The following is a 72,089-nucleotide window of genomic DNA, read 5'->3' as shown; positions in this document are numbered from 1 at the left end:
TCATTTTTTTCAACATGTTATTTTATGGGTTTTTAGCCTGTTTTTGGATGTTTTTTCATCACAGCATACAATAACATGCCTCTACATGCTATACTAAGTGCTTTTTAGTTGTTTTTAGAACGGGTCAAATTTTGACATTTTTCGCCATACTATAGCCTTGCTTCTTGGGTCATTTTTTTCAACATGTTGTTTTATCAGGTTTTGGGCCGTTTTTGGATGTTTTTTCATCACAGCATACAATAACATGCCTCTACGTGCTATACTAATTGCTTTTTAGTTGTTTTTAGAACGGGTCAAATTTTGACATTTTTCGCCATACTATAGCCTTGCTTCTCGGGTCATTCTTTCAACATGTTGTTTTATCAGTTTTTTGGGCGGTTTAAATTTTTTTTTTGGTTTTTTTCAACACAGCATGCAATAACATACCTCTACGTGCTATACTAGTTGCTTTTTAGCTGTTTTTAGAACGGGTCAAATTTTGACATTTTTGCCATACTATAGCCTTGCTTCTTTCATTTTTTTCAACATGTTATTTTATTGGGTTTTTAGCCTGTTTTTGGATGTTTTTCATCACAGCATACAATAACATGCCTCTACGTGCTATACTAATTGCTTTTTAGTTGTGTTTAGAACACGGGTCAAATTTTGACATTTTCGCCATACTATAGCCTTGCTTCTTTGATCATTTTTTCAACATGTTGTTTTATCAGGTTTTGGGTTGTTTTTGGATGTTTTTTCAACACAGCATGCAATACACACCTCTATGTGCTATAGTAGTTTCTTTTTAGTTGTTTTTAGAACGGGTCAAATTTTGACATTTTCGCCATACTATAGCCTTGCTCTTTGATCATTTTTTTCAACATGTTATTTTATGGGTTTTTGGACTGTTTTTGGATGTCATTTCAACACTGTATATAAACAAATGCCTCTACGTGCTATACTAATTGCTTTTTAGCTGTTTTTAGAACGGGTCAAATTTTGACATTTTCGCCATACTATAGCCTTGCTTCTTTGGTCATTTTATCAACATGTTGTTTTATCAGGGTTTGGGGCCGTTTTTGGATGTTTTTTCAACACAGTATACAATAACATGCCTGTACGTGCTATACTATGTGCTTTCCAGCTGTTTTTAGAATGGGTCAAATTTTGACATTTTCGCCATACTATAGCCTTGCTTCTTGGGCCAAAATATGACATGTACGAAAAGTAGCTAAAAACTGCATTAGAAAGTTTGCAGAGATAGCCATAGCAAAGCATGTTGCAAAAATGGCTAAAAACAATAAATATGGTATGCAGAAAAAACAACCCAAAATGAATTTTCACGGTAAGAAATTAATAAATACATTTTCATAAATAGGTTTCGAAGGAGTTTATAGCTGATTAAATTGCACTACGGTTGAAAACCAGGAAAATTTCACACAAGAGTGGTAGTGTAGACAGGCATGTCTTGGTTATTTCGTTTTGGTGTATCTGTCTGACTTTTTAGTGCCATTCTGAACTAAATGCTTATGACTTTTTGGTGTGATTTTGAACGACATGCTATAGTATGACTTTTTGGTGCCATTTTGAACGATATGCTTAAATATGACTTTTTGGTGCCATATTGGACGGCACACTATAGTATGACTTTTTTTACGAGGTCTTGGACGACACGCTATAGTTTTTGGTGTGTTTTTTGGACAACAACAACATGCTACAGTATGACTTTTTGGCGTGATTTTAAACGACATGCTATAGTATGAGTTTTTGGTGCGATTTTGGACGTCATACCTAAGAATGACTTTTGACGTGATTTTAGACGACGCGCTATAGTATAACTTTTTGGTGTGTTTTTGGACAACAACAACATGCTACAGTATGAGTTTTTGGCGTGATTTTAGACGACATGCTACAGTGTGAGTTTTTGGTGCGATTTTGGACATTATACCTAAGAATGACTTTTGGCGTGATTTTAGACGACATGCTATAGTATGAGATTTTGGAGCGATTTTGGACGTCATACCTAAGAATTACTTTTGACGTGATTTTAGACGACATGCTATAGTATGAGTTTTTGGCACGATTTTGCATGACATGCCATATTATGACTTTTTGGTGCATTTTTGGACATCTTCAGTCTGTAAAACAAAGAGTATAGTTCACTTGTGAAATCCTCCTCAAGATGAGATGAAATCTGTCCTTCACTGTAACCGATTTCAAATGGTGCTAGAAACAAAAACAGACTCTGAACACCGAAAGAAATCGGTCAACCTTGGAGAGGACGAATAGCATGAGTTGTGAGAACTGCACTGGTCGTGCTTCAGGGAGTGATGTCTTTATCTCCCAACTCCTCCTGTGACACTTCACAGCTGCCTTTTGCTGGCCAGTGAAACACACTTCCCACCCCAAGAACACTGATTTCAAATGGTGCTAGATAGATGACAATACTCTAAGCCACCATCTGAAACCAGCTTCCAAGAGGGGCGTTTCTGAAAGCATCCTTCTGTGGTGTAAAAGGATTCTGAAAAGATAACGAAAGAGAACATTAAACATAACAGAAAATGGTGGAGAATGAACGAACAGGACTCCCTTTTGGGGATTTCAGAAATATTTCAATCAGATTAACTGAAATAGAAAGAAATTTGAGAGAACAAATTTGAGAGAACAAAAGAGTGATTCAGATGCAGCAGCAGACACACACATTGTTTGATATCTGCATGTACTGTAATTAAATCAAGCAGAAGGCAAGATACTGTAGATGTGAACCAGTTACTGATATGGCAACAGCTCGAGAGAAAGCCCAGTCTGCAATAAATAAAACTGTTTTAATTGGAATATTTTCATTACTGGAAGTTTAATATTTTGAAGAGGAAAATGTGTTGGCGAATTAGGGAGGACCTGCTGTCGTCTTGGCCCACACAGTATATTTTTTCAAGTTACTAACTGGAGTTAAGTAATAAAAGTTAGACATCAATTTTTCTCAACAGGTACTTCACTTTTAACTACGGCTTTGTATCATTTTAGAAATTACAATACCAGTACTCATAACAGTAGTTTTTAATTGATACAAGTAGAGTGGCATGAACGTTTTGGTGGCATCTTGGCACATTAGACTGCCAACTCCGTCAAATACATAGCACTGGACTTCACCACACTTGAAGTCTGTATGGGTTGTGGCTGTGGCTGCAGGAATGTGAGCTCATTGCCAGGGACAGTTTTGGACAGTCCACTTAGTCTAACACAAACAGCGACAGGGCTAACTGACAGCATCACACAGCTAACAACACCCAAAGGTTATTTACAGGTTTGATGAGAGTCCAGACGTTTCTGAGTGAGTTTGATGGCACTATTACGGCACGGTGTTGAATGTGAGCTGCTTCCGCTGAGACCCCCAGCGCAAAAAATACTGAATCCAGACATCGTTTAACTGGTGAAAAGAGCAGCAAAAATCAATTGAGTAATCAATTAGTTGTCAACTATTAAATCAATCGCAAACTAATTTGATAATCAATTGGTTTGAGTCATTTTTTTTAGAAGGAAAAAAAATCAGAATTCTGATTCCTGCTTCTTAAATGTGTGACATTTTCTGTTTTCTTTACTCTTCTATGAAAAGAAACTGAATATCCTTGGGTTGTGGAAAAAACAAGACGTGAGGACATCATCTTGAATTTTGGGGAACTGACTTTTTTCCCCAATTTTTGACATTTTATAGTTAACCAATAAAATAATCAACAGATTAATCAACAATAAAAACAAACAGCAGTTGCAGCCCTACCACTGAAATTTCGATATTACTTGGTGCTGGGTTATGACAAAAATCATAAAAATGTCATAAAAATAACAATGTCATGACATTGTCATGACATTGTCATAGGATAGTACAGAATTTCTCAAAGTGCAGCCTGTGGGCCCCTGGTCTGAAGATAATTGAAATAGAAACTATGGATACAAAGAGGAATCAGAAAAAAACCCTTCCTCTAATATTTAATTTTACAGTGCCACCTTGTGGACTTGACGATAAAATTCTTCAAATAGTTATTTGATTTTGCAGAAAAATAACTCATGATGTCACAAGTACATTTACTTAACTACAGTTCCTAAGCACAGTTGTGAGATACTTGTACTGACCTATTTTAATGCAATGCTTCCTTATAATTACATCTCTACATTTCGAAGGGAAAAATTATACTTTACACATTACTACATTTTTATTAACGTTTTCTGGGTTCTCTACTCTTTTTATGACAATAAACTGAATATTTTGGGGTTGTGGACAAATCAATACATTTGAGGATGTCATCTTGAGCTTTGGGAAACACTGACTTTTTTCTCTATTTTCTGACATTTTATAGATAATCAAGAAAATAATCAACAGATTAATCAACAATGAAAATAACTGTTAGTTTATTTTTCACCTATTTTCACCAGAAGCTCTTTTGATAAACATATCAAATGTAAAAACTACACATATCAAATGTAGAAATTACCTATGGCATGTTTCATTTGCAGTAAGGATGTCTATTAGTTGAACAGTCAATTTAATGTTGACGAGTTCTTGGACGACATGCTATACTATGACATTTTGACGCAATTTTGAACTAGGTGGTTCAACTTGTTATTAAAACTATTACTATTTTAATCAAATATTTGTATTTATATTACATAATAATAAATATTCTAATCACTTTTCTAATGACCACTAAACTAATTAGGCACATTTCCTGAAGATTTTTTATCCTAAAGAATACAGTTTTCAGTAAATGCTTCTATTTATTGAGTTGTTTTCATGTTTTGTATGATAAGGCATTGCGCAGTTCAAACTGGCACACAGTTCAGGGGCATTTAAAATATAATTTGGTTATTGAAAAACATGATTAACGATTTGAAATAGCTCTTCCATCAAACGCAATATATTTTCAGACAATGTTCAACCTTGCCGATTAAACTGTGAAAAAATTTGACGGTTTTCTGAGTATTTTCCTACTTTTAGAATAGCCAACTAGTCTACGTTTAAAATTCTGTTAAAATGTAACAGAAATTAGTCTTTGGGAACATCCCTAGTTTGCAGATATGAATTATGCATTAACCCAGCACCCATAGTAATATGACACAAGAATGCATGACACGTAATCACAACAGGCCATTACACTGTTTCCTTCTTACGGATACGAAAGTTGAAATAAGATCTGTGAGAGGACACTGAGGAGATAACAGCTGTTAGGTGTGCTGTTGTGTTAAAGTCTTGGTTCATCTGAAGGCCTTACTGTTTGCAAGTGGAACAATTAATTTTTTAAACAATGCCTTATGGTCTCCATTACGCTCATGAATTAGTAATAGGCGCGGTAAGCTTTAAATTTTGTCCGTCTCTACCTTGTTTTTGACTGGACCGTGATGATGTTCCAGGAAGGTCTGAAAGCATCTTGTAGACTATTTGAGACTTCAAAAGTGATGCACTCTGGGGCTCGTGCTTGTGCCGAATAAGAAGTTTCAGTCACCGCCCTCTTTCAGGATAGAAAGCAGAGAGAAAGGAAACAGATGAAGAGAGAGGGAGAGAAAGATGAAATGGAAAACCACTGAGAAAGAACCAGAGCACCTCTCTCTCTCTCTCTCTCAACCTATTTCTCTCTAACACGCCCACACAACTGATCTGATACTTGATCCAAGCTTCTCAAATGTGTGAAAGGGACAAACAAGAACAGACACACAAAACACTTCCACTGCACGTCTTTCAGACTCACCTGCAGCTCTATGCAGACGTACCTTGACGAGTCCTCGTCTCTCTGTTGCTCGGTAGAGCAGTGAGGATGATTGCTCTCCGTCCACTACAAGGGAAAAAGAAAGGAAGCTGTAGTCAATCGCTGGCAATGAGAGCCATGACGCAGACACGCAGCTACAATACACTGACAGGGTGGGGCAAGGACAGGTAGTGGCCAGTTCACTGACTTATTGCCAAGTGCTTCAACAAAGTACAAAACTACCCAACCGTTTATAATGTACTTTTTTTTCCCTCTACTGCTGTTTTCACTCTTTGCATGCAGGTGAAAGCACCACTAACAAATCATTGTCTTGCTTGAAACCCTCCCTGTCCTTCCAGAACACACACCCACACACAGTCTGCCTTCATTTCTTCATGTTTACAATGACAACTCCCACAAATACTACTTGTCTCGAAACCAACTAAAGCCAAATCGGAGGAGCCGAGCCCTAGCTTCAAAACATCAGATGCAATTTACTTTGATTTTCACAATAAGAGGAAGGACAAAAATCCCCATGACCCTTACAAGTCCTTATCAGGCTTCAGATAGACCAAGCCAAGTCATTTTTTTTTCTATTGGCGCTGTTTGTGTGTGAGGGTGTGTGAGGCTATGAATGTGTGAGTGTGTATTTGCGCTGTAGCCACAGTGACGGCTCTGATCAGAGGGCCTGTCTGTCCGTAGGTGTCTGGTTCCTTCGCCTGGCTGGCTCAACCCAACCCTGTCAGTTTTCTTTTTCGGGTTGTTTGTTGCTTGTGTGCCACTGGACCTGTTGTGTAATGCTTATAAAAGATTTAAAGGGACAGGCGGCCTTCAGAGAGCGGTCAACGACAAAATCAGGATAGAGCTGTGAAGCACCCTGGGGAAAGCCCATAGGGGTGAATATCCTCACAGCGGTTCTCATTTACAGAGAAATAGAAATATAATACCAGCAGTAAATTGCTGAGTGAGTAAACTGCAGGGAAACATGCACGATAAGCACTTTGTTAGCTTACAGTTGTACTTTTCAACACATCTACAAAATACTATTAAGTCAAAATGCAGCTGAAAAAAAATACATAAATCATGAATCAACTGTCTGCAGGGAAGCTGGAATAATGTTCTTCCGTCTCTGTGTGTCACGATAACGCCTCGTGTTGATGTGAAGCCTACACAGACTGGTGGACTAACTAATGTTAACTCATTCATAAGGAATGACCCCTCATAGTTGTGAGGTGAAGGAGAAAGTACCCGCCTCAACACTGATGCTGAGAATCGTCTTTACGACCGTCTTTATGAAGACAAAAAAATAAATAGGCAGCGAAAGTATACAGTATATTATACCATCAGCACATTTAGAGGAGAGAGCGAGGGAGAAAGAGAGAGAAAGACGCTGACTGTAGGGGCTGGAGCTGCAATGCAGACCATGGGCAGACACACACTCTTGCATCATCTTAGAAAATGTGGCATCTTTTGGATGTTGGACTTCGAGCCAGGAGGACGAGAAGACCTCTGCCGTCTGGGGATTTAAACGCTCCCTCATCGCAGGTGTCAGAGAGGCTGAGGCACGCACGCGATGCAGAAGATGCTGAGCAGCTCTTTTTTTTACGGACAGCTTAGAGTGAGCAGGGAGGTCTGGGTTACAGTTTATTTTACGGGCCCCATCGCTTCCCATTATTTCCCAGAAAAGAGCTGATATGTGGTTGTAAATTTGGTGGAAGCTTCCTAGAAGCGACAATGTAATTTGGTATTAATTGAGACAGTTTCTATTGGTGCAATTCCAAATAATTAATCCTGACTAATTGCTGGTGCAGCTGAGAGACTCAGGTCACGTGCAGAAACTTGTCCACAAGCAGGCATATGGAGAATAAAATGTCATCTAATTAACATATTTACTTGTCATTAATATTTCAGCAGTTCTATCACAGAATTTCATCTGGAAATCAACACCTGCTTTCAAACATTACACAACCAACTAAAGAGAAATAATGTCTTTGACTGCTGGTTCCCAACCTGAGGGTCCCAACTCCCATTAGGGGTCACCAAAGCTTCACCAGGGGTTGCAAGGCCTCACTTTTAAGAGGCATGAGAAAACTTAATAAAACATTTATTTATCTCAGCATTCAATTCATGTCAATGAAGAAATGAAACTGGTTGTTTTATAAGTTAAGATTATTATTTAAGATATAAATTAAAAACGTATCTCACAGAATAAGGGCAGAGTAAAGACCTGAACGCAAGCTGCATTCACAGAGCCTTCACTCTGTGCTTAACAGCCTCATACTGCATTAGAAAGGTATACAGTTAAAAAATAAAGTTTAAGAGCTAATGGAACAATAGCCAAGCATCAGGGGAGATGGAAACACTAAATTTGTCAGAAAAAATAATAATTATATATATATATATATATATATATAATAATATATAATATATATATAGACAATTATATATATATATATATTATATATATATTGGGGGGTGTATATAATACAGACAATGCTATGAGGAATTCCTACAATTACTAGAAAAACTAATTTCTTAAGCAGTATTAACAGCATATAGTCAGCTCAAAATGAATTTAAACTGCTTCTTTTACAGAAACTTCCTGCAGTTATTGCACCCACTATTTAGGTTAACCGTACTGTTTATCAGTTGTTCCGAACTATTATTGTTATGCAGTGAATATTATAGGAAATATCCGGAAAATATAACACAATTTACCCAATGATAAAAAGCCCGTAAAGAAAAAAGACTGAAGACTACTTTCTTAAACCACTGCCTCTATATTCACTGTCATTAGTCCGCATTTCATGGCTCTTTTCCCAGAAACTACTAAGGAAATTTTTAGGAAATTGTAGTATCTGTGAGACAAAATGTTACCAAAGTCTGAGGTTGGCCGATTGCATCGTAAGAAGCAGGTATTGACAGAAATGTCACCATCGGCTAGACAAAAGGACTACTATGAGAAAAGTAAGCAATAATGTTGTGGAGTACTGTGATAATTATATTACTTGTGATAAAAAAAAAATTAAGTGCACTCAGTTCTGCCTTTCTGCTGCATTTGGCATACTGCAAAATACAAAAAGTAGTTAAGTATTAACTAAATGTTATAGAATTACAGTGAAAGGAAGGCATACAAAACAAACAAGCACCAACTACAAGTATGATATTCACCCCACAAAAGCAACACAGGCAGCCATCATACCAATGTTTTAAACCCACAAAAAAGGAGATTTTTTAGCACTTAAAAATATAATAATTTAAAAGGTCAACCCATATAAACATACATGGCATCTCATGTATCCATGTAAAAGTGTTTCTGCAACTGCAAAGCCTTTGTATCAGAGAACAGTGTGTTTTAACCAATCAGATGTTGACCTCCAGCTGCTTGCTTGCACTAAGCCAATAAAGCGGCGCTGCTGTGCAGCTTGTGGAGTCAGGGGAGCTCCTCCCACCCAATGAGAATCCAGCTTTGGCACGATGGCCTGTGATGCAGCAGCTTTAGGAAGTCCAGTGCATGTGAACTGGAGAGAAGCCAAAGCAGAGTCACCAAGAGAGCAAGGTAAACAACTTCTCTCTCTTTCTCAATCTCACTCTCTCTCTTCCTCTCCTCTCTTTCTCTGATCCTGAGCCATGACATTTAGCCTCCTCTGTTGCTCCCTTTCTCCAAGAGAGACAGACAGACAGATAAACAGATAGAGAGAAAGAGAGAGATACAAGCCGTGTACTGGCTGAAATGAAGTCCAGCCCAGAAATGGCTGCATCACCATCTCGGTCTCTCCTAACTACGCAGAAACAAATGTGTCTTGGGAAGGGTTTCGCCAAATCCCGGTGGCCCCGAAGGCTGAAAACAAATCACATGACACAAGTGCCACTAGCCACAGACACCGAGCTGATCTGTTGTCTGACAGCAACATACAGCTGGATCCTTTACACACGCCTCCCTCTACATGCTCACCCCTTCCTTCAACTCCATCAAGAGTTAACCACAACAAGTAGGCCGGGAGGCAACAGTTCGAACGCAGGCACACATATATATGTATATATATGTATGTAGCGACGTTAACATTGTTATCGTCTTGACTGAATTCAGCAAACTTATCCTGTCGTTTTTGCTGCTGTAATGTCCACCTGACTGCATCTGCGCACACTCCCATATAATGGTGTATTCAACGTCTAATGCTGTTTCATAATAGGTCAGATGCCACCATGCATGATTGTATTCACCTCTTTGCACCAATGTTATAATCATCCGTATTCCTTAAGATGATGGTGGCAAAAAGAAAAAAAAAGAAAGAAAAAAAAAACGATGCTCGAATACCTCGATAATTCTCGACAAAACATTCCCGTCCGAGCTTCACTGTGATATTAAGAACCTTCCAGAATATTCTTTTGTTAACCCCTTTGTCGCACCCGAACCACACACCTTACCATGCAATCACAACAAGACCTAGAGAAACTGTGTCACATCTTCAGCATCCATGTTGAAACTCCCGATTACCACAGACACACACACACACACACACACGCACATATATAGTAGCGACAGGCAGAGCAGATCAAAACTACCAAGGAGGAAGAGGAAGAGGAGGAGAAAGCCGAGGTTGTCCGAAACCATTGTGTCGACTTCAGGTGGAAAACTCGATGACTCTGGGCTTCTGTTATCTCAGCTTCTGTTTCTTCTGACATGAAAAAGTGACGTAGCAACTAATCCAAAATCTCTCTCTCTCTGACTTGCTCTCCCTCCCTCCCTGTATCTCCCTCTCTCTCTCTCCCTTTCGGCTTGCCTCTCAAACACACGCACTCTTTTATTTTCATCTTGTTGCAACAGCACAACTGCTATTACACTGCTACTTGGAGCTAACACAAATACACAGAAAACAGAGCTGAACCCCCTCAAATGCACACGTACGTGCGCATGCACACACACGCACAGCCGTGCACACGCGCGCATGATCACGCTATTCCTCTTCCTGAGTGTGACGCAGCACTTAATTCTCTGTGCTTTTATACCACTGTTGTGGCTACACAACGCAACTTCTTGATCAAGCTGAGCCAGAAACACACTTGCTAGCTGCCACACAAGGCAAGTGAGCATGAGCAGACTGCAGTTAAAGGGACCCTACCACCATGGCTCCCTGTCCCCCACTCTGTAACGTTGCAATGCCCCATTTCCCCCTATGTCCCCTTATAATTGGGTCTCTCTCACTCTCCGCTGCCCTCCTCTCTGGCGCACTCCTCTCTGCTCTCGGCTAGAGACGCACTGGCTCCTCTGTCTGTGAGGCTGAGCTGACTGAGCCTCCTCGATCACCTGACAACCCACTGGTTTTAAAGGCACATCACCAGCTTGTGTATCAGTTGCATAAGCACTCAGATGGTGTTTTGGCTTTTTAAATACAGACTAATGAGGGACACCACTTATCTCTGAATCTGCACCAGAGGGAATATTTACATGCTGCTCTGTTTACATTGTAATGCGATGCTTTTGTAATACCCCTATGTTGGTTACTACAGTGATTTCTGACGCAGAATACAAGCTGTTCCTTATTCAATGTTGCTACTATTTTCCTCCAGAGTTGAGAATTTGTTGAAAATAAGTGTACAGTGTGAGGTGATGGACTGTCACAACCACTCTCAGACACTATATCATGAATATTTCTACCATATGTACTTCCTCTTTTACTTCTTGGTGCTTCCTACCACAACTTGGCCCTGAAGGAAACACAGAGAACTGTTTTATCCTGTGACTCTATTTAAGATTAAACTGATATTTTATTGTTAAACTAAGCATGATTCTTGGAAAAACTGACAGGAAGCTAAAACAAAGTAATAATAAAAAAGCAGCATGATATCTATGCAAGTGTATTGTATTGAATGTAAAGCAGGAATGTAGCTGTTCCTTTAAAAGGACTGTGTTCCTGTCTGTGTCTTATAAATAGTCTGTTTTGGTTCAGTCAAACATTAGCAGAGTTTATTTTAAGAACTTGAGTCTTTGCAGTTTTATCTGATTGGTCACATACCTCGATCAGACGATTCTTCATTTGTAATGTAAATCAGACTGATGGAGCTGTGGGGAGATAAAAGCAGAAAAACACTTTTTAGAGTAAGAAACCAAAACAAAGATGCCCTAAAAATAAAAAAAAATCAATTAAATGATCTATTTGACTTATAACACAAATATGGAACACTCTATTATATAAACTGAAGTGTAGACCATTACAGTCTTGTGAATGCTACAACAGCCAACCAATGACGTTTGAACAACACTGGGACCAAATCATACTGGGACTCTAATAGAGCTGAGTAATACATCAGTTTTGGGAAGGTTACTTTTGAAATTTAAGGGGTTACAGAATACAATTTACTCTGTTAAAAATGTAATAAATAATTTAACTATTTTAATTACTTCATCAAAGCAATGTTATGTATTGAAATTTTCTAAAATCTGTTAGTCGTAAACTCACTTTTTTTTAAATTGATTGTTTTAGTGACTGTATTTGATTTTATCTCTTTTACTCTCTTGTATATAGTTCATTTTGTCTCTTGTTGAATAACTTCTAAACTGATTTTAAAAAAATATTTATTTTATTATTGTCTAACTTTTTTTGTAAAAAAAAAAAATAAATAATAATAATTTTGTTTTGTTCCTGTATGGTGGCATGATGCAAAGCTACAGACTGAATGTTATATTCTACATATAGACTTTTTACGGATAATATTATATTCCCTTTGTAATCAACAATATTTTGACAAGTAATTGTATTTTATACACATGTTTTCTCAGGAACTGTAACTGATTAGAACTGCATATGAATCTGTCAGAAATTATTAAATAAATAGCTTAGTATTGTACGCAACGCACAAAGATAAATTTATACATGGCAGACAGACCAATGTGTTTGGCCGTATCTACCGCTACAATACTGCAAATAAAAGAACAAGCTCTGTTTTGTCTCTTTTATGAGCTCGTCTGTTCTCAACAAGGCTGTGCCTATTAGCTCTGTCTGCATTTCTGAAGCATAAAGTCCCCTTTATGCGCTAAGCTGAAATAAAAGCTTTGTCTCAGTCGACGAAAGGTAAACACACCAACACAGTTATTTATCAGAGAGATATATGACAATGTGTGCATTTATATTTAACAAGCGTTTTCATAAATAATTCATGATTTTTAAAACTTGGAACAATATATCCACTGGGGACTTTTTGTATTTCGAACACCATAACTGTTGGCTAGAACTCAAGGGAAATGCAGTCAACTACTTTTTGAGAATATTTACTATGCTGCAGTGCGGACTTACTGACCGCCTAAATCTTGTTGTTTACACAAGGCACATACTATCCCTCTATTTTCGTGTCTTAAATTTTCCATTATCCTCTCGTTACAAGTCTAGATTTTCATCTGTCTTTTTGATGTGGCCGTAAATTTTTTTCCCTGAAGCACTTGTAGCTCGTGACGCCCTAATTCCCCGATGGAGACAGAGTATATGGAGCCCACAGCTTCACCTTACAGGGCTGAGAAAGGAGAGCATCGGTAAAAGAATCAGCTTTCACCCTCGAGCTATATGGGAAATGTAAGGGATCTGAGGGATCAAGGCATGTTTGCTCTGAGCAGACTGGTAGATGCTGAGGGTATTGATCTGAGGATTGAGGTCTATCTTCTCTTCTGGGATGGAGACGTCCCTGGTCTATATGTGCATCCTATGCAAGATGACTACAATAATACAAAGGGCAGTTGGTTTGGTGCTACAAGAAAATGTGATACAAGATTTTTGGCATGCTATATGAAATAACTGATGCATTTAATGTAAAAAAAATCATTTGAGAAAGAAACCAAAACAAAAATAATGCCATAAAAATCATAATTGAAATTATCTAATTTGACTTATGAGACAAATATGGAACACTATTAGACGAGTTAAAAGTGTAGAGCATTATAGCCTTGTGATTGTTACAGCAGGCAGCCAACCAATGATGTACAAACAACACTGGGACCAAATTATACTGGGATTCTAGTCGGGCTGGGCAGCATATCGATCAGTGTTGGAAAGGTTACTTTTGAAATGTAAAATGTTACAGTTTACCAATTAGAGAACAGATTAGAGTTACCCAGGTTAAAATGTATCAAGTAATTTAACTATTTTAATTACCTCATCAACGTAACGTTGAACTTATTTCACTTGATTAGTTTTTGATTACTTTTTAACAAATCTTAAAGTCACTTTTAAAACCTATTCATATAGAAAGGCAATCTCTTGCCTTTTATTTTATTGATTTTATTTTACTCTTACACGTGTTGCTTCTTTGTTCCGTGTTGTACAACATTTAAACTGCTTTTAATTTTTTTCTTTTATTATTTTTTTTCTTAGAGAATGTATAACTTTGTATTCAAAAGCACTACATAAAGATGGTTTATTATTATGATGATTATGATAATGATGATGATTATCATCATTATTCAATTATCGCTTACCTTTTATTATATTGATTTTATTTCACATATTTTACTCTCTCACGTGTTGCTCCTTTTGTGCCATGTCAAACACTTACCTGCTATTATTTTTTACCTTTCTCTTTTTTCTAAGGTAAATTTGTGACTTTGTTTTGAAAAGCACTACATAAAAGGCGTATTCTTATTATTACCATTATTATTATTATTATTACTAAATGTTTTAAAGTGGGGAAAATAGCTTTGAATGTCCAGAAATATGCCAAAGGAAGGCATTACTGCATGGCAACGAGATGCAAATAATTTAAAAAATTTATGTTATATTCTACAAATATTTTTTTACCATGAAGAGTACATTCTGATTTAACTCCTTCGTATACTTAATCAAATAACAGATGCATTTAATGTGTCTCTTTTAAGGAATGGCAGATCTACGTCCATACGCCATTACAGATATTCAAATGTTGCTGATAACTTTGGAATTATTGCTTTTCCCAACATACTGCAGTCCCTGACGAGAAGAGGAGCTTTTATCGTGACAGTGGTTTGTGTTTATGCTGACAGAGACTTGCTACAGCTTTAAAGATACATCCAAGTGCTGGTCCTTCCTGTCTGCTATTTATGCTCCTCATCCAGTGGGCAGTGTGTTAATTTTAGCCATGTCATCTATCAGCCATGCCTGTTCCACTTCCTAAACCTTAATCTCTCTCTTGGAAAGGTGCCACTTCAGCTCCATTGATATTGTTTTTGGCTGTATTGGGAACGATGGGCAAAGCTACTAAACGCACATACATTTAGGCCAAAAAAAAAAAATTTTCACAAGATTTTATTGTACATAAACAGTGTAATCTTTCTGTTTTTACCTGTTTTGCAGTTACTACTCAGAAGAATGCAAACTCTCTCTGGGGATGTCGTTCGAGATTCAGCATCATGCACTGTAGGATGAAAAAGAAGTGTCGGCAGGTCCTGAGAAGTTCGCAGGCATTATTTGGAGACATGTCAAACATGATACACACTGAATTCAAATTTTTCCCCTTAGCTCAGCAGTTTTTGGCATCACCAAGTCAGAGAAAATCGACCCTTGTTCAGATATTATGTGAAACTTTGATGCTGATCATTTTGGTTGCATATGACTGCTGACCACCGGCCCCGCCCTGCACTTAAGCCTTTGAAACCTGAACATATTGGCTAACTTAAGAAAAGACCCAAATATTTTCAAGATATTAGTAAAAAAAATTACAAAAACAAACTTAAATTACAGAGAAAAATAAATACTGTACATTTATTATTACTAATCATTTAATTTTTTTTATCTTATTCAAGCTTCTTTTTTTTAAGGTAATTCCTCTTTTTTTCTACTTTTTCCTCCCACTTATTTAATAAAGAGATGCAATAATCATAAAGATAACATCCTGGACCTTCCCCTTGTTTTTGATAATTTTCTACAGCACAAGAAAACTGATGTCGATCAGAATTCAAAGGGTTCAAACTGTAAATATGCAACTGTTATTCACCTCTGACTTTCTGATAATAATTGATATAAACAGTGAGCTGCAGCACTTCTGTTACCATTCATCGTAGATGCTGCTGGCCGTGTTTGCTCTGAAGAGTACTGGCTCTGAAAGTTGAAAGTAATTTCTCTCCGTGAAAAGAGAAACAGCAATATTTATCTGGAAGGCATGCAATTTCTATTTCTAAGCTTAACTTTGTTGTGCTGTTCTACTCTGAAAAATATTTAATTCTTCAGACCCTATTCTATAACACCATTTAACAATATTTTCTCTTACTGTGCATCTGAGGCAGTCTGCAAATCAATCGGGCAACCGACTGCAGTCGGTTTGAAGTTCTGACGTCAGATGTCAGGCCATCTTTTCCCCCAAAGCACAACAGATGGATGTGCTCGTCCTCCTGTCAACAAAGGCACAAAATGAATAAAAAAACATACATTCCCTTGCTCTCATTTATATGTGCACACTGCTGTTTTACCTTCACTGTAGTGTTGCATGAATACTTAAAATATCTGAATCATTCAAACAACACTGTTTTTAATAACTTGATGCTCTGTAAAAAGATCTCAGCCTGCAGAAACACGCCATCATGTGTTGAGATAGAGTATTGCTTTTGGAAGGTTTGTTTACATCAGGAATAAAAAGTGCGTATGACATAGAAACCTCTGGATGGATGGAGCGGAGTCAAGGCACTGGCACAGCAAGTGCACGCACTTTAAAAAAAATCAAAGCTTTTAAAAGACTCAATAATGTTTTTTTTAAAATAAACTTATTGAAGGAGATCTATCTCTGAAAATGAACAATAGGGAATACAATCTTACATAATTTGAATTTTCAGCCCATACGCAGCAGAAATTGCTTTTGATGAAGTAGCAAATAATATTCTTAAAAATAAATTTACTGAAGGAAATACATTTCTAAAAATGAACAATGGGGGAAAAAGTCTTACATAATTAGAACTTTCAGCCCATACGCAGCAAGAAATGCTTATGAATGAAGTGTTAAACAAGGGCTTTTTCTGTTTTTGTTTTTTAAAATGAACTTACTGAAGGAAATCTATTTCTGCAAATGAACAATGGGAAAAACAATCTAACATAATTTGAACTTTAGGTCCATACGCAGCAAAAATGCTTTTGAATTAAGTGATAACTAATTTTAGAATTTAAATACAGTAAACTGGAAAATTGTACTGCATACAGTTTAACACAATCTGACCAATGCAATTGTAACACAATTCAAAGTCAGTATAATTTAAATGTCCTAAAAAGAAAAACAGTTTTCCACTAACACTTGTTCAAAGTAATTTCCCCTCCTCTTTAACTTTGAATTAAACTTTGCATCCTACGACTTAAAGAAGTATATCACAAGTATAAACAATTAAATTCAAGTCTAAACTGCTACTAACTAACAAAAATCAATAGAAACATTGACAACAACAACGTCTACCGCACAAATTAAATCACTACGCAGTACCGTACGGATGCAAAGACCACTCACTCCTGTGGTAAATTGAAGTGCGCAACATCCTCCTGCAGCAAGCATCCAGCGCACCTCACCATCCCACCCTGCTTCTCTGCCCTCTCACTGGCTCCGACAGAAAATGAGGCACAAATCCCCCCCCAGACATGTTTTATAAGGAAACAGCTGAGCGTAAATACCTTGCTTATTTCCGGGTGACGCTGGAAAATGCGCACTTACATCGCAATAATCAAATCACGGTCACGCGGAGGCTAATTCTCACTGATCTTTAATAAAAAATAAAAACCTTTAAACTGTTACAAAACAAATTGCGTATTTAGCAAAGAAAGCATGCAAACTGTAGCATTATAGAAACGTGAGAAAATAAAAGTATAACGAAGCAAATAAGCGTTCCTAAAACAGCAGCCGCCCACCATAAAGCACTGTAACCTAAATCCTCATACTGATGCTATAAGAATCACTGGGGCAGGTACTGCATGTCCACTCAACGCTCACTCCCGGAGGGGGCGATGACTTACCGACAGCGCCTCTTGCGCAACACGTCCGGCCCGATCCCTTCACTCTCACTACTCACTCTGCCATTAACTCCCATCAACCTCCCAGTTAATATCAAATCCAGAGTGGTGGTCCCCTAATGAAGAGCCCTGTCCATCGACATTTTCACAGCAACACAAACAAACCACGCCCACCTCTCACACACCCCCGTTTCTGGATTGGACATCGCTCAGAAAAGCGTCAACAGGATCACGTGCTTTTGACGCAGGTTTACAAACGGGAGCAGAGAGGGAGGACGTGCAGGCGAGACAAGAGGATACACTGCTCTGTACTTCCGGTTTGGGTTTAAATTCAGTCTTTCTTTTCTTTTAGGCAGAGTTCCTACAACCTATAAAGTGGGATTTAAGACCTTTTTTAAACACAACTCAGAGTTATTTTCAGGTCATTTTTTAAATACAAAATTAAATAGAAAAACATGGTAAAAACTACGTAAAAAACTACTTAGGGTCAGGGAGAATTTTGTATATATTTACTGAATAATAAAACATGACTTTTTGGCATTCAGTGAATCATTATTGCTTTTAAAGTTACCAGTAATACAAAGGTTTTTTAGTGCAGTCAGAAAAAACAAAGATTCACAAAATCCAACTTCTCATGTTTTAGCAATTTTAAGACTTTTGAAATATTCATTTAAGACATTTTAATACAAATTAAAGCCTTATACTTTGCACAATGGATTCAATGCCATTTAAGACTTTTTTCAGGATCCACCGAAACCTTTTTAGGGAGCACAAGTGCAACAATATGGTTAATACGTTGTATAGTTAACCCTAACCTGGATGGGTATCAGTTTTTTTGTGTTGCATTGATACAGCTTTCACAAGTTATTTGATCCTTCGAAACATGACCGTATTGGTTTGTTGTTTTGCATATTGTTTTATAAAATATGGGAAAAAAGGCAATGACCAACTTGGCAAGAAATGTCCATCAAATTGCAAGAAAATTGTAAAAAGTGACAACAATACCTAAAGTACCTAAAGATTAGTTGTTTTTTTGGGTTTGTTTTTTGAAGAGGGGAGGGTTATTAAAAGGTTCTCAAACAATAGGGGACATATCCACAAAGGTATATCTATAAATATAATAATTTTATATTTGAAATTATTATATAGAAAGAATTATTTGTTGGTAGTTTGTTTTTGGTTTTTTGTTTTTTTTGGGGGGGGGGGGGGGGGGGGGTGCTTTAATTTAAGGTATTTTTGAGGGTTTTTTTTTTCAAATTTCTGATTTCTTATTAAGTTGCAAGTTGCCTCCTCCCCATGTTTTTGAAAAAAAAAAAAAAAAAAAAATCAAACCATTTGCTCAGGTTTCAAATGATTAGGAAAACAGTTCAGTCATTTACAAACATTTAAGCTGTAATCATTTCGCACACAAGTGTTTCTGTTAGTGAATTTGCATAAAGGGGACCTGCATTCTTCCAACTCATAATTACCAGATCAGTTATTAAACTAGATTATGAAAGCTTAAAATCCTACTAAGTTATTTTCATCTATGTAAGATCAATGCAGAAGACTGTATTAGTTGATCTTGTGTGTACAGGCTGCTCCCATCAGCAAAAAAAGTAAAATCGGAGTACTATCTTGATGCAGAAGTTCACAGTGGTAAAGTCTCTTTGATATTGGACTTTCCAGACTTTCATAAATGTGGTATTCCCATAATGTAAAAAGTCCCATGCCTACCACTTATTGATAACAGCATGTAGTATTTTAAAATATAGCATAATATGCTATAGGGTGAAAATAACTAAAAAAATAAAGTAGCTTTCCTCAAAAATGCAATAAAAAATAGAAGATATGCTAACAATTAGGGTATGTCCCCTGTGCCCTAAAGCTACATGGGTCACAAAGCTATAAGTAAAAAAACATTTTACAATACATTTACCCAATACACATTTATAATAGATTATACACATTTTGATGGTACATTCGCATCCATGAGGCACACTCATTTTAAGATGAAAGGCTCTGGAAGCATGGTTTTAAATCTACTATTCAAAGTATGTCTCTGTATAACACTTGACATTTATCACTATATAGGCAATAATCATCTTAAGGTTTGTGGGGAAAAAACTGTTTTTTTATACTAAAATTAACTCATCATGTTGGTTTAATTTTTTTCCGTCTTTGCTTGGTGCAGGGAAACATCTCTTTTCCAGCTGTTTATTTTGTCATATATGGCACTCAACTTTTTTGGGGTCATCTTTATAAATTTTGAAACTATTCCAGACACTTGACTTTTTCACCCTTTTGCTATCTTATCTTTAAGTCTGTCAGAGGTGGTCAAACTGACAGAGTCACAAAGCCAGGCCTATAAGTTTAAATGTCCTTGTATGAGAATAACGAATAATGAATGTTGCTGCATAATTAATTATGTGAGATTATGTTTTCTTAATTGATGTTTTTTGGGGGGGATTTGGGGAGTAATGGTAAAGAAAAACGGAGCATTCATTTCTATACTCTTTGCAGATGCTACATTTCTCACACCATTGATGCTTATATCATTTATGTATTAGAATTTTTTAAGATTATTAATCGTCCTATAGATCTGTTTCTGTTGGCCTACTTTTATTGCCGTGCCGCTGCCATTTCCCTGCATGGGATCAATTAGTTTAAATGTCCAGCATGCAGGATTTAGGGACATCTATTGGCAGAAAAGGAATATAATATTCATCAGCATGTTTTAATTTGCGTATAGTCAGGTGAAGCGACTATACTATACGCTGTGATTTCGTTGCCTTAAAATGAGCTTTTTATTTATTTATTTATTTATACATACGAAATGGCTCCTCTACAGAGTCCACTGTTGTTTAACAACAGTAGCTCAGAACAGATAAATCAAACTCTGGCTCTAGATAGGACCATTTACATTTTTGCATGGCCATCATAGTTCTCCTACACACCTACACAAAAGGAGGAGTTTCAATTGTGCAACCTCACCACTGGATGCCACTAAATCCCACAAACTGGACCTATAATTTATCTATCTGATCTTATCTTACTTAATTCAATTTCATTTTTATTTTCACCTGCACATTTACATGGAGGAAAAAACAACCAGCTCCTTTGGATTCAGTGCCAAGGCTCTGGTATTCAGTAAAGAGCATCGACCTGCAAAAATGCTTCGACTCTATATTGAAATTAATTTAGCAGTGATGGCAATCACTTTAACATATTTACCAAGCAGCTTTATTAATATCAGATTGTAGTTCAAATTAATGTTATCAAAAATATTGATATATGATTCATACCAATTCTGAATATTTAAAGCGGTTTGAATACTCGTTTTCCATATAATTGATACACCGGTATTAGCTGCACTTTCTTGCGCTCTCTTTTTGTTTTTTACAGTCATTCTGCTGTTCTTTACTACTAACAAAAAAAACTCCTCGTTGTCCTGTTATAGCCGTGAGATATTCTTTTTGAATTAAAAAAAAAAAAACACATTTTATGCCTTTGATGTTGATTTTTCTTAGTGGAAGCGAATATTGCATTTTTTTAGGTACTGTATCAAAAGTAGAATAAGAAACTAAAACATCAATATATTTGCATATCATTGTATGTGTATAGTATTTTATGTTATAGTATATATTTTTTCAGATTTTTTAGTATTTAGCATTTTAGTATTTTTTACTAGAATATCAAAGTTTATTATAATGTATTATTCAAATTGTATTTTTCATTAATGCTCCAAACACATATCTCTCATTCTTACAGAATATGATATGGTTTATTTTTTTTCTATTGAGACATATTTTCCTTTTAAAGTGTCTCATACTGTTTATATCACTGTGTTTCACTGCTCCTGTGCAATGTCTTATAATTTGCTGCTGTAACGTAAGAATTTCCCAACTTGGGATCAATAAAGTACATCTATGTATTTACCTATACCTCTACCGACAGCACAGGTTCAAATAGTGTGTATAAAAACTCTCATTAGGCTGAAGTTAGAATTTTCGTTGGGCCACATATTACAGTTATACAAATTGTTTGTTTTCAGTTTGATTTTTATTTGTTTCATTTGACTCTGCTGTTTTTAGTTTGCCCCCAGTTTGCCCCAAAGGCCACAGCAGGGGGCATCCTAACCCAACAATCACATTCAAACTGCACTTTCTCTTGATGCTTCACTCTATCTAAAGTTATTATTTTACTCAGGTATAGTGTAAATAAATCATTTGCATAATGTTGTATATGTGCCTGTTTCAAACTGTGTACATTTTAATGGACATTTCAGTTTAAGTAATTAGAGGCTAACATCACACATATTTTTATCAGCCTGATGAATTAGATTTATTGTAGGCTATATAGTGTTATTGTGCAACTTGTTTGCACCACTTTAAGGCAGCTTTAGTAAATTATCATTAGTATGCAATCAGCTGTGTGTTCTGCAGTTTACTACAGGGTGTTATGTGCCTTCTGTGGACAGTTGCATCATTGGAAAAAAGAGACAATGCCTTCCAGATTGTTTCCCCCAGCAGATGTTGGGAAAAGACAACGACAGTACAGAGCAACGTGCAGGAAACAGACGGGATATCAATTGAAGTTTCCGTTGTTATTTGCCATTTAAGTGTCTATGGAAACAAAATAATAGATTGGAGCTTTTCAATTTTCATAGTTGGTTTATTAGTGTACTTGTTTCTTAAATAACGCAGTGCAGTCCCTTCATTTTAACAGTGATTTTAGCAATTTTAGAATTTCTGGGAGGAAAATACAGAGCATAACACTCAGAAAATTCACAAAAAAAATGTAATAAACTCTAGCCTCATACTATATGTACATGACAGGAATCTACAGTTCATTAATGCTAAAAAAAACTTTGTAGTGACTCAAATCGATTAAAAACTCACTAGCCTTTGGCACAGCTGTCTGATGAGACAGTTACAAGTAGGATGTATCTGGTCACTCCCTCATGCGTGCACATTAGTCAGTGGGGCCCCATATTTGTCTTACAGTGGGCCCCTCCCTTAATGTGGATCCCAGCTTTGAAACTGCATAGTACATTTCCCATGATGCATGTTTTTTTTCAAAGTATTTGAAAGTATATTACATTTCTCCCCAGCTGTCATGCACTTTGGATTTTGAGGGAACGTCAATGTGAATGTGGGTGGTGCATATTGTGTTCATGCATGGGTGTTGCATGTGAAAAAAAAACCCTTTCACTGTTGCCAAAGTGTCAAAAACATGAATCACATCATCGAGTTCATGTAAAGTACATTTCTGGAACTTCCTCCTCCACTCAAACTGTTCATAACTGTGTCTGTTTATATATGAATTAGTTATGATTTTGTTGATTAAGTCATACAAACCAAAAACAGGCTAAACAGCTGGAGTCGTGTTAATCGATTCCAGTTTAGGATTAATTGTATTCCTTCATCAGCATGTTACTCATTTTGATCGCAGATCTTGGAGGGGACATTTTGGCAGATTGTGATTCAGATACGTATCCCTGTTTGACCTTCCTGTTTTGTTACAGTGTGTGATTCAGCCTGTGTGAAATCATTCATTTGTTTGGTTGTTTCACAGGACGCTACATGAGATTAAACTGTCCGCTGCAATTAATTTTTCTCAACTGTTTACTCTCCTCTACAGAAACAGTCCAGAGATTTGTGTAGTAATTTCCTTTCCATGTCCAGATCTGCAGCCAGCTCTCCACTCACTCATCTTTATCTTAAGACACTTATTAAGCTATATTATATCATAATAGCACCAGGATTAGAAATTTACATTTTTGTCCACCTGCTACCATGGCTGGTGGATTATAAAATCTATCAGCCACTCAATACACTCCCATTATTTTATTGGCTAGTCAGTGAAGCAAATCTAGCAGCCACTTAAATATTTTACCAGTGCTCAATCTAACTCTGATTAGTGCTCATATATTTACTCTGATATTTATATATGTCAACATAGCACCTGGAGAATTTGGCTCATCTATCTCAGCTCACAAATTTGCTGTTTTATATTTTGTTACTTTCATACCACTTTGCTATAATCAATCATTTTTATGCAGGTTATTATCATGCAAGAATTTCAGTCATATTACAAGTGTTTAATGATGCTTTTTGTGTTAAGCTAAAGATAGCTTTTACTGATCCACACAGTGAGGAAATTCACTTGTTACAGCAGCTCAAACAGCACAAACAAAGTTAGCATTGCAGCTAGATGATGAACACAGACAAAAAAAAAAGAGGTCACAAACATTAATTCGGTTTTGGTACCGTATCCACGCAGAGAAGCACTCAGCAGCTAAGCTAGCCTCAGTTTATACAGCGAAAACATTAGCAAACATCCGGGTCACGGAGCTAGCGCACCGTTAGCGGTTAGCTAAGCTAACCGGAAATGTTGTAAAGCCCATAAAATCGTTTAAAAAACTCTTACCTTTGTTTTGACGGTGTTTTCTGGATCCACGAAGACTTATCCAACCACCGGGATGAAAGATTTTACGCCTGCTTTATGATAAAAGAGTATTTTTGCCTAACTTTTTCCCAGGTGCGGCTCGTTGCCTCTCCAGGTAAACAGCCGCCGCCATCTTTGTTTTGATTGGCAAACAGATGAAACGTTCGCGTGAAGATTTTAAACGCGTCACGCGCTTTCCCTCCTTTTTTTACATCCGGGTGATTTAAAGAGTCTTTGATGATACAATCTAAACAAACAGTAGCCTTTTTAAATAATATGGTCTTTGAAATATTGTTGTTTAAATAAAACAAAAATAATAAAAAATAAATAAATAAATAAACAAATAAAATTATTAAGTATTATTAATTATATAATTATATATAATTATAATTGTTTATTATTATTAATTAATTATATATATATATATATACATTTGTTTATTTATTTATCTTATTGTATTTTTTTTATTCTAAGTACCTTTCTCTAATTATGAATTATGAATGATGAATTATTATTTATTATTATTATTATTATTATTATTATTATTATTATTATTAGGCCTATTAAAATGTTAGTGAATACAAAAGTGTTGCATCCACATATGTATTTATTTTGTTAAAAGCTTTCATCCTGTTTCTTTGCATCTTCTGACAGTGTAGGGATGTTTTCTTTGGGCATAGCCCATTTTTCAGCTTTATCGCCCAGTTTAAAACATTTTTTTTAGAAAAGTAATCAAATGTAAGAATTTATATCACTTTGATTAGGTAAATAAATCATCTAGATTACCTAACAGGAAAACTGTAACCTAATAAAAGTTTAAAAGTAACCATCCCAGCACTTGATACATGTCCCTCAAGAGTTAAAAAAAGGCCATGACTCAAAATGAATGCTAATAATGCTCCAGATATGTTGTCGTGTAATATAAACTGTTTGCCTGTAATATCACAATATCAAATTAAAAGATGATGAATGTTGTGTTCACAACTTGTTTCTGCTGCCTCCAAGTGGCAAAAATCACCTATTGCATGTTTAAGCCTTTTTTTTTTTATTTGAGATGTTCATTTACGCTTCACAAAACGAAATCATTTAGCTGTCTTTCTTGTCCAGACTGCGACCGGAAGTAGAGTTTTAAGCATGTGGACTGACATTTACTCCGTCATCTTGTGTTTAACCTCTCTGTGAATAACTACAAAGTGCCCATTATAACCACTGAATATAATGCATTTTTTTACTGTGAACTCATGTTAACAGAGATTATCTTGTTATTGCCCACGCTTCAGAGAGGTCACGCTGTCTCATTCACAGTTTTCCAGTTAGTATCAGCACCATACATGATGTTCCAGAGAGGAAGGAAGTTGATAAACGCTCCTGATTGTACTTTTTTCCTCGAGCAGGAAATTCAGATGAGATGAGAGACACGATGTGACAGATAGCGTTTTAAAGTTGTTTCAAACCATGCAGAAAGATTTGATGGACTCCTTTGCTAATACTGACTGCTGGCATTCCTGTAACCTTTCCGTGAACCTGAGAGTTTATCAGCTTTTAATTTTCATCACAGGCTCACCCTGCAGACCACACCCCCTGACCTCAGGGTCCCACTCGGTCCCTTGGGTGCTCTCCTTTACCTCCCACCCTCCTATTCCACCCAATATTATCTTACCATCAATGAGTTTAGAAGGGGCGTCCTTTGGCACGGAGAGGGAAAACATGACGTATTTGGCAGCTGTAACTACGCTGAGGGGGGAGCCACCCCACAATAAAAACAACCAGCTGAGTTTCGTTCATAATCCCAGATTCCACAGCACATACACTACTCTTGGCTGGATGGAGGGATCGAGGGGTGGAGGGACGAAGAGCTGGATGGGATGAAGGATGGGAGGGGAGCAGGCTGGAGCCGGGGGACTGGTGTGACAGTGAAGAAAAGCTGTGGAGGAGAAGATTTGGAGTGATATGTTGTGGGGGTGCAGGGGCCAATCGGTGGAAAATATAAAGGGTCAGTTTACCCAAATTACAAATAAAACATTTTATCCACTGATTCATGGTATCTGGCCAGTTAGGTAGCACTGGTTTTATTTGTCCAGGTGCTGCAACAAACCTTACAATAAAGTTCACAGAGTTGCTCCATAATCCAGCAGCCCAGTCTGCAGAATACAATTTTGACAACTCTGCAAACAAAGGATATGTTTATAATTTTGTATTTCATTCAAATCATCTAAATATTTTCTAAAGTAGTGTGGTTCAGATTACTTGAATATGAGCCTAATTTCTGATCAGGAGGAAGAGGGCATGGTGGGTGGCATGACACAAATGGCTGCCAAGCAGCAGACAGTAGCAGAGCACTGTTTGAGACAAAAAAAACAACAAAAAAACAAAAGTGAGGATTTTATTAACGTGAGGACATTTCCCATCTTTGTTTGTCCCACAAAAGTGGCTTTTTTTTGAGTCACTGAGACATTTGCAATCACCAACAAAAATGTGTTTTTTGTTTCTTTTTTAAAGAGGGGTCGGGACGTTTCCGGTACTGTTGGAGCGACAAAAGCAGTTATGTTTTGATGTGATTTTGTGTTTTTAATGAGACATTGGGATATCTACGGACACATTTGTTGTGAGAAAAACTGGTATACCAGGATGAGGACATTTGCAGCTGAAATTTGTGATAAAAGTTGTTTTTTTTATTGACCTGTCAGGACATTTCAGCTGTGTTTGCAGCAACAAAGCAGGGTGGTTTTTAGCAAGAGCAGAGACATTTACAACTGGATTTGTAGCGACAAAATCCTGTATTTTTAAATGAAAGGTGAAGACATTTCTGGCCATGCCAGTAGCTACAAACGTGGGTTTGTTTTAACGAGAGAAGTGTAAACCAGTGTTGTCACAACATAAAATTGAATATTATAATGTAAACAAATTCAAAGTGTCAACAAACAAATTCAAAGTGTCTACTACACACGAAACTTAAAAATGTAACACATCTGTGGTTTGCAGAAACATACAATGCCAACATTGAGTCTTAAGGTTTGGTTTTCTGGACTTTTTGTGAACAGAAAAAGAGCTGTTGCAGTGGATTTTTTCAGTGCTGCCAAAAGCAAATTAAATTCCATTCTGTTTTGGGGCAGAAAATCCAGAGATACATATCTCAAAACCGAGGCAAATCAGACTATCTGCACGACAACATACTCCAGGGATGAGTGAGAAAATATGGAATTTTCTTTGCGTCATTTGCGTAAGCAACCGTTTATTTTGACAGAAGCGCGAGGCTGAGGAATGAGTAAAAGTGGAGCTGCCAGTCAAAAGGCATGAACCTGATATTCTCACATGGGTGGAGTCTTTTGGTTTCTTTAATCTTGACAAGATGATGTTGGCTTTCGTCTCACTGAGTTCAAGGTCAAATGTCGCAGATGACAGAGATGTCTGAGTGTATGCAGGAATGTTCACGTCCACGGGGATTTGCACCGTTTAAATTTGCACCGTGCAGCAGTTGGCCAGTCTCACATTGTAGATGACAACATTTAACCCAATATATCTATGCCCACGGTATGTTATGGCTTTATGGTTGTGGCATATTATGACAGCAGTGGGACTGTTCTGCAGTAATGCTCAGTGGCCTTGAGGAAATATTTTCCTTGTAGGGTGTGGAAGGGGACAGGACAGGGTAGGAATTCACATGGGACTCAATCTTGTGATGAAAGAAGGGCGTGAGTGGATGGGAAATAAACAAGTCGCACTGTCACATACAGTGGATGGTGACAGAAAATGAATTAAAAATACGTATGTGAACACGATGATGGATGGCGTGTCGACTCTGGACTGACACGGCCCTCATGAACATGTCCCCGTGCCGCTCAGAAAAGACAGCTGGTGGATGTTTTCGCTGCCCCACCCAAACTGTGAAAGACAAAACAGTGCGAAATGATGTCATTACTACTGCTTATGCAAACCAGCTGTGTGACCGTATGGGATTTAAATCTGTGTGTGTTAGAGAACAGACGCATGTATGTGCGTGCACATGTGGTTAAGAAAACCTACGCTGCTCTTTCTACTCACTCACTTCAATAAATGAGGCTGAAAACATGACAATTCTTGAAAAGTTATTCATTTTTCTCTTTTATTTTTTCCATGTTTAATCCAATTTAAACTGCAGGGTGCTAGTAAAATGAGTCACATTGGAATGTTAGCAATGAAAAGATACAAAATGCCGTGAAAGGAGAAATCAATGCGAGACGTCGCGTTTATATGTCAGAATATGTTTCTTTTGTTCAAATTTGACCACAAACATTGTAATTTCTTTGGTTTTTGATCTCAGGCAAGTCGGTGAAAAAAAAAACACTTATTTCTTTGTGTTATATGACCCGGATCAAATTGTATAAAGGTGCCACAGAAGTAAATATTTTAGTACATATGATATGAAATGAAATTCTTTGGCACATAAAACAAGTGTTGGTACATAAAATAAAAACAAGACAAAAAAAAACATACTATACACAATGCACAACAGAATACTGACTGAAGAAGAGCATATACAGTATATTGAAAAGAGAGTAACACTGACGAATGGATGGGCAGAGCTGACAGTGAGAGGCTCTGCGTTCACGGCCTTATAAGTGTTGGTCAAACCGTCAGTCTCGTGATTTAGCCACCCTAAAAAGGCCTGTTGGCTCTGTGATTGATTTCACTACAGTTGGCAGCGACAGATTGAAGAACTCCTCGTAGCTTCCCCTCTTCAAGAAATTGATTAAAACTTCAATACTTACAAAATATTGTACACTTTTCACGGCTAATGTCACATGCACTTTCAGACCATAAACTGTATATAAAGATAGCCGACGCGTCTCCATTTACCCCCACTGTACAAAAATGAAGCCAAAATATCCCAGATACGGTCGCTGCCATCTCATCGCTTTGCTCCAGTTTCCAGGTTTAAAGATGTGTCTCCTCGAAACACGGTTTTCTCTCGTTTGGTGGTTGTGTACCCAATAGGCACTGCTGATTTTTAAAGAAAAAAACGTAATATTTTTTGGTCCATTTTAGAGAAAATATTTTGGTCTTTTTTTTCAGCGATGTTTAAAGAAAACATTTTTAAAAATTTTCTTTAAAAAACTTTGTTATTATAAAAGTTTGTCAAACAGATTTCCACAACTTTTCTAGGGTATATTCAGTTTTCCAAAACTTTTACAGGCCTGGAAATTGCAAATTCCATGACTTTTACAAGTTTTTCAGGACCATAAGAACCCTGTATAAATTAAAACCCTTTGAATCGAACTAAATGAAACCCCAGTGCGCCTGCGTCACCCGATAGGGTGATCAATGCGCCGCCTATTCTGTTTAAATAAATGTTTTGCCACGTTTTGTCGAGGGTGAACACAGCCCTGGTAACATCATTTGGATCGAGAGTCTGCACATTAACGATCTCAAGTTCTTTCCCGAACAGTGCAACAAATCGCAAACGCATTGACTGGCTCACACATCTGTCAATCATCAATTCTCTGTTTTATAATATCAAAACACTAATTTAAACCAAACAGAAAACACTTGAACAAATATCATTGTGATAAGAACTACCTAAAATGACAGAAAGCATCTTTGATAAAAACGTGTTCAACGAGTACAAGATTTTCGTCCTGATCAGTAACATGGAGGGTGCAGGGTATATGACTCATAATGCAGCCAGCCACCAGGGGGCGATCCACATGTTTTGGCTTCACTTTTGGGAAGCTGTCATGTTGCCCATCTTTATATAAAGTCGATGGTTCAGACTCAACATTCACTCTCGTATTTGATCAAAAACCTACCACTTGTCGTCAACCACGCGTACATACAGTAAGCCAGGGAAGACGCATGTATGGATATACACACAGTCCATGCACAGTACAGATACAAGTTAACACACACATGCAGGAAAGCAGCACACACATTCACGCACCGGTCAGTAACTCAATCAGACAAACAAGATCAGAGCCCAACGGATTTTCTCTCTGAGTTTGTAAACAGATTTCAAGGCAGTGTAATTTATTTCCTCTCCGTCTGTTATGGCTTTACTATAAACGATCAATTTCATTTATGCGCTTGTGTTGTATTTACTAGTGGAGGGTTTGTGGGATGACATGCAGAGACCCTACTCTGTGACTCCAGAGGCTGCAGTCATCATGGGAACCAGTGCTGACGTACGCTAAAATACACTCTCTTCCCACCCAGAACTGCCCATCTCCTGTCTCCAGCCCGACTGCCGTCAACAACCCAGGGACCGAGCCTTCGTCGTCATCATTCATCACCGCCACCGTCGTCATCGTCAGACTAGTTTTCCTGATGTTTATTGAGGCATGTTGCCAGAAAGGGAGGCAAGGGGACCATAACAAGAGGAGCGTTGATGTAGGAAATTGTTCTAGTCCCTGATGTCCACTTTGCTGTGGACTCTCTGGTTGGGCAGGAGTGGATTCAGAAAGGGGGGTGAGTTTGCATAGGCGTGTGTGTGTGTTTTTGTGTGTATGTGTGTGTGTGTTTGCGGGGGTAGTTCCTGGGCTGCAATTATTTGTAGACTATTTCACAGCTCGGTGTCTGCCGTCTTGGTGGTGGAGGTGCCGTTGGTTGGAGGAGGAGGCTGGGTCTTGTCGGCCTCCAGGGACTCTCCGTTTACGCTAGGTTTCTCCGGGGTTTCCGGAGGGGGGTTGAGGGGGGCCACAGATACGAGAGTGTTCCCCTGGTTCTCCTGATCTACTGGATAGGCCTCCTCAGCCTAAAAAATACAGCGCAGGATGTTAGGATGCTTATTTTATTATATCAATGTAAAGCATGCTTGGATATGTGTATAAAATGGACAATTCAAACCAAAAATCAAAAGTACACATTTTTCCTCGAACCTGTAGAGTCAGTTAACAATCTAGATTGTTTTGGTGTGACTTGCCAAGAGTTGGACATATCTGTCGTAGAGATGTCTGCCTTCTCTTCAAAATAATGGAACTAGATGGCACTCGGCTTGTGGTGCTCAAGGTGCCAAAAAAATTACATTTGAAAAACTCAATAGCAATGACTCTTTCCATAACTTCATAGAAAGAAAATAGTTCCCACATGAAGCTGCTCACAACAAGGTCTGTGGATTATCTTGAGTAACCGGGTCATGATTGCTGGAGAGAGATGTTTCTGTTGAGTTTTTCAAATGTATTCTTTTGGCGTTTTGAATGACACAAACCAATGCCATCTGAATCTATTATATTGGAGAGAATACAGACATCTCTAAGGCCGATATCTCCAAGACTCGGCAACTCACACCAGAACAATCGAGATCGATTGAAGGCACTACAGGTACGAGGAGAAATATGTTATGGATTTTAGAGTAAACTGTTCCTTTAAAATCAACATCACTAACAGAGCAGTCGCAATGGAGACTCCTCTCTTCCCTATAAGAACAGACTGACATCGCCCCTGTGATATACAGGTTCCCTGGATAAAATATTTGGAGGTTTTTAAAAATGAAGCATTTGATTTGATGATCAGACACATTTTTGTCGCTGCTGTCGTGCACATGAAGACACACGTTTATACACAGATGCATCCATAAACTCCCTTCTACTACTTCTCACAAACACACACAAACACATCCTCTAATGTGGTCTCCACCATGTGATATTGTGAGCGCTACAGAGAAACAGCTGCGTCTGGCTCGTAGATGAAACAGTGAGCTCTGCAGATGAATAAGGCAGCAGAGAGCAGGGCGTGGGTCTTTGGATAACGCACACTCACTCTTTCTCTGCGCATTTCCTGTGATAGCTGGCCAGCAACATTCCCTAATTAAAACGCTGGCAGCGATCGATTCCAAAGGAAGGAAACGGTGCTGTTTTGATTTCAGATGTAGTAAAACATGAACCATGCCTGAGAAAATCTATGCATGGTGTTACTGAATCTATAATGAGGGATGAGACTGCAGAAACCTGCAAAACACATGGCGAAAAATGGCATATATGATATATGATATATATGATAAAACACACCTACGGGTATTATGTAAGGGCACTCAAAACCGTGTTAAAAGTGTAATAACGGGAAATTAGCAGGTGAACAAATTAGAATAATTACAAACGTGATTAAACACACATTATGCGGGATCTGCTGTGGAAAAGGATAAATCTATGCAATGATTCTCAATTCATGGTCTCTGTGCTGAACAGTGCACCACTGAAAGGCAGCTCCTGTAGAGCCAGCACGAACACCTAAACCAGAAAATAAGTTAATGAGGTCCACAGTGGCAACATACAGTTCAGTATAATGTAGATCCATTCTTACCAGCCTCACTCCCTTGGCGTCAGGCCTGCGTTGGCATTTGAAGTAACCGATGGCGATTGCAAGGGCGGCGAGCAGACCGGTGACCAGTATCCCCACAAATACAGAGGAATCTGGTGATTTCGGGGCCACAACCTTTGTTGCACCCAGCTGCAAACAGGTTGAAGAAACAAAGTTGTGGTGATAAGTATGAATTTTAAACCAAAACAAATCATTCTGGAGACTGACAGAGTTTTCCCACAATGCAATACACAGAGGAAATGGAGGAGCTTCGTACTAAAACATTTCAATAAATTGGGGGTTGTGAATAAATTGCAGCTCTAGAGATGAGAAAAAAAGCCCTCATGTATGAAATTAGACACATTTTGCTTTTTCTTTGTGTGCTTTAATAGGCAGCAACCAGAGTGGCAGTGTGATGTTGCACATTACATGTATTTTATCAATTACTGTTATTAGAGAATGCTTTCCACTCAGCTTAATCTTGGCAAGATAGTGAAAACATCAATGAATCCAAACTGGTGGAAAAGATTTCTGCACACTTCTACCTGATTATGAACTGATAAAGCAGTATACTAATAGTATTTTGCACAGGTTCAAGGTTTCTTTATCAGTCGCCAAGGGGAAATTTGTAGTGCAGATGGGAAATACCATAATAAAACAAGACGTCGCAGCAATGCAAATTCAAAGGACATTAAAACAAAATAAATCATAACAAGTATCGTCTAATAATAATGGGATAGGCATGAGATAGGAGTTCATTTCAGCTGCAGGCTTTTCCACATCACATTCAAGCTGGTATCATCGTGTGCCTTCTTACCTTTTCTTTCAATTGTTCACTCTGGAGCGCTCCAGCCAAAGTAGCCAAGTTAGCTGCAAGAGCAAAACATATTGGAAATAAATCAGTACTTAATTAATCAGGTCTACAACACAAGAGCTGAATTAATACTGGTATTGAAAAAAACACTGGTTTTTGTCTTAGGCCACATCTGGACAAGAATGGCCTTTTAAAAACGGACAATTCTTTCCTTTGCAATTAAAAAAAAAAAAAAACGGTTTGTGCTTAAAGTTTGCTTAAAGTCTGTGTACAGTGATAGTTCAAATGTGTTTTGGGGCGTTGGATGGCTCAGTGGATAAAGCAGTCGCCTCATATACAGAGGCAATGTCTTTGCCACAGCAGCCGCAGGTTTGATTCCAGCTTGCGGCCCTTTGCTGCATGTCATCCCCTCTCTCATCCCCTTTCACACTAGCAATCTCCTGTCCTATCTTATAAAGGCAAAAATGCCAAAAAAGAAATCTTAAAAAACAAAAGTGTTCTGAGTTTGTCACATCACAGAAAGATGTGTTATTAAACGTACGGAAAAGAAGGTCTCAAAATCATGACAAAATGCACAGTATTCCCTGATCTGAAATGCTGGCAGCGTGTCCAGCAGAGGAGTGGAGGCCATTATGCTGATGATGCTTCTCATTTTTATACTGCTACATTGTCAGGGGTGGGGTTATACTGAGTATAGCTCCAGTGCATCATCGAGCTATGGTTTTAGGACCGCCCAAAAAAAATCTTAAAACAGGAATGTGGTGAAAAAACAGTCAACCGTCTAACTCCACAATTCAGAACTACATAGTGAAGGGTCTTTGTAACATGTTTTCAACAATCAGTTTCCAACATTCAGAATGTTTTTTGAAACAAAACTCTGAATTCACTTTACCCGGACTTTATACTTTAATGTATAAAACCTATAAATTTAACATATCTGTGGTTTGCAGAAATGTGAAATGCACAAATGTAAAAACAGTTTCTTTTGGCGACTGAGCTGCAATAGCACAAGAAAAAACTATAACCTTAAGTGTCACAAATAAATAAAACTGTGCATGTGCAAGTTATTATAAACAGATAAATGCCCTCAATACTCACCATCGTCACTGGCCACCTGCACCTCGTTATCATTTTGAAAGATTTTTAGATTACAGTTGTCCTTGGGGCACCAGTCTGCAGGGTTCGCCAGAATGATGCGTCTAGTTGCTTCCTGTTAAAAAAGGATTTCTATGTCAAAGAGAGATGTACAAAACATACTCATGCTAATTCACAATAGCTGTGTGAAAAACATAAGCAAAGTGCATGATATACTACAGTAAAGCAGTTAATCTTTCACTATGTATATTTTGGAAAACCTGAATTCCCTGATTGGGGCAAACTGAGCATGAACTCAACTAAAAACCTGCAAAAGCCTGAACAAGTTCCACAATTCAATGTAGACAGTGCATCTCTTTTGGGTGATCACTGGGGCCAAAAATTCAATATGTGTTCCTGAATTTTCCCCGCTGGCCATCAGCGCACGTTGGCCTTTGCCTGACTAATGGAGACAAACTGCAGTTGGATGGAAAACTTGCTGACCACACCTTCTTTTTTCCCACCTTAACCCCGAACTATGATATCACTACATTGCGCAACTTTAGGCTTTGCGATTTGGGAGCACTCTTCATTTTTGGTAACGCGATCCAGACATCTTTCAGTGTTCCCAGAAGACCACTGTGAGTGAACCCTGAATTCTCAGTTAGTTGGGAGTGGGCCCCGCAGCTGGATTCGGTTGTGACATCAAGATCTTTGAGGAAGGGAGGAAGAAACTCCGGAGGGATGAACGGCAAAAATCAAGGAATGGAAGCTTTTCTCTTATTCTCCATCTGTCGCCATCACATGTGACTCGCAGGAATCCTGCACTGTCTCATCACCTGCTCGACCTTACGTGGCCTCCTGCACCCGAGGCTGCAGATCAGACGAGTTACAGTTGATTTGCATTTAGATAAACACAAAGATATCACTTGATACTGAAATATGTGGCGAAGGAGAATGTGTGCTCTGTTATTTTGTCATATTAGACGCCTCCTTTTAAAGTGACTGATGATTTGGGAAGTTTTGAAAGAGAACTCTCTTATTTTCCACTACTTCAGAGCATTGTTGCTTTATTTGATTTGTTCCATTGATACAGGCTGTTCCTTTTATCAACTTCTTTCATACCATTCACTCGCTCCTGCCTGAAGAGAATCATGGGTTTTTTTTTTCCTACGTGCATTTTGAACTAATCATCAGCTGGCTAAGGCTCCTGGCTCTGCAGTCCATGTTTAGTTTCAGGTTGAGTTGGACAGATGAGCTCTGCAGATGTGGATGACACAGTAATGACCCACATAGAGGCTGACTTCAGTATGTGGACTGAGATCTAACCTGCTGCTTTGGCTCTGTGCACCTGGACTGGCATACTGTATAATATACCAATGTATTGTAGTTTCATGCATTTAATGTGCTTTGAAGCATTATTTAACTTTGCACACAGTTAGAAGCTAACAGTGTGAGTAAAAATTGTAATTATGTGCCAAGATGGCTCGAAATATGGTTTATGGTATTTTCTAAAGTTTCGAGTATTTTTCTTTTGACATAGATGTCTCATTCATCCCTGATGTGAAAAAAACTCCACCTCTAAGTGTATTAAAGGCTTTCTCCAATATGAAAAACCAACAAAATGAAGCCACACCCTTTCTATTCCTCCTTTTTTCTTAAGGACCCCAGAGCAAGAGAGGAAACATTACTCCTCCTCTTCATTTGTCTCCCGCCAGGAACACAAGTCTCAAGATTTACAATGCCTGAGGAATGTCTGAGAAAAGATCCGCCTTTATCAGAGCCATATTTCCAACTGTTGCTCTTTAAAACACATTAATTCTCTTCGTCTAAGTAATGTGTGACAAACGTATGGCCCGCTGGCCAGAACCAGCCTGCCAAAAGATCCAGTTAGGCCCTCGAAATGACTTTGCACACCTAATATTGGTGCACTTGTGAGGCCCAAGAGGTGCCAGGTTTCAGGAGCAAGTTAAACAGTGAGTACCCTACTACTTCAATAAATACTTCATATTTCATATTTAAAGATACTGAACATTGTGCAAATAAGGTGCACTGAGAGGCAAGGTTGGGGCAAAAGTAACATGTCATGAGAAGGTAACTTGGCTCGCTCCTCTTGTTTCGCTGCAGTCTTAAATGACGTGCCAAAATCTCAGCTGTTGGTTAATTTGACTCTGCCTGAGTTCGGCGAGGAGGAGAGGAGGGCCGCTGTTACAGGCTGAATGATAAAAAGCTGGTGGTGGACTGATACCATGAGAATATTGTAAGATCCAAATTAAACTCATACTCACACAGTCAGTTGTTGCCAGCTCAGCTTTGACGGCAGAGCCCTCAGGAATGTCCTTTTCTCCAACACACGTCACGTCAGGCTGCAGAGACAGCGAGCCACGTCACAGAGACATTTGAGGTCAGGAGGAGACACAACACTTTGCAAAACCACAACATCAAAACAATCTACCTTCAAAACAAAAGTGGTATATTTTACAGGAATATCACTGAAAAATTTGACAGCATAAAAATATTTTTATTTGACTGTCCAGATGATGTAAAGTAAAAAAAATACAGATGTTCTATCTGGACATGGCACTCACCACAATAAGGCGGGGGGCGTCTGTGACTATGTCGACAACGGGGGCATCAGTGGCGCCTGAGCTGCCTCCATCTGGGTTAATATCAAACACTTTGGTTATTAAGGTTGCTGAGGCTAGAACAGGTCCAGCAGAAGCCGCAGGTTGTCCACCGACACCAGGAGTGGGAGAGGCACCTGCATATCGGACGGTGGTGGCGCCTGGAGCTGCAGCGGAGACCGCAGCGACTGTTGCTAAAAACACAATCCAAGGACAGTTCTGTTACACACAGGCACATACTGGATGTGCCAACTGTCATGTCACTTTTGTACTGTGTAATAACTTCTCAAGAATCCCACAGAAATTGCCGGGGCCTCAGTGCTAATCTCAAGTCCCATTTCCCGTTTATCAAGGGTCCTACCTGAACTGTTGTCTCCAGCTGGAGCAGGTGCATCTGTCGGTGCATCAGTTTGACACATCACCTCACCTGCAAGGACAGGGGACAAAGAGAGAGACAGCAACTTTAGCACTTTGACTTCCATCTGATACATCAATGCTCTTTGACGGAGGACTGCAAGCTTTTGCCCCATTAGCAAATTGGCTTGATATCTTTTTTTTAAAAAATGTGAGTAGAAGGCAATTAGCAACTTAAAAAGAAATTGTTGAAAAAAAAAAAAAATTTAAAAAGTACAACAAACAAACATGAAATTACTGAAAAAGTGCTTTAAAAATATAAGTCTGTAATATAATTTTCTATATATTATGATTATGAATATAGTTTTCTGGTCATTTTTCCCAAGCTTAGTCTTAATAAATTTTCTAAAGATGCCATATTTTCAAAAGAAATGGCAACAATTTGCTCAGGGGTTTAAATATTTGTGAAAGGTGTCACAGAAGAACAAAAGACAAGATTCAAATAAAACCAAATGGCAATAACAAAAATGATGATAACCCATACTCAATGAATAGATTCAAATAAGCAACAAGAAACTGCATCTTACATGTTTGCAAAGGAGTAGGAGGAAGTATAAACTTATTATTTCCTACCCCTTCTCAGCTAATCAGTTAATTAATTCGTTAACTTTATCTCTAACATTTATACGTACACTTTCATATTTATACCCACATACCCTATTAGCTATTAGCAGTTCTTGTTTGCAATTTACTCATGTATGTACAGACTATCACTGGATTACTTTAAAGCTGAAGAAAATATAAAAACTAAAGATTTTCAGGCAAGATCTGGAGTTATAAAGAGCCTTTTTTTTCTAAGCAGATTTATGAATATTTGTTCAAGACTGACACCGAACATAATGACATCCTTGTGAAGTGCAGGTCACACTGACACCAAAAAACTGATATTAAAAATCTCTGCATCTTTTCTGTGTTCACATTTACTGAGTGATGGCTTTGATAAGTACAAATTTTGACTCAAATTGGTGCTACGAGTTTTAAAGTTCTGTAATTTCTCCCTGAGCTGTCGGAGCTTTCTGCTGTAGCTCTGAGTGGCGACCGTGTTAGTTTGGGAAAAACAAGCACGATAAACTACAACTAACTAAACTAACAGTTGTTTTAAGAACGCCGGTGTTGTGTCGAAATCTGCTCCCCCTTACCTTAACCTGTAGCCATCATTACCCTAACCCCAACCAATTATTTCTGCTGTGCCTAACCATAACCTGACCGAAGATCCTGAGCAGAGGGGGGGCTTTGAGAATAGAGTTTAGTATTTGAGGATCTGGTCACCATTGTGTCAATTTACTAGACTCAGCTTTGCCCATTCGAGCAGAATTACCGCCTCATGTGTCCTCAGCCACCCCCACAGTGTGAATACTTCTGTTGTAGTGATGCAGTTGTAGTGTAAAAGTTAAATATGGAGCTCCTGCATCTCTACATCATCATCACACTAAACTTGTGCAACTTGTTTTTATGTAAAGATGTATGGTATCTTAAAATAAAATTTCTTAAGCGCATGCTGAGGGGAATGTCTGTGTGAAAGAGGTCACGGCAGAGTGTTGGTTTGAACAGCTTGGCCTCGTGAACCAAACCTCATGCCCAACCCAAAGATGCCAAACCAATTTGGCACGTGTCCTCAGGGGCTCTACTAATTAGTAGTCACATATGGGCCCGTTCTCGCTGTCTGCAGCCTATGCAAATAAACAGCTCAGTGAAAAGGTCATGGCCTCCTGACTACTCGTCCGTCCTCTGGGATGGATCCTGTTTCTCTAATAATCTTGGGATTAGGTTGGGTGGTGCTAAAACCTTTTGACACAGGAAGGTTAAGAAAAGTGCGAAGGAATTTCCAAGTTCATGTGAGGGTTTTCTAGCTAAAAGAATTTATGGCATCCAAGTGTATAAACTTTTGGAGTCCAATATCAGATAACTATTAGGCTGATGAATATACTAAATAATTATAAATAAACAAATAACTTCAAACTCTCTTTTGAACTATGGTGGTTTATGACCAACTAGTTAATTTTAAAGGGCCAGTTCACCACAGAATCCAAAATACATATTTTACCTCTTACCTGTGGTGCTATTTATGAATCTAGTTTGTTTTGGTGTGAGCTGCTGAGTGTTGGAGAAATCAGCAGTAGAGATGTCTGCCTTCTCCAAGATAATAGAACTAGATGGCACTCTTCTTGTGGTGCTCAAAGTGCCCAAAAAAATACATTTGAAAAACTAAACAGCAATAGAGCCAATAGACCAAATCAGGGATTTAAGCTCCCAATCAAAAAGAGAGCAATAATTAAATAACAAAAATTACAGCATAGTAATCCAATTCATCCCGCACCATCATTTCTAAACACTTCCACCGCCGTGGATGGAAACCAATAAAGTGTGTAAACAGCTTAACATCTAACCAAAACTATGCTGCAATCAGAGGAAAAATATGATGTTTTTTGTGAGTAAGCGATCCTGTAAACATGTCTGGCTTTAACACACTTTGGAAAAGGTCCCAAGCTTCTTGTGGGAATGTTAACAACACAAATAAAAGGTAATGTTACATCACCTTTCACAGCTGGCAGATGGCCACCATGATAGTGTGTGTACAGCACTGCAGACCAGGCTCTGTTATATATGGTTCACTCCTGCAGTGAGTTTCATCTCGACAGCGGCGTCAACTGGCTGAACGTCGTCCAAAGCTGGTCACGTGATGCATTTTAACCGGTCTGAGTGAGCATGAATGTTTAACCGATGTTTAACTGTGCTATTACAGCCTTCAGCTAATTGCCTTCGGCTTGAGTTGCTATGTTTAATAGAGCAATGTGGGACAAACGTGTTTGGCTTCCACAGCATTGAATTAACCTCAGTTTATGCTTCAAGGGTATAAAGATGTTACTTGGACAAACAGTATCTGAGGAATGTTTTAAGGCACTTTGCCATATAAAAAGCAAAGTATTAAGAGTGGGTGGAAAAAGCACAACTGTGTTTAATTATGAATATTTTGACCTCCCCAGTGTCTTAGAAAGTATAAATCATTGTATTAAAGGTCCAGTGTGTAGAATTAAGGGAAATGTATTTGCAGAAATTGAATATTATATAAAAAAGTATGTCTTCTTAAGTGTAAAGTCACATGAAAATATAGATTTTTTTGTTTTCCTTAGCTAGAATGAGCTGTTTTGTCTACATATGGAGCAGGACCTCGTCTACAGAGATCGCTATGTTGCACCGCCATAATTTCTACGATAACCCAGAACGGACAAACCAAACACTGGCTCTAGATAGGGCCATTTGCGTTTTCAGGCTAACGGCATGTCTCTGACACACCAAAAAAGATAGATTTTAATCATCTGGTCTGTTTGTTTTGGAGAGAAAGTGACCTCTACACAAAATTCGTCCCCTGGTAAAAACCTCCTGAACAATGAACTATGGCTGTTCATGACTCAGAATTATGTCAGTCGAATCAGATTCAATCGTTCAATGTGAGTATTCAACGATTAGTTGATTTTTTCCCCCTAAAATGTTTGAACAGGGCTCAGCGGGACGTTCAGTGTGACAGCAGCATTCATGTAACATTTTTTTTTGACGATACTAGATATCAAACAAAAGCCAGAACTGTGTTGTATTAAGTTGGTTTGAGTTGTAAATTCACCACTTCTAAGCAAAAGAGAGACGATAATGTTATCAGAGAGCCTTACAGTGCAAAGCCTGTCCTCTGTGCTGTCAAGAGCGCCCACTCCACAGCATAATCTGGGGACCAAAACGTCCTCAGAAGTACACTGCACAGCATACTAAAAACAAAGACCCCCCCCCCCAAACGAAGCAATCCCAGTTGAATGAGAGGTCTGCAACTGATTATTTGAATCCACGACTTTAAAGGGGCAGCCCTACAATGAAAACTGAAGGGATTATAACCAGGAGAAGTTTCAGCTGGTTACAACTCACCACAACATGCCACTAAATGTCCCTAAATCTTACACACTGTGCCTTTAAAGGGTTCCCATGCTTAAACATTACATGCAGAGATTCTGCACACATACAGATATATAAAGCTCATGTATTACGATGTGGAAAGACATGCAAACACACCACTTAACTGTCACGTGCTGAGAGTCTGTGCGCTGTGTCAGAAGTTATTACACAGTAACACTCAAGCACTGTGGACACACACACATCAGACAGCTGTGTGAGAAATCTCACTGTGTTTCCAGCCAGGCCCCCTCGGCATCAGCATGCAGCCTTAAGACCTCCAGTCTCAACACAAACACAGAGAAACATACACAACACTCCTACTCCATAAACACAACCTCGGTCTCTCTCCAGAGAGTCTTTAATGGGCTCAGAGAGCACGAGGCTGCAGACTACGTAACCTTTGGGTTCAATGCTGATCTTCACTTCTGGGCTGCATCAAGTGGATTTCCTGCCACGGCTGTCCTCCTTCAAGCTTTCAGTCTGGGTGTTCCAGTCTTTGACGTGGTGTGTGGTGTGCAGCCATGCCAGATGTAAAGAACTAAATCACAGGCTAAAGAGAGGATACAGTATGGGCCAGGGATGCTGAGTGACAGTTCAAATGCTGCATTTTTTTGCCTGTGGTTGGACAAATCAGCAGCAATTATAAGGCAGCACAAAGGCAGGCATCTCACCAGCAAATGACAAACGTAATTTGGTGGATGCTTCCCGTGCCTTATAGCACCATGCCTGCTTACATATTTAACACACGAAGCCCCTGGCTATGAAGCTTTACAAGACCACAGCCGTGATTGTTGACATGCTGCTGGAATGTGTGGCAGCTACTGGGTTACTGGTCTGTAGGGTGACACTACTTTTCCTCACGTAATCTACTTCAAACCAAGGCCGTAGCCATGGAGTCAACATTGAGGGGCCCCCAACCCTCAGAATTTAAAAAAGAATTTCAATACACATTTTCCATTACATTACATTATATTATCTAGCCTGTCATAAGCAAGAAGAGCTATATGTTATACTTTACAGATATGCAATAAATTAAATCTACTGGTGAAACTTAACTCAGACTTTTAATGCAAATTTTAATGCTTGTGAATTGTACTTTGTCTCTTTTTCTATCTGCAACTTTGTGTTCTCACTGCTATCTTAGCTAGGTCTCCCTTGGAAAAGAGGTTCCTGATCTCAATGGGATCAACCTGGTTAAATAAAGGTTAAATAAAGATATTTAAAAAAACTTCACAAAGGCTACCTGAGACATGTAACAAAACAGACACATTTGCACTGATACACATAAAATATTAATTGTATTGTTGGTTGGTGGTTGAATGTGTGTTGTTTACCCACAGGTAAATTAGTTACATTAGTGATGGTTCATTAACTAGCACTTGCAAATCAGCCCATTGGCTTACATTTTTTTAGAAAAACATTTATTTCCACAATAGCAGTTCATGCAAAATTACAATTGCAAAAAGTGAAGAGTTATTATTGGTTCAGTAGACTTTCAATATAGACTTTCAAAATGTGATCAGACCAAATGAATTAAATCCTGATAGTGTAATGAATCATTCCTTAGGGTTGTAACTTAAAAAAAAAAAAAAAAATCCATTCATAAACAGATGTCTCTTTCACAATGTAAGTCAACGGGAAAAAGTATTTTGCGTCACATGTTATTCCACATTTGGCCACTATGTAAAATTGGCACATTTCCTGGTGGCTTGACTTGGTCAAATAAAACACAGAGCTGCAGTACACCATAACACTAGAACAGACTGTAATAATAATGGTATTTTTTTTACAGTTTATTCATGATTTAATTTGCTCAGGATTAGTTCAGACAGCGGTGAGTAGTTGCCTGTCGAAGCTTAACACCAAGGGAACATAATCAGCCCCTAAAGTCAGTTACACCTAAAAATATTAGGTTATCTGATAAAAAAGCAAACCTAAGCCTTTGGAAGTCTGTCTAAACTTTTGCAATTTACTGTAGTGGACTATATATGGTGGAATATATTAAAAATGATCATTACAGAGTTGACAAACCTTTATTAAACATCATGACTGAACTGCTTGAATCCAAGTTGAGAAATTACGCATAAAATAAATCATATAACAATGCTGAGAGACAAAAACACATAAAAACGCCCTGACTGGACTAACGCATACATGAGGAGCAGTGATGAGATAAGTGCAGATGGGAGTGTTTCAGGGTTTAGCTCTGTGTCGAGTGGTGAGCCATATATTACCACAGTATTCAGACTGTAGAGGACTCCAGGGAGAGCAGAAAAGAGAGATGATAAGGTGGAGGGGGAGACTGTGTCTCATCATCAATTTACATAACAAAGTTGTTTTGAAAGCCAGATCTTACGTTTTTACATGTGGTTCTGTTTCCTGCCAGACAGCCTCCTTTCAACCCTCCTCCTCACTGGGGGAAAAGCGTCCAAGCTCCCCCTTACGCAGTAACAGACACACCCACATGAGTTCATGAACACACACCTACAATCACACAGCCAGAGAGCGTAGAGTTCATAGCTTCTGAAGGGAGTGTGGACGTTAGTGATCTGTCTAAAATGCTGATGCTATCAAGGTAACAAAGTAACACACAGACACACACAAACACACTGAACTGTTTTTTATATATGCAGCTAAAATTCAGGATGTGTGTTGATCCTCGTTAGTTTGAGATCTTGGTCCAATCGTGCAGCACACAGCTTGATTTCAGCATCCTGCACTGATGCTTCCATGCTGCTCAATAGTTGCTTTTTCCTTCTCAATTTTCTAAAACCTGAAGGGAACTACCGTCTGCTTTGGGTTCAGAGATCATGAAAACACAGCTTCCTAAATCTGTGTTTCTATGGTCATTGAATGGGCTTCTTTCTGCCGTTCTGGGATCTAAGCAAACACGACGGGAAGTGTAACAGTAACTCCTGTTCACAGCGTGAATATTGCGCTTTTGGAAGGCACCGCCATTTCTTTATATAAAGGCACAATCATGGAGTGGGTGGTGGACAGAGTTATTTCGCTTTTTAGCCATCACAGGTGACAGTAGCAGTGCCACAATGGTGTCTGTATAAACAGCCAGCAGGACAGGATCATGGGCAGCCACATTTTTAGCTGACGCTGTCCAGCAGCAAATCATGCAGATGCAAAAGGTGGCTTTTGGCATCAGATCTTGAGCCAAGAGCACTGCAAAAGGGGTGGTATTTTATGACTTTGGGATGAGGATGAGCTGGCAGAACGAGCATGAGGTTTGACGACGTGTTATATGTGCAACCCACCACAGGAAATTTAAAAAGCAATTACTGGCAGTTAGCAGCTCATCCAAAGAAGAAGAACAGCGGCCGTAAATTTTTGCATATTGGAAAAACAATGAAAATAGGGAGCTCCTTACCCTTTGAGCAGGGGACGAGATCAGCAGCCGTATAACAGGAACGCTAAAAAATTGTTCTTGACATGTAATGCCTTTGTTATAGTTTAGAAAGCGCTGCAGAGGTACATGAAATATGTCACACTAGAGGTCATGCCCGTCATGTTTCTTTGGTTGCACGATTTTGGAAGTTATTCAAAAATCATACACTGGAGCAGAATGATGCCACTGTCATTAAGCTCTGTGTAAAAATGCAAAGAAGAGGCTCAGTAGTGGCTCTTTAGTGGGTTTTCTGTGTGAATAGGGCTTCTGTGAAAAAAAACCTACGATCAAAAATAAAACCCTGCGTTTTTCTTTCAGTGTGGCACAATCTCGCCTTTTACAAGGATCTGTAGCATCAGGTTTGAGCACCTCTTTTTGTCTTTGGACCCGTAGGGTTTTAGATCAGTGAGCTCATGTTTAGCTAGAACAGAGGCAGCAGCATGCTCTATGAGTGGATTGTTAACTGCACACAATGCTCTGCTTCTTTTATCGCCCTGTTTCAAGTAACTGCAGCCAAACAGACTGTGCGTGTGCATCCAAGATAGAGGGTGCAAGTGCTATCTGGTCCCGTACTCAGAGTGCTATCTGGTCCGGTACTCAGTCACTAACCATGTCCCTGCCTCCCTCATCCTTCACAGCCTTTCCCATTCTCTCCCTGACATGTAGCTGCCATTGCGACTGCCATCTTTCACCGTTGCTGCCATCCCGGCGCTCATATTCAGGGTGGAGACGAGCGAGGGAATGGCAGCAGAGACAAACACAGTCACACCTGATTAAACGGGTGCAGTCAGTGTATGAGCAGGGGACAGCAGCTGCAGTAAGTCTCCTCAGGGAGTTCTTTCCCTCCCTGCATATGTGCTGTACTGTCAGCAGGCTGTGAAGTGCCTGACATCATTGGGAAGGGGGGGGGGGGCTTTGGCTCTAAATCTCCGGACTTGACCTCCACCCAGACTATAGAGACAACACCTTGGCTGTCATATTGTGCCACACCCTCCCTCCTCTCATCACTTATCCATGTCCTCTACTTCCAGATGTCCACAGAAGACTCTAAAATCTCCCCTCACGCATTTCTTTCATCTGGAACTGGGAGAAATGTCACTTCAGTGGACGGCAGAAACACTAAAGGAGGGTGTACTTAGTTAGCGGCCAACAAAGCTTAGACTAGGGCTTGGCCGATACAAAAATTTTCAAACCGGTTTGATATTATGAGCCAGACCAGATCGGCCTACCAAATTTCATCACGAGGTGTCGCACTTGATTCAGCAGCTGCACCAACGTGGACCATAATGACACTGAGTCTTCACATCAAACAAGCATCCGACTGTTACACTGCACTGTGCATCATCCAAGCTCTCTGTCAACATTGAAATCATAAAATATGCACCTTTAACATCATGTAAACAAACCATGTAGCTATCAGCTGTGCCCTCAAGATCAGACTGTAACCACTTAAAAGCTGGGTGTACTTTTTAAGAAAAAACACACTTTAAATTTTGAAATTTACTGGAAATGATGACAGTATAGCCATCAGCAACTAGGGTGTTCTTATTGTTGGTCATTTAGTTGAAACCTTTAGGTCCCTGCTACAGCATTTAGGTTTTTGTACTGATATAAGACGGTATCGTATTGATAATCCCTCATGTCAACTTGATGAATCAGCTGTCCATTGCGACCTTTCAAAGCAAGTGACAGGAATAAATAGAAATAGGGCGTTCAACAAAAATAACAGCATGAGTCATTCGTGGCCAATTAGGACACCTTTTCCATCAGCTTCAAATTCCACAATATTACGTTAATCACGCTGTCATATGGCTTAATCTAATGTATACTAGTTGGATTTAGTGCCATGATGCTGACAGCACAGGTGGCTGTTGTAGGCTTCTTTTTACTTTGTCAGAATGTGTCATAATGGCAAATGCCTGTCCAACTGGTTTGCATTTAATCAAACCAGTTTGATTTCATACACCAGACCAAACTGAATCAGCTCTAGATTAGACTGCAAGTCAATATTTGTATTATTGATTAAACCATTTTACTACATTAATGATTTATGTGAGTCTACTTTTTGTTAATCAATTAGATTAATCAATAAACTGTTTCAGCATTAGATGAGACATGACCCCTTGCGTATACGGTGCAATAAAAGTTCCAATCATAAACAGTATCCTGAGGGCAATAATGTGGTCTACATAGCACACAATATATATATTACAATTTCCAACTTCTTGGGCTGTAAAATCGTGTAGCCAAGGAAATAAAATACAGTCAACTTCGCCACTTTTTACTCCTCCAGCGACACCAGGACACGCTGCTCGGGTCTCTGAACGTGAGAACTATTTTTGTTTCTGAACAGATGGGTGACAAAAGTTGACTTTTCCGCCGTGCCCATGCCCCGGGTGTTTTCAAACAAAACACTTGATAGTTTTGGGGGGAAAAAAACTGAAAAGGAATTAACAACAGGTTTGAAATGTTATCTGTGCACATCCTCGGACAGGATGCGGCTGTCACAGCATACGGCACGCAGTGACCTCTCTGAACTGCAGAGGCGAACACGCCGGGGGTCACAGATAACACTGGAATACAGACAAATACTCCCGGAGTGCGATTTCATACTAACTGTCATCATGGTGGGAAAACACAGGCAGTGTCCTCTGTTATATTGGCTTGATGTAATAATTTACTAAAAACACCACTTTAACTTAAAGTCGACTCAAAAATGTGTTTTGTGTCCATTTATGTCCTCTAAAATGTCTGACCTTGACCATACTGACTTATATCTGTCACTAGAGAGGTGTCTATATAGTCCTCTTTTGAAGGGGGCGATGTCTCTACACCGGGCAAGCTAGATTACATACTTTATTAATACGAAAGACAGGGGAGCAGACTCTGACACAACAGTGGCAATGAAACCTGGAACCTCCAGCGCAGAGCGGACTGTCAGTACAAAGAGCAGAGTTAGCTTCAGCATGATTAAAGTTTTTACAGTAAACATGGTAGAGTGCATAGTTTTTGGATGTAAAATGGACCCTGAAACTTCCTTCCAATATACCAAAAATCCCACTGTTGCAGATATTAATGTATGTTTCACAACCACTCATGCTGAGTCAGTCACTGTCAGTTATCCTACACGCTACCAAACATCAACAAAAGATGATAACTGCGCTACACATTGTGATACATCTGCTAGTTGCCTATTTGTGTGTTATAACCATGACTGAAACTCTCAAACCAATATAAAAAAAAGGAGAAAAGTTCTGCTTAAATGCGCCACAAAGACAACAGCAACTGACCGCCAACTACCATTATGTGCCTGCGTTAGAGGAAATATCTCTCCGTACCAGCAGGTGACGGCAGTTGTATGTATTCATCATTAAAAAGGGAACTGGAAGAATGAGCAAATTAAAACACACACAACCCAATAATGAAAAAACAAAGGATATTTACCATGAGCTCGTGAACAATAACACAAACAATCACAAACAATTTCTGCTAAAGAGCTCAATGGCTAAAAAATTAATCTTACCTAATAAAAAAGTTTGTTTCAATCTCACGCCCTATTGACTTTAGTTGTTAGTTTGCTCTCCTCACTTCTCTTTCTCTTCTCCTTCACAGTGTTGAACTGCAAATCAAACTGATTTCACTAAATGACAGGCTTCGCAGACTCTGATGCTAAATCGCCCGAAAAACAGCCGACAAAGGCAGACTACTGAAAACGGTGCAGGACATACCTCAAAACTTGGGCAACAGATACTCAACGACGTCCTAATGTTGATCATCTGTTCGGTGTGTCACTGACATAAGGCTAACATAAGGCGAGTCATCTTGATTCATGCAAGCAGAGGAGGTGGGCGGGGCCTGAGGCTGGATCCTGAATTTCTCAATGAAGAAGAAAGAGTTTTTTCCTTTTCTATGTCATAAAACCATGCTTAACAAAATATTTAGCATTGCAGAGTATCTTTACATACTTTAAAAACATGTCTGGTGGGGAACTTTAAACATTTCTTCTTCCCTCATGTACTGATTCAGGGTTGGTAAAACCAAAGGCTGAGAAAACCCTTGAGAAAGACAAAAAACAAAGAATGAAGAGGTAAAATGATTGATAGCCGCTACAAACCATTGTTTTTACTTAACCCTAAATTTACTCATTAAAATAGTTTCAGCAGTGCAGTGAAACTTAAAACCTGTTTCCAAAACAGTCCATCCATTTTGTTAGTGGATTAAAAAACTAGAAACACCAGCTGCTCCCTACTCTGTGTCAGAACCAGCACTGGGCTGCAGCAGCAGATGTCCATGGACCCATTCCAGCTGCTGTTTTTACATGAGACTGTGTGGGGAGAGGTTGTAAAAAGATATCCAAACCTATAGCCTTAAACAATCTGGCTCAGATACAATCGAGGCTGAGGAGCCAAAGTGGGAGAGGAAGATTGAGAAATAATAGCTATAATCTGATACAGCTAAACCCTGCAGTTTTGCCTTCAGAAAGACGAAAGCTGCACCGAAACATGCTGTTTACACACATACAGTACAAATGATCCAAACTCAGGACCTTCAGCTAAAGGGCACAGCCTTGTGTTTTCAATTAGGAAATATAAAGCATGGCTTCAACGACATGGCTTTTACCGAGCATTAATTACCGGGAGCAATTACTCTGGCAGTCAAAAGGCCTCAGCCAAGGCTCATTAAGTGCTTTTACTCCCCAGGGTAAACAGTATAGCATTGATACTCAACTTTTGACCAGCGGGCCAAATCTGGCCCCTGATATGGTGCTGGAGGCCCCCAAAGCATTTTTTAAAAAAAGATTCACAATGAAAATACAGTAATTCACACAGGGAATTGTTTTTGTGTTTTTAGCATACATAGGGTGCTAGAGTGCACACGACAGCATCAAAATATAACTTATCTATTAAAAGAAGTGTCAGTGGAGGATCCCCCACACCCCCAACAGAGGTCGTAGCTAAGCCCCTAATATCCTAAAATCCTAGAAACATCCTAATATCCTAATACATGTTCTCAAATCCTAGATATGTTCTAAAATCCTAGAAACATCCTACAATCCTAGAAATGTTGTGAAATCCTAAAAACATCCAAAGATCCTAGAAATGTTCTGAAATCCTAGAAAGGTCCTAAAATCTGAGAAACATCCAAAGACCTTGACATGACCTAAAATCCTTGATGCATGTATGGGGCTTCTGCAACTGGCCCCTCCTGTCATTTTGCATAAAGGGCCCCTGAGCAAAGCAGTGAGCATGCCTGCAGTACACCCCTCCATAAAGACAGCCTTGACTGGTTATCCAACAGACACTTTGTGCCATACGTGCTTTCCACTGGCATGACATCACCATAACCTTGGATCAATCAGCGCGAGGGGGATCTCTGTTTTTTGCTTTGAGTCGGTGTGACAAGGCAGGGATGACACAAGAGGCAGGGAAGTGCGTCCAAGTTCTTGTTTTGGAATTCACACTGTAATCTCGAGGCAGCTCATTAGCCGCACATACAGGCGAGTTTGATCCGAGCACTGATATCTGGAGTTTCTCGGCCTTGTCCCGCCAAATTTTCTGGGCTGAAAATGAAGGAGGATGGGGCTTTCTTACCCCCCTCCTTTCCTTTATGCTGGTAAAAACCAACAGCTGTAAAATTGCAGCAGGGTGCCAGGGGAACAAGGAACAATAAGCTCGGCAGAACAGCAGTAATTGGAAAAGGAAGATTTGAATGCTAACACAGCGTCTGCTTTTCATTAAGATTGTTTCACTAGGTAAATATTGTTGCTAGATGATCTACTCCTCCAACTCCTTTTCCTGGATGATCATTTAGTTGGTGGCGACAGTGGTTCTGTTTTCTTATCATTAATATGTTTTCTTTGGAAGAGGGATAATTCAGAGAGATAAATTTTAAAATGTTCTCCCCTTATTATGGCAAATGTCTGACAAGAGCTAGCGGATGAGGTAACGGAGCGGACACTGGTGACAGGCGGCGTTTGTTGGAATATTTTAATGGTTTCAGCTGTAGCCTGACCTGGCTCTTTCAAATGTAGAAATCACTGAAGCAAACCGGAGGTCTGACAGAAAGCAGGCTCCAGGTTTAATTACTCTGCGAGCTCACGTGGCTCCTCAGCCATAACTTTGGGCCCAAGTGGACACACACCCTAGCCTGACATAAGACCACTATCTGCCAAGGCTTATATAAAAAAACAGACCCACACCCTCCTGCAGATGACGTGAATCAAACTTCATCATCACAACCGGGAACTGAAAGAATGCTGGTCAATAGCCGAGGGCCATGAGAAAGAGAGTGGCAATATTCGGCCCGTGTTTATGTTGGCAGGGCGAAGCTGCTGTCTGAGATACAAAGTTGTGCACTTTTGGGTGCAGAAAGATATAGATGCTGATTTTTTACTCAGTGTAAAGCATGTGCTGCTCTTCTCAAGGTTTAAGTCTGCAGATTGTTTCTTACTTTTTCTGCATTCAGGAGTCTGTGTGCTTTGCATTAAATTAAAGATCCAGTGTGTAGGATTTGGGGGGATATTTTAGCAAAAATGGAATCTAATGGGTTTTTTTTAGTTTGTAATCACCTGAAAATGAGAATCACAGTGTTATCATTAACATATAATGAGCCAAGTGAACCACCATTCACATTTTTGTGTAAGCCAACATAGTTTTGGAGCATCAGAAAAACAAAGATTTTTTTAAAATCATAAAAATGTTTTATTCAGTGTTTTTTACCTGTTTTAATCACCTGGTCTGTTTGTTTTGGAGAAAAAGAGATCCCTGAGGACAGTTGGGCTTATGACAAACATCTCCTGACCGTCTGAAGCAGAAATAAGGCGAGCATGCATCAGCAGGTGTTGGGCTAACAGCCAGTCTGCTACATGCCAAACAGTGTTGAGGAAACATTGATTTGTAGCGTAAAGCTGTTTTATTTATTGTTTTTACCAGTTTATATCACCAGGTTCGTTTGTTTTGAAGAAGAAGAGACCGCTGTGGATAATTTGGCTCTCAGTTAAAACCTCCTGAATGTCTGGATCTTAACTTTTCAGAGAAAAAAGGTGAGCACAAACTTGCAGTTGCTGGGCTTGTGGCCCCTTTCCAACGAGACAAACAGCACTGGAAAAAATACTGATTTGTGACGTTTTATTCAGTGTTCGGGTCTGTGTGTTTTGGAGAGGAAGTACCTCTGCAGATAATTTGTGCACTGGTGAAAACTTCCTGAACAATGAAAACTGAAGGAATTACTATCGAGAGTTTGGAGTTTTCAGCTGGTTGCAATATGCAACCCTTATTTCTAGATGCCACTAAATCCCCAAACTCTTGAATTTTACACACTGTTCCTTTAAACACGTGTCATACAAGGATATCTACGGAGCAGTGACGGCTCTGCACAAACACATGCACGCTAAAATTGGAATCTCCCAACCACGAGTGAATATCTCTGTTTAATGTGGTATCTCTTAACAGCAATTGTCACAGCTCATTCAGCTCCGCCTGAGGCCCAAACTTAGCAACAGAAAGACTCATTGTGGATGACAACCTGAAATGAGCAAGACAAGATGTTTTTCCCCCTTTGCTTTGGAGTGGATTTAAAGCTTGGGTTTTCCCCCAAAATCTTGAGAAAGCGACAGCTTATAACATACTCCAAGAGGCGTTGAATGACATCATCCAACATCGCAGTCCATGCCCATTTCAGCGCTACATATTTGCACGCCTGCATAACTACTGAATGACAGCCATGGGAAGTGGGAGAATAAACTAAATCTGTTTGCCGGAGAGTCGAGGTGATTGGCCTGCTTATACATAACAGGGATGTTTGCTCTGATTGAAAGTTAAACATGTGCTTATCAAGAGCATCAAATGCTCTCATCCTGTCTCTCCTGCATCCACTCATCCTTGCACTTTTGTTTGTCTGAATCACTGTTTCTGGCCTACGACTCTAAACTAAGAAGTTTGCCAGCTGCAAATGTTATTAAAGAGATGGTTTGGATGTTTTGTAGTGGGGTTGTATGAGGTACTTATCCTTTGTCTGTGTATCGCGGACAACAGATGTTAATTGGCATGCCTCCAGTGTGAAGAAGCAGCAGGAGCATCGACACGGGAGCTAAGCAACGTACTGCTGTGGATGTGGGCCGCAGCAAACACCAAATCAATAACAGTTTAAATGCACACTATATTTTGAATATTTTCACTGCTTTACCTTAATGTTATATAGTGATGCTGCAGCTGTAAACCAGAAGCTGGTGTGATCTGACTTCTAAATTGCTGTATTTCTCAGTGGAGTCTGGCTTTATAGAGAGTGATAAAATAACTCCAGTTCTGTGGCAGAAATTGCTATCTGATGGACTGAAAATATTCCAAATAAAGTGTACACATAAACTGCCATACATCTTTTTTCAAGTGGGGCTCTTTTTAGGTTGCTATATTACATTTTTACTGTGGCCACCATCCACAGCAGTACATTGCTTAGCTTTTGTGCTACTGCTCCAAACTAGTGGTGTGCCGACTCACATCTGCTGTATGTAATAAACTGACTTTGGATAAATATATCATACAACCCCACTAAAAAAAATCCTAACTATCCCTTTAACTGAGTTTTAGATAAGCAAAATTGGAACAATATCGCCTTTTTGCTGCAGTATGTCAATCCAACATACGTTCTGCCAAGCTAATTCTGTGATGCTACATTGTCTTTGACTCAGTCTAATCCCCCAAAATGTACTTTCTTTTTCTCCATAAGCAACACTGCGTATTATCCAGCCCCATCAACACGCTGCCAGATCAACTGTAATATGAAAGGAGTTTGGTGGTTTCTATTGTTTCCAACTACAACACAGAGAAGAAAAGTTAATGACCGGACTTTGTTTTAGTAGAAATACTGCAAAGCACGTTTTGAAAACTTGGCTAAGATTTACAGCCACACCCATTTGCTTCACTGAATCTAATGACATCACTGCAACCAAATCTGCTGTGGCACTGATTAAACCTCTCCATACACAATGATTCCACACTGAGAACGAGACACAACAAGGCAGGAGCTGTGCAGTGGAGCTCCTCTGCATAAAGCAGGATAGAGTGACTTGACAAAGGCTCTTTTTTATGTCGATTAATATGGCCAAAAATCGAGCATGATACATCGACTTTGCGTGCGTCTTTGAACGAATAATGACGTACTCGGGGGCCAGACCTCTGACTCATGCACCACTGCAGCCACATACTTCTATATTGTGAAAAGAGTCACTGAGGACTCATCGTCTCTCGTGACTTGGCTGGTGATGCCTAATGTATCAAAACAGAAGATGCCAAAAGTACACAGACAAGCAGTTAAAGTGGCGGCTGTAGATCATAGTAATTGCAATAAATCACTGCATACGCGTAAATGTGACGTTTTCCATTTTTGTTTTATGGAGTCATGTGTGACCATGCCTCTGAAAAATTCACACCACAGTGCCAGTTGGACACAAGTGTCAACAATGTGGCAGGTCTGTGTGATTGGAGAACGACTGTTGGATGTGGTGAAGGATTGAGGATGAGTCAGCGGACCTGGGACGACACCCTTGTGATATTCTTAACTCTTTAACACCTGGATCAACATCAGTTTTCTTGTGCTACGTCCAGATGCCTTTCACAAGCACTGAAACATAGAAAATTGGTTTTATTTCATTTGAATGCATGGGGACATGAGCAACATTTCAAGAAAAGTCCTGCACATTAAAGGACAAAAAAAAAAAAAAATTAAGGTGACAAGAAAATGCCCTAAAAATGATCTGGGGGAATTATTAGAGATTTCAAACAAAGACAAAAAAAATAGAAAAAAATGTTTAGAAAACTTTATTTATTAAACTTATCTTTGTATATTTGAAATTATGTTACAGAAAGAAAAGGTGTTTTTTTAAATAATATTTTTAAAAACATCTTAAGGTCTTTTTCTTTTCTTTTCTTTTTTTTCAGATTTTCAGGTCATTTTCTTGTAACTTTTTACTAATTTCTTGCAAATTCTTATGGCCAATTCTTTTCAGGCTGCTCATTGCCTTCTTCCATTACTTTTGAAAGAATTGAAGCCAATTTGCTGGGTTTCACAGAGTTAGAGTAAAAAGCAGAAGCTGCCTGCTAAAACTAAAAACAGAGGCAAGACCATTGCGCCGATGTTAGTTTAAAAAATCAAGATCACTGAACTGTGCCTTTTTTATAGGCAATATGCAAATATGGCAAACTGCCAGATGGGCATGGCTATAATCATAATAAGGAATGTCCAAAAACAAAATCCTCATTATAGAGATAGTAAGATAGTAGAATATTTCAATCAACAACAATAACAAACCAAAAAATACAAGCTTGATTATCAGCTTTGTCCCTGTACCGAGGCTTTCATTTCTTGACGGGGTGTGCCCAGAGTAATTAGATTTCCATGTAAATCTAATTACCATCTGTTAAGCTGCTGATGCAGACGGTATGCGGTGTGCCTTTTTTATTGTGCTAACTATGAGCATGTTCCACCATCCTCATAATCTTTTCCCTTTTAAAGTTAGTTATTTTCATCAGTCTGGAGCACTCCTCCAAGTCTTCCCAAGGTCACTCCAAACATTTCCCGCCCCTGCGCCCGTAGATGGAGCCCTAATGGTTCTGCAGAAGTCGTTACACAGAGGGGCTGAACTACAACTACTCCTGCAGCAACACCATCCAAGCCATACATCACCCTGCAATTAGCAGCGGGGCCTCAGACTGATTTGGAGTGGACTGCCCAGCGAGTCCACACATGATCACATGTGTGTGCACAGACGCACACACCCATACTGTTTGGCTTTCATTTGAATCCAAGTCTTATGCTGTTACACACAGACACACACATCCTTGCTGCTTTGTTTTCATACCATGTTTTATGTGGTCACTTTGCAGCCACACACAAATTTAATATTTTTCTTACTAACTGGAGTCGCAGTGCCATGCAACAGATCGGACCAAAACTGATCCTACTATTAACCCTTTAACATTGGGGTCGACAACGGTTTTCCTGTCGGTCACACACTTTTCATGTGTATTTAAACCTCTGAAACCTGAGAAAAATTGGTTTGATTTCTTTTAAAAACATGGGAAGAGGCAATGAGTAATTTGGCAAGATATGTCCCAAAAAATTGCAAAACAAAGCCCTAAAAATAAGTCTTAAAACAAGGAGAGGATTATTAGAAAATGATCCAAAAATTGTGAGAAATGTCCAAAGAACTATATTTATAATTATGAGAATTTTATATTTAAAACAATGTTACAGAAAAATATAAATTTATCAAAGAAACAAACCAATTTGCTCAGGTTTCAAAGTGTAAATAATAATTATATTTCTTCTGAGGTTGTGTTGTTTGTGTGTGGTTTTAATCCTTTTAGATGTACACAAACACATATTAGCTCCACCCAGATGCGCTGCAGGATGTAAAGCATAATTATTCTCAACTGCAACTTTCCACTCCTGTGCAGACTCTTTGTGTCTGCAGCCACCCCACCGCTAACCATGCCTCTTTGCATCTGTGTGCAACCTCATGGTGGAGCACATCAAAGCAAACCCCCCAAACTAGTGTGTGAAAAGACACTGTTGATGTGCACATACTGTGTGCTTAAAATGGAATTAGTGGAGACCAAAACAAAGAAACAGCAAAAAGTTAAACTCCAAATTTTACATGAGACTCTGTGTGGATAGATAACTTTCTAATGGGAAGAAAAGAAGAAAATATAAACAATACTCACTGCTGAGCAATAGAGCGCAGAGCACCAGAACTCCAGCCATCCCATTCATTCTCCACATGGACACAGCCATCCTCTCTGGTCAGCTTCAGCGCAGCCGGTGGGACTGTGTGAGAGTAAAAAGTGATAATGAGTGAGCGTGTGAGGGCCGGGGGAAGTTAGGAGTTTCCTGTGAGGTCTAAGTGAGCGGGACAGTCGAGCAGGATAAAGCCTGGTTTGTGTTCGGTTGCTCTTTATACTGCCCCACTCCTTTGGCCTCTCTCTCTCTCCTCTTTCCACACCCCTTTTCTAACTGCCTGCTGTTAACCCGTTTCCCCTAACGCAACCGTCCCAATCTCCTCCCTTGTCCCTGCATGTGTGTGTTTGTGCACATGTACACCAAGCACTAGAAGGAGATGTTGGTGGGTGACATCCTGTTGAGCTTTATCTTTATTGCAGCTTTGTTTCCTGGTGAAAATGTTGGGAACTCTCTCATAGAGGTTTGCACAGTTTGTAGGCTTGTGGTGTAACTGATTCTGCTATGTGGGGGATGTGGTTACACCTCAGGAAAGTTTGAGGTGATGCTCCAGCAAAGAAAGTACAAATAAAAGCTTTTTCTAATGGTCTGTCAGTGAAAAGAACTAAAGCACTCATGTGGACGCCTTGATCAATTAGTTTGTGTTATTGTGACTTTGGCATTTTAAAGGGTTAGTTTGGATTCTGCAGGTCGCACAATAACACAAACTGACTGACTGAGGCAGTTGTAGAGCAGCAGCTCCTATGCTTAGTTTGGTAAAATTACTGTTTTTGTCAATGGAGTCTAGCTTTGAAGAGAGCAAAGATAAGTTTCACTCTTAGTTCAGTTCACTGTTGCAAAGGTCTGTCTGTCTGGGTACATTTACATGACACTGCACAGGTTGTGTGAAAGTCTGTAAATTGATGTTTTGATATGTTTTGCTGCTGTTACACATGGACCCTTTTTACGTCAATTCGTCAAGAAATTTGTGTTTTTTTTTAATTCACTGTGGAGGCAAGAGGGTGAAGTATTCCTTCAAATAAGTAAAACACATGAGGCTTCGGGCATTTTAAAGGAATGCTGAACCCCAAAATGATCATTTGTATTACCGTGTAATACAAATGATCGTGTTACCTTAAATTCAGGAAGAAAATGTATTTCTCGCACATATCTCAACAGTAAATGAGGAAAACGGAATAAAGTCTTGATGTATTGAAGTCGTCAGGGATCATATTTTAGCAGCAAACTCTCACACCACTCGCGCAGTATAAACCAAATCTCAAATATTCTCAAATCTGCTGTTTTTAAATGCCATTTTCTCTGTTTTGGGGTTCTTCATTCACCGCAGAGGTACGAGGGTGAAGTATTCCTTTAAATAAGAAAAACACAAGAAGCTTCAGCCTCTATAGTCTCTATAAAGAGGCGTAAAAAGAATACTTTACCTCCCATTTACATATGAACACTGTTTCAAGTTAAATTTGGGATGAAAACTTTTTTCACATGCCTCTAACAAACACAGAATCCACAAACTAAGAACATTTTTGATGAACTTAAGTCACAGGGGTCCGTATAACAACAGCAAAACTATATCAAAATATCTGCTCACAACTCGTGCAGTAAATACGTTGCTAAACGCCGCCAATTCATCAAGAATTTTCTCAGTTTCTGGATTCTTTGTTTACGAGTTTTCCTCACAAATTCAGTCTGAAAAAGGGGTGATTAGATGTTGCACGAATGATGATTTATGGGGGGAAGTATTCCTTTAAAAAAGGTGAGTTTGTCCTTATTCTCTTTTTGCAGGAGAACCTGGTAAACAGGAAGCACTCCTCCTGCCTCCTGCATGTTGTGTACATAGTTAAGAGGCCTGTAAAAGCACATGGCGTCGCATACGCCTGGCTCGGGTTTTTGTGTGTCCCTGGACAGATGAGTAACAGCCTACAGTGAGTCATCCATTGAACCACACAACTACACATGTACGCTTACATGTACTGTACACAGGTTGTTTTTTTATTTTTTAGAAATGCTGTAATCCACATGTGCTGACATCATAGACAAAAAAACATATGCTATTTCGCATTACACAACATCAGCAAAAAAATGACGAACGGCTGTATGGATGTGTGTTGTGAGTGTGATATTGGGTGTTCACCGTTGCTCATGTTCACACAGAGATGGGCTGTTCCAGAGAATCCAGCCGGCCAGGCCACATCTGGAAGCACTGTAATCCCACCGCTGGGTTTCTGAGGACTGCCTGGAGACTCGCTTGTCAAACAATGCAACCATATGGGGCGGAATCGAGCCAGGATCAGGCTAGTGTCTGGAAACAGGCGCTCCTGCTGGTCAACCTGCGCGTTTTAAATCAGATACTTTTGTTTAGGGGGCCTTGAAATCCCATTCACATTTAATAAAACTGGAGCTATGAGTCAAAATATTTAAAGGTCATTAAAAAAGTGACATTTATATCCAAAATTGGAATTCCTGTAATAACCCCTTGGTACATATGTTTGCACTTATATTTGCAACATTAAAAAACTTTTGAGAGTTTTTTAACGTGACTGGCTGGGAATGGGTTTATTTCTGTCAGTGATTTAAATGTGCTTTTTAAAATTTATATGACGGGATTAGTATCACTATTTCAAAAGGAGAAACATCCAAAACTCTGGAAAAATAAAGCAGCTCAAAAAACAACTCCAACCACTGCGGGCAGGAACTAATTATGAGTAAAACAAATGCATTATGTGGCAGACATCGCAAAGTATATCATTAAAACACAATTTCATAAACAGCCGTGTGTAAAAATGGTGTCACACATTTATTTAGAAATATCCTTATCCAAATCTCAAGATCTCAAAATAGCATGAAACAAACATAATTAATATTTATTTTATTTTTTAATTTATTAATTTTAATTTATATATTAAAACAAAATCATTATGAAGGTACGTAACACAGATGAAAATGTTGGCATTATACGTTTCTGCAAACCCCAAATCATTTACATGTGTACATTTCATACATATCATATCAAGGTTTCTACAGTGACGTATTTCTGATGACATATTTTACATGAGCTGACTTTGCCGAGGGAGGTGATGCGAATGGTGGGTGGTGTGGCACCTATCTGAGACGGACGCCAAGCTGCAGACCAATGTTCAAGCACATGTTTCAGGAACACATCGGCAGCATCTCCAGCCTTGATTGTGACTCTAAAAGCGGGTGTTTCTTAGCAAGACATCAGCGACATTTCCAGGGGTGATTGTGCCGCCAAAAAAGCAGGTGTCTTAAGCAAAAACGCAATCTTTTTCTTATCATAACTGTCTTTTGTGCTGAAACATAACCACTCATTAACCAGTGTTGCTGAAATGTAAATAAAGTTTTATCATATCTGCTACATAATTACATTTAATGTAACATATCCGTAGTTTGCTGAAATGTAGAATGCCAACATTTATCCTGACGACTGGGCTGAACATGGTGGATTAACTTCCCAAATAGAAATAAACAAACAGGATGCAACATTATTGATTGCAAACCTCAATATGCCAATCGACTGGACAAAGTGATATAAATATGAGGATATATTCAACATGTTTTCACATCCATCTTCTAACTTCTCCTCTGGCATATTTGTTTGTGGAACATTATCTTTGCACAGTGCGGTTAACATTATTTGAATGTGCAGCATGCGTCTGTTCACAGCTGAAGAATCCTGATTAGCTAAGCCTGGCAGGGGAGTATTTCTGCTGGATTTAACTTATATCTCTTTCTCCCTTCTTTCCCTCCCTTTAGTCACCCTGCCTATCTTAACATTTGACTTATTTTGGCTTAAATGCACAAAGAATCTCTGTGCACTGAGGGGGGCACTGCCAGGACATCACGAGGATCGGCGCATGGTAGCAAAGAATCTGACCCTCAGGGACCTGTTTGGGTCCATTTTTGTGTTTTTCATGTGTTTTGTGAAACTTAAAGCCAGCTGGATGGAAGAGCATGACTGACATGTGACTGTGCAGACCGACGGGCAAAAAAAACCGGGGGTACTGATTTCATTAAAAGCTTACATTTTGCAAAAATGCATGAGGGCGCTGCAAAAGATCTAGTGGCTAAGATGCTGTTCCCATTAATAGTCCTGGTGGCGGCCTTCTTTGTTCAGTATGCTTCTTCTGTACTGCGTCACAATATCACACTGAATACTGAGAGATTGTTTTTCCTGTAGGCAGCAGTAAAACTGGGAAATTGTTTTTGTTAACTCACCTTCTATTAATTTTATTGTCATTCTGCTTTTGACTTAACACCTGTTTGCAATTCTGTTGTTGTTTTTGTTAATTTTCAGTTGTTTTTCATTGGTAATCATGAAGAAGCTGATGAGAACATTATGATAATAAAGATCTACTTAACCCCCCCCCATCACAATTTACATATCTATACTTCACCCCCATGTTACGCTGAATTTGTGAGGAAAACTGTTTTTTTTGCAAACCTTTTAATAAAGAATCCAAAAATTTGTGAAAATTAAATTAAATTAAATTGATGCAAAACAGGTCTGCGTTTAACAACAGCAACACTATATCAAAGCATCTTTTTACAAAATATCACATAACTCGTGCAGTATAATCCAAATCTTATTTATCTAATCATATGCTCAATGCTTCCCATACAGACAGTCCTCTTTCTTTTGAAAAGACTCCATTGACAAAAACAGTCACTCTAACCTTGCTGAACTCGGAAGCTGCTGGTCTACTATTGCCTCGATTTGTTGTTTGTTAGTGTTATTGTGTGACTTCGCAGAGTCCGAACTGGAGATTGGACCCTTGATAAAACGGAGCAAGTAGTGAGTTTGGAAAGAGATTTTGATTTACTGTAGCTTGCTGTTGCTAAATGCGGCCCTCCTTTACTGTCATTCATAAAAACATATTAACAGTTTTTGGATTCTTCTTTTAACGTTGAGGCAGGCGAGAAAAGCAAAGTTTTCTTCACAAATTCAGCTTAACACAGGGTGAGTGATAGATATACATATGGTCATTTGAGAGGGGGAAATATTCCTTTAAAAGAGGTCAAATTTAAGTCATCTGTTCCCGATAATATTTATTTCAACTTGTTGAAAAACAAGCCTGGAAGTTGCAAGGCTTTCCTGCTTTAATTTTCATCGGTTGTGTTGACGTGTGGATCAGGAAGCTGAACGCAGAGTGACTTTCAGGCACGGATATCAGTAATGATTTGACCAATGGAGTGAAGGAAACAATGACAAATCCTCCCTCTCTGTAATGACTCTGCCGGTGCTTCTCCATTCAGCCTGATGGGTTCCTCTCCTCGCTCATCATCCTGCTGACCTACCCATCTATCGCCACTCCCGCATCTAAATTCCTCCTCTGTTTCCTGCTATTCTCCTTGTGCGTGATGTTTCCAAACAGCCGGGAATCCGCCCGGCCCTGCGAGGCCAGAAGTGTGCGGACAGACGCGCCGCTGACCCCAGACCAGCGAAAGACAAACATGGAAATGTATCTGTATTCACCCTTAACCCCGCGGTTTGTGTTATCTCGATGCCCCGTCTTCCATGTCTGTTACATAAGACCGTGTGAAACGGGGCAGACCTGGATGTGCTTCCGCACCATGATGCTGAGCAGCACCAGAGTCCAGTTTCTCACTGAGGGAGCGGGATGGAAAGAGCAACATAGGACGTCAAAATGGAGGTAACAACATACACAACAGCCAGGGCTCTGCAGATCACTGCGGAGAGCTGATGAATGTAGAGCGTACCCCTCACTGTCAGGGCCGAGGCAGCTCAGATGAGTCAGCAATCCGGATTTACTTTGTTAAGGGGTTAATTTAATGGTGCTGGGATCAGTTCGAGCATTTCAGGCCATAAAGAGACAAAGTCCCTCACTTTTTGATGTCCCGGAGTAAACGACATTAGGTGAATACATTTTTTATCCTGTTTGAAGTTTGCCACAAATTACACATAATGATGTTTGTCAATTTCAAAGATAATTTTTCAAGTAATCAAAGTCTCAGTTTGTCGTAGGTCTGTCATTGTACCATTTATGCTGCAATCAACTATTTTCCTGAGTTGGGAAGTCTTTCGTCCAAATTTGGTGTGTTCAAGAGTTTAAAGCTGAAATGTGGAAACAACATGGATGCTATGAAGAAGGTGTGTTTTTTTTCTTACCAGAGCATTTATACACAATAAGATAACATAGCAAAACATAAAATAACAGAACATATTTTGATTTTGTATTTTTGTTCCATGCCGTCTGTCTGTGACTTTTGCTGCTGTCTGTCTTGGCCGGGACACTTTTGAAGAAGAGATTTTTAATCTTAAGAGATTTTTCAGGTTAAATAAAGGTTTAATACATTTTTTAAAAATTGAAGCTTTACATTATAAAGTAATGTTGTCCCAGACTACTAAAATACCGCTTTACATGACTAGCCTCTAAGCTGACAGCAACTAATGGTCACAGCCTATAACCATATTTGAGATCACAACTGAGCAAAAAAGATGACATGCAAAATGTGATTTAATGTTTATTACCATAAATCAAATATTAACTTCAATCTGCCATGTTTCTGCAACAACTACTACCAAAATTTCACTGATTACATATTCAGTCTTATACTTCAACAGTTTTACAACAAACTGCATCTTTGCTGACTTGCAAAATCATCTTTTAAATGAATAAACAATATATCTGTAAATGCGGCCCAAGAAGCATTTTCCCAAAAGTCTACTATTGTAAAAGAGACATCTGTAATAGTGTTGATGGGACACCTTGAACTGCAAACAAGATCACATGACTCTTTCCATGTTTATTTTTGATTCATGGTGGTTTAATATTTATAAAACTTAAATGTAAATGTAACAATATAAAGTCTATAAGACGAGCAGGCACTCAGGGACGGGACCAGTGGGAGAGACACTACGGCGCATATTCAGCGGGCCACTTATCACAAAAGTAAAACAAGAAGCTAGGAACTTTTTTTGGTGCATAAGCCAGGAGGACAACTCCATTGAACTGAATGGACACCATCTTGGCATTGGGTATCACGTTGTTATTATTATACATCAATTATTTTCGACAGTTTTATGACAAACTTCCACTTTCTTAACTAGCAAAATTATCTGTTAAATTGACAAACATCATATTTGTCATTCACGGCATAATTTAAATGGAATAAAATTATCTGCCTCATACCAATAACTACCGTGCATATTTTTTCCGAAACAACGTCCCATGGTGGAAGAAAAGGAGCTTCGCCTCTCAAGAAAACTGATCCTTCTTCAACAAACAAACAAAAAACAAGCAAAGAAGAAGAAGGACTGAAACCTGAAGCCACAAAAACAGCTTCCAGTACATTATGTCACCACAACATTATCTTGACACCACTGACAGGTCCTTCAGAGGAAAGCAGACTGCCAGAGGAGACAGAAGCAAACAGTTAATAAAACAGAGGCCTCAGCCTCTTTTGTTATTACATCATGTTCTGGCAAACCCAAAGAATGTTTCTGTGTAAACACAATTTACACACACACACAATACTGCTGAATTTGTCCTGCAGGAACCATAATATTTGATACATGGTCTCGATAATCTTATGTAGAGCTGCAGAAACGTTCCCCCTCTTATTCGTTTAGCTGCGATATGCATGACCCTGATTGTTTTATTGATTGAGACGCCTGCGTTGTACTTTCCAAAACAGAGTCCAACGCCAAAAATCCTCCCTTTTCCTTCTCCTCCCACCTTTAACTCTCCGTCTTTCCCTCCATTGCCTTGATCCCATACAGATGTTCTTCTTTAGCACTCCCCTCTGGAGGGAGCCTACTCCTATTGTTCAAAAAATCAATCCCATGGTCCCGGCCGACCCAGCCCAACGCACCAAGCTCGCACGTACGGATTCATGAGCGCACAATCATACACACTCTGTGTTGGACACGTATGATCGGACGCAGCATGGAAAGTTAGTCAACATAGAAACAATTGCAACACTTTTTGGAAAATCCCAGCTGGGAGGAGAGCATGCTAATAAGAAAAACACAATATCCTCACACACACTCACCCCCCCTTCCTGTCTAACTTTCTGTCCCTCCACAAACTCCCTTTTAAGTCTCCTCTTCGTCCCCAGCTTCCCCATGTCCTCTCCCTTGCTTTTTTGAAAGGGGCAAACTCTACAGGCCTGTAACTGGCCCTAATTGGCTGTGATTGGGTAGACATCTTGAAGTGATTTATGCTCAAGGTTGAGAGGGGTTGTGAAGGTTGAGAGCGTTTTGGGTCTCCAAGATTCTCAATCATATCCCCAGGAGTTTTAAATCCCAGATCCAGATTTTTTTTTCTTTGGGGTGTATCTATTATGACTGTATGCATATTGATGCAGAAGAAAGCACTTGCAGAGACAGACACCAAAGCCTCAAGTACTTCAAACGGCATTTTACGACTCGTATTTCACAGCCTCATACTTTTGATTTGTAATTCCAGCAATTGTATTGAGCAATCGTTTACTAGACCCTAATGTCAAAGTTATAGAACTATTCAGACTTTTATTTGCCACAAAAGGCGAAGACAAAGAGGAACAAGGACAAGAGACAAAAGAATTTTACCGTGTAATTTTCATAAGCTCCATGAATGGATTACTGAAGGGGCCGACGGGGCACAAATATCCGAAACCTTGGATAGCAAAGGGGTGTCCCGCCCTGCTCTCCCTATGATTGGCTATTGCTCGTTGGCTTTGTTGGTTGTTTTGGTTAAGTTTAGGCAAGAGGCGGAGGTAAGCAGAGGAAAGCCGCTCACTCTTTCATTAGAGACAGAGAGCGTTTATTCCCACCGGGAAGAACAATCCATTGCTCTGCACTGACTTTGCATTTGATCCTTGTCATTTATGTCTATAGCTATAGCCCAAAACAAAATTTTTAAAAAATGTGTTTGACAGATATTGTTTTTTCAGGTCCAATACCAATACTGATTATTAGTAGTTAATGAGACAGATAACCGATATTTGGAACTGATATGCATTTACAATAAAAATGGAAATCTTTCTGTCAGTATTTAGACTTTGGAATATAACAAACTTCAACACAAAACTTTATTTAAATGCATTTAGCAAAGGTTTAAGCAGAACGGAAACTTTCACATCATAAACAGCAAGTTCCCAGCAACTTTTTTTCATCAAGTCAAGTGAAAAATTAGATAAATAATGAATAAATAGAAATAGCTCCCTGCAGTTTTACAAAGTAAAAGTTCCTCCCATGCTGACACTTTATTGGCACTTTTTAACTTACTCATTTTATCAGCAATCATTAAAATGAAACGCTGATACAGATAATCAGCAAAACGCCAAATACTCGCTACAATTATCAGCCAGGCCAATAATCTGTCGACCCCTGGATAAAATGGTTATAAAGTGAAACTCTTCTAGTGTCTAGACTTTATTAGCATCATATCCTGAGAGTGAAATAAGTCATTTTGCAGGGGTTATGACGCTGCTTATAAGATTATCCACTGTTTTACAGATGTCTCTTTTGCCATGTATGTCAAGGGTAAAAAGTGTTTTTGGGCAGCAGGTCATTATGTTTAGCCACTTCAAAAATCGTTCATCCTGAGGGACTGTTATTGACCAGGATGAGACTCAAAATGATGACACAGAGACAGAAAAATACAAAACTACCTCAAAGACGCACAATACAACCACAAGGACTCTAATTTACAAAGAGATACAAACACACAAAACGATGCTTTACGACTGCAAAGAAATGCAGAACAGCAACAAAGTTTGTGCGTCTTGCCCCTGTGTAGGAGAGGTGGAAGGGTTTTTTGCATATCTGGGTCCAGGGGTCATTGTCTCGTAACCCGACCATGCCCAGCACAATTACTGATTCGAAAACAATCCGTGTTTTGATGTCAAAACACAACCTTAACCTTAGTTAACTTTCCAGACCCCCCACAACTACGAAGCACCACACAAAGCGAAACGCTGCTCCGTTTGCACCAGACGAGAGCACCCCACCGTAGTATTGGCATCCTGTAAGTACGTAATAAACTGTGTGTGTTCTGGCAGCACACGGCCAGATAAGGTCTGCAGGATTAATTCATTAGAGCGCCGGCTGCCCAGATGGCTCTCATTACATGTATCTGTTCGATTCATCTCTGGAGTACTTTCACATAAGTCAAACTGTCAGCAGTTAACAGTGGTCTTTCGGTATAAAACACAGTAATTCCAGCAAGTTGTATTGACTGATATTATGGTCTCTGGGGGCCCCATTAAAATCTACATAAAGTTCAAATACAGCTTGGCTGAAACAGATGTTTAACATTTTTATTATGAATTTGTTTTACCACAATATGAAGCATTATACTTGTTTTTTAAAAGACTCTTACTGAGCTATTGAATGCAGGAGTTTATATAAAATCTACAGAGGCATGGTGTCCTAATTTAACCCCTTGAGACCTGTACTGACATCAGTTTTCTTGTGCTGCTTTGGACGCCTTTCATGAGAAAACCCTTAAACCCTTAAAATGTAGGCAAAGTGGTTTGATTTCTTTCAAAAATGTTGGCAAAAAAGGCAATCAGCAACCAGACATGAAATGTCTGGCAAATTGCAAAAAGATAGTAAAAGTTGACTATTTGAAAGTTGAAAAGAGAATGATCTGAAATCTAATTAGAAAATGATCAATGAATTAGGAATAAATACAATTTTTTATATATATATCCTTTTTCTTTTTTGCTAATTTCTGGTAAATTTCTTATTTTTTTCTCATTTTTTCTCTGCAAATTTCTTCTGCAAATTTTGGGTCATATCTAGTTTGTCACCCTCTTTCCATATTTTTTGAAAAAAAAAAAAAAAATCAAGCCAATTTAGTTTGAAAGGGTTAATTGTCTGAGTGGTGTGCTTCCTTTCACAAGAAAATATGACCACAAAGTTATTTCACACAGACAGCCATGAGATGGCACTACAGGACCAGGCTTTAAATGCACTTCATGCCCCTCACAAAGGGAAAGGAGACCTCTGAATGACTCAACTCTGCACTCTTGTGGCGTTAGGAAAAACTAAACATATCCTTCTAGTGTTACATCTTTGCTATTTGTTGCCATAGAAAACATATGGAGTTGACTAAAGCCATGCCATGAACCTGTCAGCGTGTCATAAATTGAGGTAAGGATGAGAGCCAGAGGAAAATATGAGAACAATGCACGCAAAATAGAAAAGAAATACCACCAACATTATAGTGAGGGACCTTGAAGAAAGCTAAACTAAGCCAGAGGAAGATGGCAAATCAAAGAACGCTCCTCCAGGATCAGATCAGATCGCCTCCAGACTTTAGGGTGCAGACCTTTTCATTCAATAACCCTCCATAAAAGGTCTGGAGTGTTTTTTTGGATGTGGTGATGAATGGATGAGGTGGTGTGTGTGTGTGTGTGTGTGTGTGTATGTTTTGAGCTATACACCTCACCCCAGTCGTTCTCTGAAGTGTTGCTCTGGGCTCGTCGGGAGACGCACAGGTCCTCCACATCAAATATTCATTTCACAGAAACTCCTAAGCCTTAAATAATTCTCAAAGAAGTGTGCCGAAAGCGAGCCCTTGCAATCCCAGGCACGTTTCTATCTGGACAATGGATTCGGGCGAGCAAAAGGAGGGAAAGAGAAAGAAGGGGGGTGGCAGAGAGAGACAGGGAGTGGGAATTGGATCTATTGTGTGGACCCATAACAGATGGGCTGCTTTAAGAGGCATCAACTGGATATACAGTGTGCAACATGTTAAATGAGACAGATTATGTTAGAGGAGGTGTAAAAATGTAAACATGCTGCTTTGTGATGACAAATAAAGATCATGGAAGTACTTTTTAAATCTATTGATTAACCAACTTTTGGAGGTTTTAAGTACTACAAAATGCTTAGATAATGATGTGAGTTTTGGTAAAAATTTGCTTTTGATAGCCACATGCTAACTGGTTAATTTAGGGGAAAAAAAATCACGATGGCAAGAAATACAAGAGCCACTTTATTGACTCAGTAAGTTTTTGTGCTGTATTTCGAAGCGCTATCCATTTAGAGGAGGTGAAATTTTAATATTGCCTGATGGAGACGTGTTGTACATTTCTTTATGGTTTTGCTGGAAGACATCTAGCATGTAAACATGCAGACACATAATGTCCACTGTCCACTCTCCAGTCTCCGCTGATCAGCTAACAAAAGCGTTGGATGCTCTGCATTGCATATATTGCAATATTTTTAGGCTATATCTTGATATACAATATATCTTGATATTTTTAAATCTCCTCAAAAGCACTTTATTAATGCTAAAACTGACAGACAGACAATTTCATTTTTTATTAATAATCATAAGTAATGTAGATATAATGACAAAGTGGGTTCAGGCAAGTATTAAAACACGTAGAACTGTCTAATACGTTGAGAAAAGTACATCACTTTACTGTTATGCAACCTTTAAAATCAGGAAGAAAAAAAACATTTGCAGCTAAAAACTGAGTCGCTGAGCCGATTAAAAAAAAGTCTATTGTTCATATTACACTACATCATTTATTTTGTTTACTTCATCTGATGTCCACGTGGCCGAGGGGGCGACTACACGATGCACGGCACTAAAACAAAAAAACAAACATGAAGGAGCTGGAAAGCGATACTGAACGTGGGGATTCAGCACAAGACCCTGACACAGACCGGCCTACTCAGAACGAGGACGGGCTTGTACCCAAAATGGGAAACGGTTGTTTGGACGTGTTTTAGGATAAACAGTCACACAGCACCACTACGACAAATACTATTTATATATGGAGAGCTGTTAGCTTGTTTCCAGCTTACAGAGCATAAATCACCACGTTTAACGCGCTGCGATAACAGTCTAACTTAATACGTGGTAGTGGCAGTACTGTATACAGTACTTGTTTACATAGGCATTATGGTGTGTATTGTGTGTATTGCACTGTTTTATGTATTGGTATGTTTTTCTATATTCAAAACCCCCAAAAAACATTTTATTACTTAACTATTCTAACAGTAGTATGTGTAACTTTATTTTATGGCAGTAGCTTGTTTGTAACTGTATTTCATTTAATAATTTTGTATTTTAGCAGTTTACAGTACTTTGGAGGAGATTTGAAAATATTGAGACATATATCGTGTAACGCAGTTAACAAATATTGTGATAATATTTTAAAGCCATATCGCCCACGATCAAAACTGCTGGAAACACTGGCTGATTCACTAGATAGTACCGAGAGTCCTTAATGGAAACAGATCAAGAACCGGAGCCATATTGCCAACAGACAAATATTCTCCGTGGTTAACCGATAAATGGTTAACCGTCGACATCCCAAGCTGAGAATAAACCAATCTGAAGGTATGTGATGGATGTTATCTATTGATTTCGTGGACTAAGTCTTGATTTCAAGGTTTTTGAAAACCTACTTTGATTCCAGCTGAACAGGCTGAACCCCATCAGTGTGTGTGATAACAACCATCACCTGATCTCATCTGATCTGACCCCGCTCTCATCCAGGACTTTATTCCAACCACAATTACACCATACCGGATGGATGATCTCGCACTCATTACCCCTCCATATCGGAGACCCTGACTGAACGAATCTGTCCCCTCTGGTGAGTGTGTGGCAGGTGGCGCGTCGACTTGGCCCCCCGCCCCAGTCCTTGGCCCTGGCGCGCTGATAAGAGCTCAGTGTGGAAAATCAGACAGCGGCGCTCTGGCCTTTCAGAAGCGCGCAGGAGAAAATGAGCCATGAAGGAAATCGGAGGTGATTATCTTTATTATCAGCCAGGGGAGTAACTGTGGAAACGGCGACCTGTGGGGGGAAGAGAGAGATGCACAAGCTGTTCCAGCAGCATGCTGATTGGCCCATACAAGCTCCAGTGGTAATTAACATCTGCATATGCAAACGAGTGCTCCAGCTAGGGAAATTTGGCAGGCGTTTCTCACCTGCACCCTGTGCCTGAAAGCAGCAGGATGGTTGAGTTTGTGTCACCGTGTGTGTGGGTACACAGGGCGCACCGACACACACACACACACACACAAAATCTAATTATGTGTGTTCTGCGACTTCGTATTCATAACACAACTCTGTTCCAGGGTGCACTTGTGTATTTTAATGTCCCTGTGCATTTGCATAGCTGAAAAAATACTTACGCCTGCACTTTTTGGGGGGCGCATTTGGTATCGGTGGACCGGGGGCACTGGGTCGAATGGATGCCATCCTCCCACCTCTTTGTTTTTGCTGCGTGGTGCTAAAAGAGACGAGGCCGCACAACAGGAGGCTGTCAGAGTGCCCGCTGGGAGAGCCTCATTACCATCTCAGGGAGCAGGGACAAGTCGCGTTCAGATAAAGACACTGATCGTCAGCCTCGCCTGCTGATACGGACAGCCACAGTGCTCAGAAAAGTGGAAGGGCTCGTTGTCAGCAAATAGCAGAGGGAAACTTTCTAAACGCGCATGCATGAGCGAAGCAGTTAATTAATAGCTGTGCTGTTTCCCTTTTCATTCGTAGACGCATGTTTGCATGATTCCAGCATCTCATCCTGCTCATTACGCACCTGTTTGTTCATGTCTGTGCTGTTTTGAAACATCATATTTTTCGCCGTGTGTGTGACTTGTGTGTGTGTGAGGCAAGCACATGCTGCTGAATGAGTCTCTGACCTGTGAATTATGCAGCACGCCCACTGACGTGGCCGCCGTGTGTTGTGCTGTGGAGTTGTAATGAGAGAGAGGCTAGCGGGCGGCAGGCGAGACGGGCTGCAGAGCACACTGAGAATGACAGCTCCGACAGCGGGAAGCCAAACTATAAATAGAGCCTGTGCTGAGAGTTTATGACACCTGGATTCACATTCGTTTGCAATTTCCCTCCGACCAACTTGCACCACCACCCACATCTCTTTCCTGTGTTCTGCTCAGCCTCGGTGCTGCTTCTCGTGTCTTCTCTCTGTCAAAAATGGGCTTTTTTAGCATCTCTCTTTACTTTTACTTTCTCCTGCTCAGATGGTGAGATATTTCCGAGTCTGTCTCGTCCTATTATTTCACTATTTCATCCATCACCTACTATCAGTTCAATTTAAACACCTCACATTATTATTATTTTTAATGAATTTAGCTTACCAAACATTCATGGAGGCCCACAGTCGTGAAAATGCAACACTGTTGACTCTTTGAAACCTGAGCAATTTGGCTGGATTTCTGCCAGAAACCTGGGAAGAAGCAAAGAGCAACTAAACAAATTATCCAAAAAGAAAATTACATGAAATTTAATTTAAAAAAAAAGAAAAAATAAAATCATATAAAAACCAAATGAGTAAATGACCTTGAAAAGGCCCTTAAAAATTATAATAATTTTGTATCATAATTTTAAATATGTAATTACAATAATTATAGTTTTTACCTAGCAATTTTTCTTTCTCCCTAGACATTTTCCCTAACTTTTAAAAAATAATTTTCCAAATCTACTAATTTCTTGCAATCTGTGTAACATGTCTCACCACATTACTCATTGCCTTTTTTCCCATGTTTTTGAAACAAAGGTCTCAAAGGGTTAAAATAGATTATGTAGCAATTTGGTTCTTTGCACTTTGCCGCCCACAAAAGGTCTCTGAGTGCAACACCACTGTCATAAAACACAGCGCAGTTACACCTCCCCCTCATAGGAAACATGCATGAGATGTGAGAGGCCAAAGAACCGTGTCGACCGACGAGACACAGAAATATTACGGTTCAATATTTACTCTAGTCCCGCTTCTTGCTCGATCACTTTCTCT

General features: G+C 39.2%; 1 protein-coding gene across 1 annotated transcript; it reads right to left on the bottom strand.

Moving 5' to 3' along the window:
- Positions 1 to 28,168: 28,168 nt before the first annotated feature.
- Positions 28,169 to 56,540, bottom strand: si:dkey-261h17.1. Its single transcript, XM_042492490.1, has 8 exons — positions 56,339 to 56,540; positions 37,230 to 37,295; positions 36,833 to 37,062; positions 36,533 to 36,610; positions 34,269 to 34,380; positions 33,174 to 33,226; positions 32,360 to 32,506; positions 28,169 to 30,815 (listed from the first exon to the last, which is right to left on the bottom strand). The coding sequence occupies exons 1-8, from the start codon at positions 56,406 to 56,408 to the stop codon at positions 30,624 to 30,626; spliced, it is 948 nt and encodes a 315-aa protein (XP_042348424.1). The 5' UTR covers positions 56,409 to 56,540; the 3' UTR covers positions 28,169 to 30,623.
- Positions 56,541 to 72,089: the final 15,549 nt, after the last annotated feature.

Source organism: Plectropomus leopardus, chromosome 8 (assembly GCF_008729295.1).
Source record: "Plectropomus leopardus isolate mb chromosome 8, YSFRI_Pleo_2.0, whole genome shotgun sequence".
NCBI lineage: Eukaryota > Metazoa > Chordata > Actinopteri > Perciformes > Serranidae > Plectropomus > Plectropomus leopardus.
The sequence above is the reverse complement of the archived record's forward strand: the minus strand, read 5'-3'. Positions and strand labels throughout refer to the sequence as shown.

Excerpts from the sequence above, each read along its gene's own strand:
- si:dkey-261h17.1 (XM_042492490.1), bottom strand. The coding sequence starts at position 56,408 with ATGGCTGTGTCCATGTGGAGAATGAATGGGATGGCTGGAGTTCTGGTG. Across the intron at positions 36,611-36,832 it reads ACGCCCCCCGCCTTATTGTG|CCTGACGTGACGTGTGTTGG; the intron begins GTGAGTGCCATG and ends CTGTCTCTGCAG. Across the intron at positions 32,507-33,173 it reads GTGAACAATTGAAAGAAAAG|CTGGGTGCAACAAAGGTTGT; the intron begins GTAAGAAGGCAC and ends ACCTGTTTGCAG.